At 39.4% G+C, this 54,773-nt stretch overlaps 1 protein-coding gene across 1 annotated transcript; it reads left to right on the plus strand.

Moving 5' to 3' along the window:
• Positions 1-22,514: 22,514 nt before the first annotated feature.
• LOC124121903 (helix-loop-helix protein 1-like) lies at positions 22,515-48,540 on the plus strand. The gene is made up of 2 exons (XM_046485030.2): positions 22,515-23,052; positions 46,361-48,540. Exons 1-2 carry the CDS (start codon positions 23,018-23,020, stop codon positions 46,770-46,772), a joined length of 447 nt encoding a protein of 148 aa, XP_046340986.1. The 5' UTR covers positions 22,515-23,017; the 3' UTR covers positions 46,773-48,540.
• The last annotated feature ends 6,233 nt before the right edge of the window (positions 48,541-54,773 follow it).

Raw genomic sequence — 54,773 nt, forward strand, 5'->3', positions numbered from 1 at the left:
TTTCTTTTGCCCGTGTGTATGTTATGTTATCGGCTAATAAAGACTCTTCGTGATTATTCAGTGCATCCCCAACAAGCCGATGCGCCATGATACAACTCAGCTCATCGACACAACACTTTAAAACAATATCCATCTATTTATATATGTGAGTCATCCGATTTGAGCCCAGGCTGTGGGAATTCCAGGTAAGAATTGGTCCTAAGATTGGTTGGTTGGTTTGTTGTTTAACGCCGCACTCAGCAATATTCCAGCTATATGACGGCGGTCAGTAAATAATCGAGTCTGGACCAGACAATCCAGTAATTAATATCATGAGCATCGATCCACGCAATTGGGATCGATGACATGCATCAACCAAGTCAGCGAGCCTGACCACCCGATCCCGTTAGTCGCCTTTTACGGCAAGCATAGTCGCCTTTTACGTCAAGCATGGGTTGCTGAAGACCTATTCTACCCCGGAATCTTCACGGGCCCCCAAGCACTCAGAACAGGCGACTGTATTGTCACGGGGAACTGACTGATTTATGTGCCTAGTCGAGAGATTTAGTCCAAGAAATAAAACTTATTTTGAAATATATATCTACAAAATATTAAGTACAAATCAATGCCTAATTTCTGGAGATGATGACTAGCCATCATTCTTGACTTGAGTTGCATGTCTTGTAATTCATTCTCTTGGGCCTGGGAGGGGCGGCCGGGTAGTGGTTAAAGCATTCGCTTGTCACGCCGAAAACCCGGGTTCGATTCCTGACATGGGTACAATGTGTGAAGCCCATTTCTGCTGTCCCCCGCCGTGATATTGCGGAAATAGTGCTAAAAGCGGCGTACAACCATATTCACTCACTCATTCTATCGGGTCTGGGAGGGGCGGTCGGGTAGCCTAGTGGTTAAAGCGTCTGCTCGTCACGCCGAAAACCCGGGTTCGATTTACGACATGGGTCCAATGTGTGAAAGCCCATTTCTGGTGTCCCCCCGCCGTGATAGTGCTGGAATATTGCTAAAAGCGGCGTGAAACCATACTAACTCACTCACTCACTCACGCTCGGGTCTGGGAGACATCCTTCCCACCGACGTATTGCTGGAATATTACAGGATGCCGCGGTAAACAACACATAAACAAAAACAAAAAAAAGAAAAGGTTTTCAAACCCACATATCAGAGAAACTGCCATTCTCCCCAGCGGCAAACGAGCTTATCCAACGCTTCATCGCACATGTGATAAGCTGGAGTGCTTGATTCTACGCACCTGGCCCACCCAACCAAGCAATACAAACGCGGTCCGTTGAGGACCCGAAGAAAGCGGGTAGGGGTTAAGAAGATAGGGAGGGATGTTTATGGATCGGGAGGGTGCCGGTATTAGAGGATTTTAAGATAACGCAAACTCAATTTGAAGTAAATAATTTCCCAACAATACCGTACCGTGGGCCCTTCACGCCTGTAGCCTCGCTTTCATGGTTTGGTCGCGTGCTGTGCACGTGGGGTTATGTTTCACTGAAGATGCTAATCTCTCCATGTGTTGTCGTTATTAAATCTGACGCACAAAATTACGGGCTACACAACTCAAACAGACGGGCATGTTTATGGTCTGAAAGGAAAGGAAATCCGTTAAACGCTGTCACTCTAAGAAGTATTTCCGTGTTAGGTCAGTTGGTTGGTTGGTTGGTTGTTTTTTTTAACGCCGCACTCAGCAATATTCCAGCTATACACGGCGGTCTGTAAATAAATGAGTCTGGACAAGACAATCCAGTGATTAATATCATGAGCATCGATCCACGCAATTAGTTTGTTTGTTTAGTTGTTGTTTAACCCCGAACTCAACAATATTCCAGCTACATGACGGCGGTCTGTAAATAATCGGTCCTGGACAGACAATCCAGTGATTGACAACAAAAGCATCGATCCACAAATTGGGATCGATGACATGTATCAACCAAGTCAGCGAGCATGACCACCAGATCCCGTTAGTTGCCTCCTACGACAAGCTTAGTTGCCTTTTACGGCAAGAATGGGTTGCTAAAGAACTATTCTAACCCGGATCTTCACGGGTCCAACGCAATTGGGATCGATGACATGCTCTCAACCAAGTCAGCGAGCCTGACCACCCAATCCCGTTAGTCGCCTCTTACCACAAGAGTAGTTGCCTTTTACGGCAAGCATGGGTTGCTGAAGACCTATTCTATCTTCACAGGTCGTGTATGATCTAAAATTTGTAGTCATCAATATACATATGCAGTAGAAATATGATTTCATTATCTAATAAACGTATACAATATAAAAACATATGACGGCGGTCTGTATAAATAATCGAGCCTGGATCAAACAATCCAGTGATTGACATCATGAGCATCGATCTACATCATGAGAATCGATCCACGTAATTGGGGATTCGATGACATGCATCAACCAAGTCACCGAGCCTGACCATCCGAACCCGTAACGACAATCATAGTCGCGTTTCACGGCAAGCATGGGTTGCTGAAGACCTATTCTACCGCGGATTTTCACGGGTCCGCTTTATAAGTGAACAATGGGGTTTCATGTCGCGTTCATGATTTTTTCGCTTTATAAACTGGGCGGCAAAAGAAAGTATAGGTCGACTTCCCTGATCGATAAAAAAAATGATAAGAAGAGGTTTTGTTGTGAATTATAATATAATCTAGGGAGAGGTAACAAATGATTGATCAACCACAGTTTGGGTGAAATTGTGCAATCACAGGTAATGTAAGCTCAAGGTAAACAATGGTGGGGTAAGAAATTTCATTTTCAAAAGTTGTCTGAAACGTCACCAAAAAATTGTCAGACACACTACAAGTTTATTGTCGACACAGTTGCCTTCAATAGCGTGTATGACCCCCAGCTGCCTCAATGCATGCTGTGATACGCCGCCTCATCGATGACGTCAGTCTTCTGATGACGTGGACTGGAATCCGTTGCCACTCGTCTCTCAGGGCCTGCTGCAATTCTTGTCTGTTGACGGGAGGCTGATTGCGTGCGCTAATCTGTCTATCATGGTGGCCAAACAGATGTTCAATAGGATTTATATCGGGTGAGTGGGCAGGCCAGGGCAAAACGTCAACGTTCTGCTGGTCTAGAAAGTTCCGAGTCAGTCTTGCAGTATGGTGCCCTTAGGCATTGTCGTGTTGAAACAATGTCCCCTGCTGTTGGTTTTGTAAGAACGGAAGCACAACTGGCTGCAACACTTGGTCTCTGTACTGCACAGCGTTCAGGTTTCCCTGTATAATCACCAAATCAGTCTTCTGATCTCCACAAATACCGCCCCACAACATGACACCTCCCCCGCCGAATGGATGGACCTCTCGAATACACGCCGGAACACAAACGTTCCCCTCTGCGTCGATAAACTTGTTCTCTGCCGTCATTTCGAAACAAGTTTTCATCAGTAAACAGCACTCAACGACAATTTCTCACTTGCCAGCATCGAACCTGCCTCGCCCATCGCAGTCTCAGGCGTCGATGTTGAGCAGTCAGTACCATTCCTCGGAAAGGACGATACGCTCGGATTCCAGCAGCACGAAGTCGTCGTAGTACTGTACGTTTGCTAATGGGATGTCCCAACGCTGTTGCTGCTGCCGCCGCCGCCGCCGCCGCCGCCGCCGCCGCCGTTACGAATCTGTTTCGCAGGTGAATGAGCCGTATCTGAGCGTCTTCCAGTGGTGTTGTCACTCGGGGTCGTCCGGTTCTAGGCCTGTCCTGTGTCCTCCCTGTCTGCCTGTACCGTTGAATCAGCCTGGCTACTGTCAATGGTGTACAACCAAACCTTCTGGACATGTGTTGCCCCCATTTCGGCCATACCGATGGCTCTAGATCTCTCTCTCTGTTCCTGTGACAGTCGTGGCATTTCTTTTGTGTTCTTTCATCACGTGTGGTTATATCCTGCAGACAAAAGCATTTATACAGCGAACATGCACGTGCAGTTTAAGCTGCATACATAGGCGGGAAACCCGTTTCACCATTTTTTTGTCACCGCACGAGCGCCGTCAAAGGTTGCCGTTCGGGTGAGGTGTTTTTTGGTACCTGTTCCTGGGCAGTCATATTCCCAATACCCACTTTCCACTACTTATCGCGACCCGTGAAGTTTCCGGGCTAGAATAGGTCTTCAGCAACCCATGCTTGCCGTAAAAGGTGACTGTGCTTGTCGTAAAAGGCGACTAACGGGATCGGTTGGTCAGGCTCGCTGACTTGGTTGATGCATGTCATCGATCCCAATTGCGTGGATCGATGCTCATGATATTAATCACTGGATTGTCTGGTCCAGACTCGATTATTTACAGACCGCCGTCATGTAGCTGGAATATTGCTGAGTGCGGCGTTTAACAACAAACCAACCAACCAATCATCTTATCACGTAATATGCTAAGTTGCAGAAGAACTATTATCAAATGAACCGTAGTAGTGATTAAGTTAAAATTTAACGTTGCATCGGTAATAATAACTCGTTTGAGAAACCGGTCTGCTGAGGACTATTTCTTTTTTAATCCCTTCGGTGGATGTTGTTTGCAGCCCAGGAAAGGGGGTTGAATTTCCATGGTGTCTTGTTATAGACGAGATAGTCCAGCTGACATTCCAGCAAGAAATACACAGCACCTGCTCCCTGTTCGTATGTGGTAACGTTCGGACTTCAAAGAATGTCAAGACAAGTCAATTGTTCACCTGAAAAAAGAAACATGGGAATATATGGTTCCAGTCAAAATAGAGAATTACATCCGACATATTTTTTTTGTCACTTATGCATCAAATGTTAAAATGTCCTCCACATGTCTACCGTTACACTTTTTGAAAGCTTTAAAACAACGTTAAACAACAGTCAAGTATCCCTGGCCATAAAGTGACTCTTCCTCTGTATTCCGAACTTTTGCAGAATTAAATATTGAGTTGAAAAGTGATACAGCAAAAGAACTAAGTGACCTTGACGTCTGAAAACCTAATTGGCAAAACGTGTCTACAACATCATGCTGTTAACGAAAATAAAGTTCGAAAACCATAAAATCACTTAGTCCAATTGTTTTATGATAGGAAATTTGATAAATCACAGGAAACAATCGTTCTTTTGACAAAACGACTTTTACATTGTAAAAATGTTTGGACGTCTTTTACAAAGCGCGGGACTCCACGAATCAATATGGCGATTATGACAAATAATAAATTGTTATTGCTGAAATCCAATATTTGTCGAAAGATCACCAGGTAGAACTCGATATCTTGGTCGCCCGTCGGTGGAGCATTCCCCTTCTCGGGAACGCTTCTGGCTTTATGCCTTTGCCAAAGAAGTCCGTTCCCTAATCTCCCAACGTTTGTGTCTAATTAGAGCACAGTAATCATCGGCAGTGTTTGAAGCGATCCTTAGGATCTGATGGTCGTCAAAAGACGACTCCCCAGCGAAATGGCCTCTGACAGTTCCACATTGGTCGATAGACAAAATAAGGGCCTACCGCTCTTGCAAGGAAAGCGCAGGTGCTAATACCGCACTAATTGGCTTCCAGGAACGGTGAACCCTTTACACCACACGCAGTCGATTTCAGACTGCGCGTATGTCAGATACAAAATCCATCTTTCCGTTGCCCAAGACCACGATGGCTCTTAAATGATGTTTTTAAAGTCTATCTGCATATGTGGCCTCGCTATAATAGGAATTTGGTCGTTTTTTGCCATCTGTTTGGAAGTTTCGACATCATAAAGTTTTGTCTAGATGAAAGACTCCGACAGCATGATCTGATCAAACACATTAGGCTCGTGTTTATTTGGGGAGTGGTTAGAAGTACAATGTTTACTTGTTCCTTAATGAGAAAAGCCCATGCTAGCTTTGTGAACATTTAAACAATGTCATCCGAAGGTGTACGGTGTGTATTGTTGGGTTCATTTCGTCTCATTGTGACAGTGATTTTCGCATATTCAAATTGATAAACTAACTTCATTAAGAAATAGCACAAGCTTGTATTTGTAAACAATTGTATGCCTTTATGTTTGGTTATGGGGATTTGTAATATAACGGAACGTTGCTGAGTTCGGCGTTAAACAAGAAACGAAAGTTGTTCTTTAATAATGATATTGGATTTTTGTATCTGGGATGCAGTTCTAATATTCTTTGTTTCCTTGCCGTAGAAGGCGACTATGCTTGTTGAAAGAGGCGACTAACGGGATCTGGTGGTCAGGCTCGCTGACTTGGTTGATGCACGTCATTGATCCCAATTGCGTGGATAGATGCTCATGATGTCAATCACTGGATTGTATGATCAAGACTCGATTATTTTACAGACCACCGTCATAAAGCTGGAATACTGCTGAGTGCGGCGTTAAACAACAAACAAACAAACAAACAAATATGAGATCAGGTCTGTCGTTGTGATTGTATCTGGTGTTGTTTAGACCCGTGAAGATCCGGGGTAGAATAGGTCTTCAGCAACCCATACTTGCCGTAAAAGGTGACTATGCTTGACGTAAAAAGCGACTAACGGGATCGGGTGGTCAGGCTCGCTGACTTGGATGATGCATGTCATCGATCCCAAATGCGTGGATCGATGATCATGGTATTAATCACTGGATTGACTGGTCCAGACCGCAGTCATATAGCTGGAATATTGCCGAGTGCGGCGTTAAACAACCAACCAACCAATTTGTTGTTTAACGCCGCACGGAGCTGCATGCCGGCGGCCTATACATTATCGAGCGTGGACCACACATGTCAGTGGTTGAGATCCGTGAAGATCCGGTGTAGAATATAGGTCTTCAGCAACCCATGCTTGCCGTTAAGGCGAGTAGTTTAACATGGCAATTGGCCCGAGAAGATCCGGGGCTGGTTGGTTTGTTGTTTAACGCAGCACTCAGCAATATTCCAGCTATATGACGGTGGTCTGTAAATAATCGAGTCTGGACCAGACAATCCATTGATTAATATCATGACCACCCGATCCCGGTAGTCGCCTCTTACGACAAAGCAACCGCCGTCATATAGCTGGAATATTGCTGGGTGCGGCGTTAAACAACAAGATTCCAGATTCTTACGACAAGCATAGTCACCTTTTATGGCAAGCATGGGTTGCTGAAGACCTATTCTATCCCGGATCTTCACGGGCCAATTGCCCTGTTAAGGTACTCGCCTTTTACGGCAAGCATGGGTTGCTGAAGACTTATTCTACCCCGGAATATTCAGGGGTCCCACTGTTTAATAGTATTCCATAAACAAATGCTCGTTATATCGGAACCGTACAACGGACCCTGGTTTTAGCAAGTATTTCATATGACTACGCAGGGTTTTTTTTAATATGATTACGCAGTTTTTTTTCTTTCGCACTAATTTACATTTCCCAACTACTAAAATCTTCTTCAGTCATAAACTGAGAATAGTAAAGTATATTATACGAAAACAGTAATTAAACATTCACTGAAATATAACTATTGCCATAAAATCACATTCCCTTTCACCGCTAACACAAATGACATTTGGTGGTTTCCGCTTGCAAGTTTGATGTGTCTCATTGAATTTCGACACTGGGTTTTTTTTCACTCAGCAATGCTAGCAATGATAGTGGAGACTGTTCACTGTATTTATGTGTGTGAGCAATATGCTTTTGAATGATGGGTTAATTAAAAAAGACATTGGATCGCCTTCTTTTTTCATATTACTTTTTAGATCATTTGTCATTTTGTTGCCATATGCTAACAGCTTTGTTTTAAAAGAAACTGCTAGAGGGTTATTCGATATTGCCACATAAAATATATAATATTGTTGTTAATAAAATATCAATATGACTCTACAAGTTTCATTTTGCTATAGAAAAATAGATACCATCATATTTGTATTTTTTATGTTGTAAAATTGAATTAATGGATAAGATTTATGTAAATATAAGTAGATTCATATTTCCAATATTATTTGTGTAGTATATTCATTTATGAACTCAGTCTTGTCTTTATAATTTCATTATTTTAGTAGTATTATTGTAATCCATAAGCTGTGTTACTAATGCCAGCATACCAACATGCGTTTATATTGGTTTGTTTGTTTGTTGTTTAACGCCTCACTTAGCAATACCCCAGCTATAAGACGGCGGTCTGTAAATAATTGACACCATGAGCATCGATCTACGCAATTGGGATACGATGACATGCATTAACCAAGTCAGCGAGCCTGACCACCCATGCTTGCCGTAAAAGGTGACTAACGGGATCGGGTGGACAGGCTCGCTGACTTGGTTGATGCATGTCAACGATCCCAATTGCGTGGATCGATGCTCATGATATTTATCACTGGATTGTCTGGTCCAGACTCGATTTATTTACAGACCGCCGTCATATATCTTGAATATTGTTTTTGCTGAGTGTGGCGTTAAACAACAAACCAAACCTAAAAATCATAACTGGATTATTGCTGAATGTGGCGTTAAAAAACAAACAAACAACATTTACTTACATACGTACCCCCAGTGGGGTCTCCTGGTTGCATTAGGCCCCCATCAACCGATGCTGGTCGCAACCGGGTGGTCAGACACGGTCATTTGGTCAAAAGTGTGTCCTCGTACCACAGCGGCGCAGGTTGATGCTCATAATGTCGATCATTGGATTGTATGGCCCTGACTCAATTATTTACAGGCCGCCGTCATATACCTGGGGTGTTGCGGCGTTAAACAACAAACAAACAAACAAAATATACCAAGAAAAAATTACAAAGACAGGCCTGAACTCATAAAAACACTGCTACGGCGCTGGATGTTTTTATTCAGTAAATTGATTGTGTCAGTTTTCCCTTCAATATGAGCAGATGTTGTGTTCATATTTTAATGTTCCGTTTATTTTAAATGAGATTATTTCATTATTCATATAAAATACATGGTATATTTCTCTCACTGACAAGTGCGTTACAATTGATTCTGTTTTATGTATTAATTCCTGCTCCATATGCGATAAATTATTAACAATTCACAAACTGCTTTTGTTTAAAAGAAAACGTTATGGAGAACAACTTTTGGTTTATTGCAGTTAGCGACGTTAAGCAGATTCTTACATCTTTATCGAGCTGAATCTACTCAAATTCTAGTATGCCAATAAAACCGTTTTTGTTCATATTTCTTAATACCAGCCATTGAACATTTTTTGATTATTTATTTTTATATAGTTATACCAAGGTTCGGTCCGTCCGTCCGAAAACTTTGTCAGTGCAATTTCTCTTAAACTATTAAGTGGCTTCATCTCAAACTTAGTACATATAATCTGTGTCATATGGAATGGTGCAGTCAAAAGAACATTTAAAAAAATTAATTTTCCATTTTTTTATTAATTTTTCAAACCCTAACCCTATCCATTATTTAATTTGAAACTACTGACACGCTATGCGGGTCGGGGGTATTAGTGAGCCACGCTCACTTTTGCCCTGGTTTCATTATGTAACGAATATGTTTATGTAGTTGAGTGACCAATCTTGGGAAGGTAGAAATATCGTCATGAGCTGGCATGGTTTACGTCTTGTATTATTATTATTATTATTAAACATATTTTATTATCCCAAAGACAAAGGGATTGGGCACAAGTGCAGCACTTATTACCGCCTTCTCCCTATATACAGTTATACATAATATTGCTTAATGAAAATGAACAATTTACAGTTCTAGCTTCACATTGTGGAAACATAGTGCGCAGTATATATACAGTGCTCATATGAAGGATATGTACAATGTGCTGGAAAGTGAAGACAGTGTGCATCTCATACATATCCTAATATTATACATTTTAGTGTTGTATATAGATTTAACAATATTAATGATTAACAGTTTGGAAACAATAATATGCTAGCTAACGCCTTGTATTCAGTTGGTAGGCTGTCGATACATATACTCAATCGATCGTGGGATTCGTGTTGAAGGCGCCGTAAATATTTCAATGAACCATTTTTCCTTTTCACTTTAGAAAATAGTGGGAACATGTGCCATACATTTTTGGCAATTTCGTATCTATCCAAAAAGATATTTTACATATAAATTAAAACAGGTCTTTGAATGGCATTTAGAAGTGATACACATAAGGAAGAGAATATATGGATGTCAACTTCTTCATTACGAGGAACACAACGTTTCGGAGTATAATCCTTACTCCTTCATCAGGTGAATGAATGCTATGAGGCAGAGAGCATATATATGTACATGTAAGGACAACAAAATTAAAAAGATATCAAAAGGTGGAAACTAACAACAGATAATTGCCGCTGATAGGTGATAAGCAAAAGACAATAGAAGCCAACACTTTACAGTAATTAGCACTGATGGTTATAGACAACTGGAAGCCAGTACTTAAATTATCATTTAAAACCAAAAACTAATAACATCACATTTGGTTTCATATTAATGTGTATGATATACAATCTCTGACCAATCACCACCGACATATTTTTTCCAAACGACTAACAGTTGTTTTAATCTACTTTCCATCGTTTATAATATAATGTGAAAATGTCACATTTTTGTCGGTATATTTTCTTTAAAAAATGACAGTGGTATATTTAGAAAAGGTTTACAGCTGAGACAAACAGATCACTCGGGACAGACAGGTAGTCCGACATTCCTCTCAGCTCGTTGGATACCAACTAGATATTGATTTAAACGTATGCACATAAAATATTGAAGAAAATGCACGGAAAACATTATCAGGACGCATAATTTTACTAATTAATAGCTACACATTCGGTGCTTGCTCAAAGCTCTACAGAATGACTCAAATTAGAAGTTGGTTTTGCATTCCTGTTTGAAATTGATACCCAGAATCAACATTTCAAAACCAGCGTTTGTCTTCACAGTTGCAGCTATTTTGTAATTTTGTAATTTTTATTTTTTATGGCAAATAAAATAACAACGTATTTTAACTAATAAAATTATTAAATAATAACGTATTTTCTTCCAAAGAAATATTCATTATATGATCCTTGGGTCCACCGATCACATCTTGTTTCGGAATATTGTTAAATTAGGAATGCGTTCAGTCCTCAAGACTCAGATGGCAGTTTAAAAGTCCGGGTGAGAACAGGTCCCTTGTAGCCTCTACCAAGGGGTTTAAATGCGGAGAGTGAACATTGCATTCATATACAAGTGAGTGAGTGAGTTTATGCTTTACGTCACATCGGCAATATTTCAGCCGTATCGTGACGATCGGATACAAGTAATATCAATGCAGGTTGAGCAGACAATAACAATACTTTATTACCCGAAAAGGTCATTCTTTATACATGTGAAAGTGGTAACATATCACCCACAGAACATAGACTAATGTAATTAAGGCAAGACAGAGTTTAACAATCATTTAAAAGACTAGGGATGCTAAAGGACCATTTGAGGGTGTGAGAGAGGATTAATGTTTGTTTTTACTATTTTTGCATCAATATAACGGCACACTTGTTTTTAATTGGTCACCGAATCATAGCCTTCTGTGCGAGGATCAAATTATTTAATAACCCGTGTATATACAGGAGTCCCATTACTACAATACTACCCGTGGGAATTCCGGACCCGTGAAGATCCGGGGTAGAATAGGTCTTCAGCAACCCATGCTTGCCGTAAAAGGTGACTATGCTTGTCGTAGATTTTAGATTTTATTTGGGACTTGGCAAATACGCCCCTAACGTCGCTATAAATGGGGACATGGGATGGATACCGCCTGTTGTCAGACAGTGGAAAAGTGTAGCAAGGCAATGGTGTCGCCTTAAGAATATGTCTAGTAGGTTAAACAAACACGTGTTTAACTGGGCTGATAGATACGCTGTAACTGGTTGTAAAAATTGGAATGGTAGGGTAAGAAAGAAGTTTACTAATATGGATTTAGGACATCTATTAAACGCTACAGGTTTTATTGATAAATTATCTGTTTGTACACAGGTGGAACAATGGTGTAAAAATTAATGTTACCCGTTGGAGTGATATGTTAAGAAAGGAAGAGGGGCGAAATGGGCTTAATAAATTGAGAATGTATCGATGTTACAAACAAGTATATGGGACAGAATACTATGTTTCAAATAAGATGCCAAGAAACTATAGATCGGCACTAGCCAAGTTTAGATGTGGCGTGGCTCCTATTCGAGTGGAAACCGGTCGATACGAAGGTGTACCCGTCAATAATAGAAGATGTTTTCACTGTAATGACAGCGTAGAAGACGAGGTCCATGTTTTGTTTCACTGCGCATTATATGATGATATCAGGGCAACTCTTTTTAATGAATGTATTGCTAAATCTTATAATTTTTTAGATATACCCGATATCGACAAACTTTGTTTTATTTTCAGTGACTCCAGTGTGTGTTTTATACTATATCATCTTTTTATCATTTATGTATAAATTCTGTGATAATTCGTCTCTCATAATTCTATTGAATGGTTCTGTACATTTTATCTATGTCAAGTTGTACAAAGCTGTTTTATGTATGTACAGGAGTGAGACGTTAATAAACTATTGTCTGTCTGTCTGTCGTAAGAGGCGACTCACGGGATCGGGCGGTCAGGCTCGATGACTTGTTTGATGTATGTCATCGTATCACAGTTGCATGGGTCGATGCTCATGTTGTCAATCACTGGATTGTGTGGTCCAGACTCGAATATTTACAGACCGCCGTCATATAGCTGGAATATTGCTGAGTGCGGACTTAGACAAACAAACAAACAAACAAACACTGGACTATGTACAGACTTAATACATTTTGCTTGGTGCGGCGTTAAACAACAAACAAACGTGGAAAGCAGACAACAGTTAAACACACGACAGTGTTCATCCAGTACATAGAATAGAAATACTTGTATGAGGGATTATTCTGATGAAATCATAAAGAAAGTTTTCACTTTTAAAAATTCGAATTTAATTTCCTTTTTACAGTATTATCTAGCCAATTTCATATACGAAAACGAAAACAGGCACAAATCAAGATCAAATCTCAAAATAAAACAACTACATAATAATGCTCACATAGTGAATCAATACCACACATTTAACATTGATTTCCTAATCCTAGAAACCCTCGAAAATTACTACTTATTAATCCGTCGGTCTTTTTCATCCGCGCACTGTCGACAGATGTGAGCATTGTCAACGACACTTCAGTAACTCGGGTCATCCAATCGAACACGCCCACCCGGAAACGGACGCCATCTTTGTTTTATATTTCTAATCCGTTTGTAAAGGATCGGTCGTACAATCTGGCTAACGGATTTTCCTTTTATTTTATAATTCATACCTTGAATGTGTTTGTTGGGATATAGCACTTTCCGTGATTGAGCTTTGAATGTGCCTTGTGATGGGCGGGCCAGATTGCCAAAGCCCCCGGCTAAAATACAGGCTAGCAAATCTGTAGATTAGCTGAAAACCAAACTATGGCCAAAATTGCTAAAATAAGGTTACCTAGTTGCAAGTTACACAATATAAAATAACACTTTACAGATTAGATGTCAATTTGATCTTTAAAATTTTAATCCCCATACTTCTTCTAACATGTGATATTTTAACTACGATGTACAATTTGATATTCACTTAAATGCATTTAATTTGTGAACATCATTTTAGGTAGGGAAGTTTTAAAAGTGAAAAGATCAATGTATAACAAACGCTTGATAAGCATATTGTATTTTACATTTAAATTATCGACCTTTACACAATCATCGAATAGTGACCCAATTGGCTTGAATAAAGGACATGCTAATGAAACAACAAAAATGAACTTATCGACGACTTTAGGAGATCCGGGTTACAATTTGTCTTCAGCAACCCATGTTTGACGTAAGATGCGACAAACGGGATCGTGAGGTCAGGCTCGCTGACTTTGTTGAGGCATGTCATCATTTCCATAGCGTAGATCGATGCTCATGATGTCAGTCACTGGGTTATCTGGGTCAGATTCTATTATATAATTTACCGACCACCGCAGGAATATTGCTGCGTGCAGCGTCAACAACAAACAAACAAAGCCAAACTTATCGACAATTTGAACAGTTGAAATGTACGGATGTAATCTGAATATCCCGAAGTAGAATAAAACTGACCGTAATAATTTCAACATAATACTGAATAATTTGTCAATATCCCCCATACATAAAAAAACAACATAATTAATCAATAAAAAGTTGGTGAAAATGATAAAAACTAATTAAAAAAGGCATCGCCTAATAAACACGGAAACAGACGTAAAAATGCTCAAACAGGAAATAAAAAAGAATATAGCAGAAATACAGACAACTTTTGCTGCGAAGTCAATAAGGCAGAAATACACGAACTGTTTTTTACAACTGATTAGACATAAAAATACATCTTCGCGAATCCTGACAAATTAAGTTTCCTATTACTGTTGAAACAAAGGTGTTTTATTCTTTATGAACTGCTGAATTTAAGTTGTAATTTAAATTTCATCGTTTCTTATCCCGACAACACGACTGAATGCGGGCTCAATGTTTTTGTCGCATGTGACAGTATATATACAGCATGTGACAGTATATATACATCGGTCAGAGAGTCACAAAATGTAATTGTTATGTGGAAGCCATACCTTCAAATCTTTGAAAGGCAATTAGAAGTGATACACATAAGGAAGAGAATATATGGATGTCAACTTCTTTATGATGAGGAACACAACGTTTGGGAGTATTGCGGTATCACCTGATGAAGGAGTAATTATCTGTTGTTAGTTTCCACCTTTTGATATCTTTTTAATTTTGTTGTCCTTACATGTACATATATATGCTCTCTGCTTCATAGCATTCATTCACCTGATGAAGGAGTAAGGATATACACCGAAACGTTGTGTTCCTCATAATAAGAAGTTGATATCCATATATTCTCTTCCTCATACTTTCAAAAACAACATCTTGGTGAATAATAGCCTTATCCTTCGCGTCATATTATTACAAATATTGACAACATAGCATAGGCAGGGAAGGGGTCGGGGGAGAGGTCGATGACGCAGTCATGTCAGCCAGCGACAAGTGAAAAGATTGTAGTATTTTATTTCTATATAATTATTATGTTTATTTTTAGTGAGATTAGACACAATTGGCAAAATTATATTTTTAAAAAGATGCCGCGAAGAAATAAATTTGTTTTACCTTTTCTATTCGCGAACATTACTCCATAAACACGTTTATCTCGATCTGAATATTGTGTGAACAACATTGTTAGAATCGGAGTAAATAATTATGCTGTGAATGAACGAATACCCAAGACCATCGAAACATGTGTCAGTGGTCACAGTCATAATAAAATATGCAATAATTAATCTCTATGGCTCATGTTTGGTCAGTCTTTGCTGGTCTACCGATACCAAGAGGCTTTGCAATCGCTGACATTCCGGAGAGTGTTGTTACGATGTTACTTAGTGTTTATTAGATAGGTTTATTACCGCATGTCGCCGTGTTTCGGGTGAAAACTTGACTTGCCTTTGCATGTGTTTGTGATAGGTGGGACAGGGTACGATGAATTTTTCATGAACACCTGGTATCATCACTATTTGATACAGAGACACATGTCCATGATATAGTCGGAACCGTAGACTAGTTTCTCACAATTATGGGGCGGTCGGGTAGCCTAGTGGTTAAAGCGTTCGCTCGTCACGCTGAAGACCCGGGTTCGATTCCCGACATGGGTACAATGTGTGAAGCCCATTTCTGGTGTCCCCCGCCGTGATATTGCTGGAATATTGCTAAAAGCGGCGTAAAACCATACTCAATCACTCTCATAATTATGAAAATAGTTTTGTGGCTTTTAATTATTTTTATAAAAAAATCTGTAATCATAGGCTGGATGCCCTGCCCCACGGGGTGTGGCGGTATTACTTTGTATTGCAATCTATTTGGTAACGCGAGTGAATCAAAAATATAATAATATATGAAAAAAGAAACAAACAGACATTTTATACTTTAGAAGATTCTTAATCTGGATAGTTTTGTTACAGCAAGCTAAGAAAATATACAACCATACATCTAAACTGCACAAACAAGAAATAAAACAATACAATAAAGCTTAACTACATACAACTGAAGTTACATGTATGCATATTCATAATATAGGCATTGCTGTTCACATTAAAATTTGACAATGTATATTTAATGCGGATTAAGAATTTCCGAATCATAAGTACCTAAAAATGTATGTACGTCACTATTAAATAGACGGTCCTTAATGTACTCGTTCACGAGCCGTGCGACGGAGTTGGCTGGGTCATACATTATTTTACTAAAAATCATACAAAGGATAACAGCGTATATTGTGATTCAGCAGATACATTCAAGGTTTGATTTAAGGTCCATTAGATCTGTGGCGATGTTGCATTCACATCCATGTCGGGAACAAAAGTCAATACCCGGATACGGCGCGGCCATCCTACCTGTCGAGTAGGCGGGCCGGCGCTCAAGTTTCCTTATTATTTATAATGAATTAGTTTGTGGCCAAGGATACCTCAAAGAGCTCCGACAGGGCGGAGCGCTCTGGACATGAATTGCTGGCGACAGGACTCGACTGTGCTCTTAGATAAACTAACACGGGTGCTAATTAGCATGACTGTAATGGTCTGGAAATAGAGTCTGCCTGGACAACGGACCAGACGGTAACAATGGCCGGAGCACGCGGGCACAGCACGTGCCACGATGTTTCTGATTTGTAACCCACCCCCCTTGGGTAAAATAGTCCACACTTAGATTCAGGCCTTTGACCTATAAATATACCCGGGTGGGATTATGGCGGGCAATCTAGCGGTTTAGGACGTTGATTACATGTGTCCGGTAGGGCTTTATTGTCCTTTATTCATGTGGACCATCTTGCACGTGCATGTCTTGGGGCAGCGCGTGCCGCGCTGGGTCAGAGGTTATACGACGATGGTCGATCGCGGAGGGTCTCCAAGTCTCGAAATCTCTCGGGATGTAAGGCGAGACTAACTAACACCGTGACAGACCGTCAGTACGTAACCGAACGTCACTGCACGCGCGTCGCACGCGCCGTACACGCGTTACGTGAAATCGTCAGCTTTCATCCGATCGTCAACTCGACGTTTCTTGATGTTTCGTAGCCTCCTGCGTTTAAAAAGCAATTAATCTGACAATGTCTTCCGTTGACGTCCTTGTTAGCTCCACTGGTTTGAAATAAGTTGAAAAGTTAATGCTATGTTTGGAACCATAATAATCCACACACTACACGGTGGCATGGCCCAACACGTGACTACAAACAAAATACCCAAATGTCGACATATTTCTGGCACGCTTTCATAAATAAATCTTATAGTTTCGGTAATTGGGCGTTTGAAGAGATGGCTTAACGCTAAACCGATGTGTGATAATAATATGCATGATAATATGATGTGGAAATACTATTAGATAAGTATTTTTATTTCGTTATATGCGCAGTTTTTGTTATATGCGCAGTTTTTGTTACATGCTCAATTTTTGTCATATGCTCAGTTTTTGTTACATGCTCAGTTTTTGTTACATGCTCTGTTTTTGTTACATGCTCAGTTTTTGTTATATGCTCAGTTTTTGTTACATGCTCAGTTTTTGTTATATGCTCAGTTTTTGTTATTAACGATGTGATTTTACACTCTATTTACTCTTAAATGGGACGAAGCGAGTGAGTGAGTAGGGTTTGACGCCGCTTTGAACAGTATTGTAGTTATATCACGTCGTTATGCCAATTCCGCTGAATGCGGCTACTGATATCATCTTGACTTTATTTTATTAATTAGATGCAGATATTCTGCTGTCATGTTTGTGTGTTTCGTTGTTTGTTTAACGCCGCACTCAGCAATATTTGATTGGTTGGTTGGTTGTTTTGTTGTTTTACGCCGCACCCAGCGATATTCCAGCTATATGACGGCGGTCTGGACCAGAAAAGCCAGTGATTGATATCATGAGCATCGATCCACGCAATTGGGATCGATGATATGCTTCAACCGAATCACCGAGCCTGACCACCCGATGCCGTTAGTCGCCTTTTACGACAAGCATAGTCAGCAATATTAGAACCTGGACAAATCAATCCAGTGATTGATATCATGAGCATCGATCAACGCAATTGGGAAACGATGATGTTAACACGGAATGTCCACGGGTGCTACAGTTATGATGCAGGACTAGTATTTGATGTTTTCTGAACTAACACTGGAGAGGTGCTGACAAAGTTAGAACTACAATCAACGTCAATCTGAGATACGAAACCACGATCATATGGTTTTGACACGCTCTCTATGTGGGAGGAAAGCCAGAAGTGATGAAGGACACGAGGGTGGGTGGGACGACTGGATGCTTGGAAATAATGGTTGGATAATTTGTAAATAGCAAACGTCTGAAACTATTGTGACGAGTTGGTTTAGACAAACAAAGAACTTTCAAGACATTTAAGACGAATTGTTGCTTTTGGATATATATTTATTTTGCATTTCATCGGTATTATTTTGCAGCGAACGGACTGTACAGAAATCAGCGTCTGTATGGACATCATGGCAATTGCCTCTCTGTTATAATTACTTTAATTACCCCACTGCTACTACTGTTGGTTTGGTTGGTTTGTTGTTTAACGCCGCACTCAACAACATTCCAGCTATATGACGGCGGTGTGTAAATAATCAAGTCTAGACCAGACAATCCAGTGATTGAAATCATGAGCATCGATCCACGCAATTGGGATCGATGACATGCTTCAACCAAGTCAGCGAGCCTGACCACCCGATCCCGTTAGTCGCCTTTTACGACAAGCATAGTCACCTTTCACGGCAAGCAAAAGGCTGCTACTACTGCCTTTTACTGTCACCTCGCTGCTACTACATCCGCTACGTTTACTGTTAGTATGACATTTACTGTTACTAAATACTGATACAACCTGTTACTGTTTTCTGTATGGTAAGTACAATTGCTACCACCACTGTTATCATTTCCATAGCTATTAATGCAATATTAACCCTTGAAGATCGGGGTTAACATAGGTCTTCAGCAACCCATGCTTGCCGTAAAAAGGCGACTACGTTTGTCGTAAGAGGCGACTAACGGGATCGGGTGGATCGACTTGGTTGATGTATGTCATCGATCCCAATTGCGTGGATCGAGGTGCATGATGTCAATCACTGGATTGTGTGGTCCAGACTCACTTATTTACAGACCGAAGTCATATAGCTGTAATATTGCTGAGTGCGGCGTTAAACAACAAAAAACATAATACAACATAAGCATTATTGTTTTTGCTGTTGTATACTGATGGAAACAAATTAGGGAACAATGGAAAATATAGGGAAATAAGCCCTACTCTCAGTACAACTGAAATAGCACGCATACAAATTCAACACGTCAGAATTAAATGTTGAGATGTGCTTGTGTGCATTGTTCCTAACGCGTAGTTGTTAGACAAGTCTGTGATCCCATGATAGCATATAATTTTACTGTCTAAAACAAAATGTTCCCTTGTTCATTTCTATCAGCATATTTATTACTTTTAACAAGTACTCTACTTTCGTCTTAATGATGTTATATCCAAGAAGTTCAACTGCTGTGTTGGGGCAACGAGTTCTTAAATGCAAAGTACTTTCGCTCCTTTACGGAGGTCAAAATTTGTTTTTGTTTTTTTATTTTGAAATATATTTTTAATCCTTGTTTAATATTGGACATATGCATATGAATAAACCCTCATGCAAATATATTGATTGCATTGGCATTGTGAATAATTCAATTCTTTGATGTATTCGTTGAAACATTTAAAACCTTGCATATGGAAACCTCGACAAGGACTAATATATGAAGAGACATATTCCTTTATGAAAAACATTAGATGCCAAACCACACCGTCTCGTCCTTGCCCGACACAATGGGAAACCAATGTCCAGCTGATTAAACGACAAAAAATGAAAATTGAGTCTTATTGGTGGTATTGAGGCGTCTACAAATATCTCTCCAATAAAATCCCATCACGATGACTTTGAAAATGAATACTTCCGACCCCTAATACTAACATCTTACAAATTATTGGTCTGTCTCCACTATATGAAGGGCATCTGATTTCAATATTTCCGTGTCACTGCTTGCGGACCATCGTGACAGACGCATTGTTTAAGGAAGAAACGTTTTCAATTTCAACACTAGGATGTTTTAATTCATGGTTCTGTTGTCTTTGAACGGACATTAATTGACTGAATTATCAGATAAACGCCACTTGGCAATGACGGCATTTTTGTTTACTTTTTTAATTCACCTGAATGATGGAACAAGTTGACGAAATATATGTGTCGTCATCGGGATTGCGGCGTTAAAAAAACAACCCAAAAACCAAAACCCCAAAAAACATACAAAGCATGTGGTTGATGTTTATTATAGATGGGGATTTCTTTGTATAAAGAGATACTAAGTGATTGAGTGAAGACAATCTTACATGAAGTGTCCGAGCACTGATTGTATTTCTTATCAGGGCCCACTTGCACTTAGCGCTAAGACTATTGTAAGCCTATGCTAAAGTGTGGAGTTACGATCATCTTAGCGCTAAGATCGCTTTGAGCAAGTGGACCCCGAACAGAAATACATGCTTCAATGTAACGAGTTACACTATTACCATTATCCGTCATCGTTTGCGTTCAATGGCACTCGCAGTGGATTTTATGTGTGTTCATTCTTAAGGATTATGTTTTTACTTTGTCACACGCACGCACGCACGCACGTACGCACGCACGAACGCATACACACCACCACAACTTACACACCCTCAGCCTGTACTGGGGTTAATTCTTACCCATGCGCCGACAAGTGCACTTGAGTACGGTATTGACTGTAGTATGTCAAATATATTGGCATTAAAAGGGCCAACCACACGCGCACACGCACGCACATGCACATACACGCACACACACTGAAAAGGCAAGAGAGGAAACGTATGGTGTGGGGTAAAGGAAGAGTGGTTGGTTGGTTGTTTAACGCCGCACTCAGCAATATTCCAGCTATATGACGGAGGTCTGTAAATACTCGTGTCGATTGTCTGGTCCAGACTCGATTATATACAGACCGCCGTCATATAGCGGGAACATTGCGGAGTGCGGCGTTAAACAACAAACGATATAATTACACGCGTGCTTCATATAGATTCATACGAATTTGCTTATCTTTAATCATATTAATAGTGAACAAAATGGTCACGAAAATAACATTGTCAAATGTGAGAGGAATTAGAGTAGAATTTATAATCAGCTTAGTCATCCCGGTGTTAAAGAACAAGAAGCTTGCGCATGAATATAACGCCACAGACGTCTATACTAATCGCAGCCCTTCCTGCAGACAAATTACATGTCTGGAGACCAGAAGTACGTAGGTACCAACGGCCAGAAAATTCGACAAATCGGGTGTCAAAAGCTAGTTGCCCCGCAAGACCTAAATGCCGATAATATTGCAGCTGCCGTTAACATGTTCACAAATTAGCGAAAGGACTGATTCGGAATTTATCACTTCCGAGAGACAATGCCGCCTCTGTATTCTCCAGTGTCCGGGAACTTCCTAATTTCTCCATGCTGACATTATGTTAAAGGCGAATACATGTGAATACCGGAGACACACGTGTGAATCAACTCTAGCGTGGAAAACATGTTCACACCTTAAGGCTGAGTCTAGTTGTGTAATACACTGACATGTCTAGCGAAAGTCAAGTTTAACAATACGAGGCTCGTAGGGCTGTGTTGATCGTGTTGATCCCCATGGCGTATTAGAAAATGATTGAATCTATTGATTGATAACATGGTTGTGGTGACGTTTACTCTGAATATCTAGTGACGAAACGAGAGAGAGAGAGAGAGAGAGAGAGAGAGAGAGAGAGAGATATGAAATGAAATGATAGGTAATTATTCTGGTAGAAGAGTATGTTTCATATTAGTTGAAACTGGTCGATTCATTATTAAATTGAACTTTAAGTTTTCTAATACATTTCATTTTTCTTTTCGGTGTTTTTAACATATGTAACATATGATGAAATAATTAAGTTAAGTATGTAAAGAGGTTGCTATCGTTAATATGACTGAACATAATTTAAACTAAGTTTATTTTTTTCGTTAATTGTCTTCATATTAAACCTAAAAGTCGGGCTTGTTAAAAAAGATGCCATACCAAAATATAACAGGAGCCAGGAATGAACATATAAACACTGCTGGAAAAAACCTAATGATATAAGTTTCTAAAGATATCAAATCAATGTTGGCAAACATCAAAGTTCAAAACAAAGTAGCTTACCTCCTAATTAAAAAGTATTAACAAAGTATTTATCTTAAATAGTTCCGTACCTTGTTAAAATATTGCTGCGGAAATAGAAATAAGAACTTTTCAGCAAACATTAACACAGACCTTCTTGCATTGCCTGACCGAGGACTGTCTGTCTGCGAAGAAGAAACGAACGCATGGAGATTTGGGAAAATCGATCGCAAATTAAATAAGTCACGAGCGTTCACAACACGAACCAATCAGATTGCTGCTAGAGCTAATTAATATCAACAAATATAACCATCGCCGCGACAATACTGTCTTGCCGGAAACGAGCACCAGGGGGCGCGGGTATAATAATACGGACAGAGCCGGATCGGACCATACCCGTTAATACCAGAGCCGGAACGGGACTCGTCGTGACTATTCTGACGCTTTGACTTCGACTTGAAGAAACCTGGTGACAGTCCCGTTGCAGAGATCTTCTGCGTGTTTGACGGCAACGAGCCAAGACAAGAGACATTTAAGTTTGGGTTTAATTGAGCTGAGACCAGGGTTAGGATTTAGGTTGATGAAAACAGTGTCTGCGTGGCATCTTTTCGTGGCAAGTATTTTTTATTCACTGGACATCGACGGGGATCGCCATCCAACCAGCAGACAAGGGGGAAGACGTCCTTGGCAACACCTAAGACTTTGTATTCACTGACATAAATATTGACTATCTCAAAGGAGGGCCACCGGTTTCAGGATGGTTTGACGCAAGAGGAGCCTCAAAATTATTCTAATCAGATGCACTTCTCGAGATGACTTCTTGATCATTAACCGGTTGACATTCTAGAAGACAAATGAGAGCCTCGCCGTTCGAACCCCATCCCCACAGGTGAGTGAAGTATTTACTTATCAATCTAAATTTGATCTTGTTGGAATTAAATTTAACTTTAAAGTTTTCACAAATCTTTATTCACTCTATTTTATATGCATTTATCTAGTGGTTCTTTTTCATACAAATATCTATTAAGACAAAATGTATTCTCTTACTTACTTAACCACCTGGCGTCTTTCATAATTATTAAAACACAATGGTAATCATAAACTTATTCACGTCAAAAATGAACTATTTTTTATCATTATTGTGCTGGAATGTGTGTTAAAAGGATGTCTGAAGTAGCATATGTGTTTTTTTAATGTTTGGCTAAATTTGTCAGCTATCGCCAACAACTGACGGGATGATGTAAATCCGACTGGGGTCCATGCAGGTAGCAAAAGTACTGTAACTCCCCATGCTCCCAGCGCGTTGATCATCCTTCAGTTGGTGGCGAACATATCCCGTTTTTATAATGTGTTGTCGAATGATTAAGTTAGTTGTCCTTTTTACATGTTCTCAAACTGGTTTTACGAAAATCTGTGATATTCTAGTTATTATACTGCCCTTCGTCGGCAGAATTTTATACAGCTTAATATATATTGTTGATGTCAAATTTTGTTTCGTCACGATATGGTTGAAATATTGCCGATGTGACGTTATACTTTAACTCACTCACTCACTGAAGTTGTAACAAACATGTCTCACGTGGTCAGGAGAGGGTGATGTTCGTTATCTGCCAGTGTGTTATGGGATGTAGACAGTCCAATCAGCAGAGCGGTTTCATGCGTCAGCTATCAACACAATTTACCCCAGTTCATAATAGTCCATTGTCACACACTGACAGATTGTGTTATAATAACTTAGTAAGGCTCCGTGTGACATCGCCCCGTGTTGCTGTGTATCCGCATATCTTATGTGAACTACCGGGCTGAAGATCGTATACACTTTGACAATTGGATCTTACAAACAATTAGGTTGAAAATAGTCTCAGAAACACTGACCATGATACGCGTATCAAATACACGATGTTCCCTGTCTTCTTTAAACTCGAGTATTCACACCGCCGTCACATAGGAATATGTCTTATACAACAAACGAACAAAGTTAAACAACCAACAACTAAACCCAAGAAGCCCCAATCCCAACGCCCATCCACATCCAATCTTAATAAACTGCGGATAAAAGAAAATATACCTTTAAAATTAGTTTTGACAAATAAATTACAAACGTTATCAAAACGTTACTCGGCTGAAAACGCTCGGAGAAACACTGCAAACTTAATATTTAAATCACAGCCAAAATAACCCTATAAAACGCATCACCATCGAATAACCATTTCTTGTTTGTTTCATGTTTAGCCACCATCAAACTTTGGCGCAAGTGTTCCTTTACGTGTCAGGTTAATGTTAATTTGATTAGGAATGCAGTCTTGCTCATCTCTGAGGATAACATCGAACTGGTTATTGTTTTATACCACACCGGTACCCTTACTGAGCTGCATTTGAGCACGCAATACGTGATTTTCTAAATACGTGTTTACATCACACGTCGGACATAATTGAACGTGTCATTGGGTGTCTGTATACTTAACACATTCAAGGAAAAAAGATGTAACTTAACCACTTGGACAAATCACATAGATCTGTCAGATTCAAGACTTGGTGAATTCGCAATTATTGTCTCAAGCAACGGGTACAAATACTTATATGTTTACATGAATGAATATACATGATGTTATATTAGTACAAATAGTGTCAATGCTTTAACAATAATAATAACATATTCACAGTGCTATTTTAATCAAGTGTGCCAATGTCGTTTCATTATTTTCCTTTCAAGTAGTGATAATTTTGTCACCTATATTCGAGACGATATCAAGAATTCAAACAAAATATAACTTCATGCTATTAACGTTTCATTCAAAAAGGTATAATTAATTAAGACATCGTCATAAACTATCACGATTATTAATGTAGAATTTACTGTTATGTACCCAGTATTAATTATTAAGTGTATTGACCAACATTACTTCAACTCTAAGTATTCAACTCTGATTTTTGCAAAAAAGGGTATGAATCCTAATAATACAGTAGCTTCCTATCCCAGAAGAATATTTCCAATTAAAATTTCTTTATTTCAAAATGTTTAGTTGTGAAATAAGCAGGGTATTTTACCCTGTTACAAAATTAGAAGGACGATGAATATATTTTTATGTTTGTTTTTTCACGCCGCACTCAACAAAATTCCAGTTATATGACGGCGGTCTGTAAATAATCGAGTCTGGACCAGACAAATTCAGTGATTGACATCATGAACATCGATCTCCGCAATTGAGATAAGATGACATGCATCAACCAAGTCCACCCGATCCCGTTAGTCGCCTGTCATGGACAATAGATAATATACCCTCATTTCTGAAACCCGTTTGAGAAGCATACGATGTTGAAAGTGAACACGTCTTCCTAATTCTCCATACACAAACATATAATTATCCTCACAATATAGCTATTGTAGAAATGATTTAAAAGGTTTGAAATTGCCACAAAAGGGTTTAGTCAGCATATTCGTCACATCGCTAATCACAGAGCAGAGCTTCAATCTCAGGTTATTCGATGCACGTGCGCGAACAAAAGTGTGTCACTTCTACCTGTAATAGGAGTCGGCTTGACAGGTGCGGGGGAGGGTCGGGTGTTAATTGCAGGTTCACGAGACATCGACTTGGAGAGATGGAATTATTGCCAACAGAGACAAAGGTGTCATCGCTGATATCTCAGCACGATCAGAATGTTATAACATAGAAACAACTAATAACATAATCGTGATTAAAAGTGAGAACTTCGCATAGAAACTAATCAGAAAACGTCATTAGCCACGTAAATATTATTGACGTTATAATATGACAAAAGAATAAAACGTAGCTGCCATAGCAACCATGGTTTTATACACGTTATATAAAACCATGTACAAACCCTGATTATAGAGAAGAGAATTCGGTATAGAGTCAGGTAAAGACACGGACACTAACTGAGTGTAGAACGTTATCGAAATAGTTTATAGTTAATTGAAACGAAACATTGTCATCAAAGATCAAAGATAACATACAAGTTAAGTTTTGTAGCTGTACTGCTACATTTTGAAAACGTAGTTTTCTGGGTTTTTTTAAATAGGAACACATCGTTAGTTCGAAAAAAAACCCTGCTTTCTGGAAGAATGCGGAAGAAATGTTTATATCTTATTTATTTACGCTTAATTCTCTAATTTTGAATTCTTTGGATACGCCACAGTTTATAATACTTACATCCAATTCTGTCTCCATGGTTTCCATTGTGCCGCGTGTGGAATGTCCACTCTCTCCACCGTAACGATTTGCAGTAAAGAATGGAATAAGAATATATTAATAATTAATTCGTCTGTAAATTACCATTCCTACTTTGTTGTAGTTTTAAGTGTATATTTGATGGAAAAAGTTGTGGCTTTAATCAATATGTTTTTCACAAGAAATGACGCCGTAAACAAAACACGTTTTCTCAAGAATTCATCTAATGTGAAAGTAATTTGAAAAAAGTGATTTTTTACTTATTTCTGATATACATCGATTTCTCAATACAATCATCTGTTGTTTTCTGTGTTGAAACGTATTCATTTCTTAAACGTCGAAACAAGAGAGATATACGGCCATTTTTTCTGACTGAAATATTAATTATATATTCTATTTCCATTTAAAGATTATTTCATACATGCACATTATTTTATTTATCTCATTTGAAAATAATCATTTATGTATGACGAGGGAAAGTTCTTTTGCTCATTACTTCCGTCGGAAATAACAATTGCCATTTAATTTTTAGTGTCAACCGTGAAACAAGACACATATGTTTTTATATTGTATACGTTTATTAAATAATGAAATCATATTTCTACTGCATATGCATTTGAATATTGATGACTACATATTTTACATCATGTACGACCTGTGAAGATAGAATAGGTCTTCAGCATGCTTGTCATAAAAGGCGACTACGCTTGTCGTAAGAGGCGACTAACGGGATCGAGTGGTCAGGCTCGCTGACTTGGTTGATGCATGTCATCGTAACCCAAATGCGTGGATTGAGGCTCATGATATTAATCACTGGATTGTCTGGTCCAGACTCGATTATTTACACATCGCCGTCATATAGCTGGAATATTGCGGAGTGCGGCGTTAAACAACAAGCAAACAAACAAAACTTCATGGGCGTCTCCATCCTAATCATGACACGGTGTTGTGTTATCTGAAGACATGTGAACTGCACCATGACTTATTATCACTCAGATCTCTGCTATTATACAGACATTACATCACATAACAGTATGTCTTACATACATCTGAAAAGCCTATTCAGGCGTAAAATCATATGGTTCTCAAATTTTACCAACTCGTTTCTTTTAATTGTTGTACTCGCCAAAGAACAAGAACCTTTCTTCAAACTATATTCTTGTTAGCTTTTGCAACTGATATATATGTCTGCATTTCTCTATGTACACATTTCCCTCCCAAGAATCTGCGGTTTCATTAACTTAATGTTGGAATTTGTTTTCAACAAGAAAGAACTGCTCTCTCTTACAGTTTTATTCATATTAGCTTATACAAACCCTTACACAACTCATATAAATCAGCGATAACACTGGGTCATAGAAATCAATTCAAATTGTCATCGGCTCTCTGTTCCGCGTCCCCAAACACGGCTTATTGAATTGATCGTGCGTTTAATCAAAGGAAAGACGATCTATGCTAACCAGATTACGGGGCAGTAGTGGGATTATTACCTTCATGAGGAAAAGCTAGTTTGTCAGTGGAGAGACGCCGGGCCCAACTTTTAGGACGGGTCAATTTAGTGAGAGTGCAAATTAATTACGTCGTGTGTAGTTAAATGTAGTTGTGATATATTCCATCGAAGGATGCGACAGAGAAACGTCGCTTTCTGATGGGTGGTTTGGTGATATGCGGAAGATGGGTCAGAGTGACGTCATTTTTTTAAAGGTTGGTTTGGTAATATGCGAATGGTTAGTGCATATAGGGAACCTGTTATGAAATATTTCGAAGTTAAATACTCGGATCCTTCTGTGGTTTTTGGTGATCGATCAAAGAGGCACATATTTGTTTGGTGAGATTTTAATAGCCAATCCTTACCAGGGATTTTACCGTTAGAGCAGGACATGCTGACCCTTTTCGCGAACACCTGGTTTCATCAATGCTTTTCAGTGATCCATTCATATATTTTTCACCACTTTTTTGCCTTCACACCCAATGGAATCTGTTTCGGCAGGTCATCGGGACTGATGATTCTCCTTAGTTAATGTTCTCTTTATTTCAAATACGAATATTATTCAAATATTCGTGTTGTAAATATCAGAGTGTTGTTTACACTTTGACGGGGGTCATTATTAGTTATTGGTGTGACTGTTTGGACGACTTGGTGAAAACACAATAAAACAAAGTCATACATGGCAGTGCAAAAGATTCAAGACAGGTATTATGTTTATAGATGATAACATTGTGATTATGATACTGACTTTCTTTCATATGCAAAACTATGAAACTTTCAGCATCAATTAATACAAGTATATATGTAGCGTATTTTGATATGTCCACATACCATTGTAAGCCACAAATCCTCAATAAATGTTTCTATAAATGACAAATTCAGGGCAGCAACACCACAAGTGTTTCTAAAACAGCTACATAAGTTGTCGGGGAAAAAAGTATACACATAAAAATTTGATTTGACCCGAAAATAAGGCTCAAAACAGTCGTCGAACACTGCAAACGTCAATGCAAAGTTAAGGTATAAAACACAACTATAATATCCGTATTAAATACACCATCATCATCAAATAGACATTTCTTGTTTGTTTCATATTTAGCCACCCCCAAACATGGGTTTATACTTTATTTTGCCCGGCAGTTTATTATCTAAATGATATTTTATATTCCATTAATGTAAGAATTATGAGCAATAATGATAGCCCTGTCGTGTCGAAGCGCTTCCCCTGTGTTCTTATGAAAGCGTAATGCTGACATTACGTAGAATCAGACCGACATCCTCGTGTATTATACAGAGGAAAGACCATAAACCATATCCTCCAGTTCACCCCCAAACGACGCGGACCAATTTCTTTAAAATCCCAAGAAAAAACTTCATCATATTGAAAATAATCCTCTCAGACAATTTGACAAATTAAGCATTCTAAATTCCCTGGCCAGATCAAGAAATTCATGCAAAAGTCAAAGGCATCATTCATAGGATTTTGCCATCAAATTAAAATTCATAATTTTAATCATCCCCCTAAATTCATATCTGTTTTGGGGTTCCACAATCACAAAGACGAGGTCAAGATGAGCTATCCACGCCATCTGGCGAACAAATCGCACCACAGCCGATGGTTTGTCACCAACACTGAGGATGCAGCCAGCCAGTTATCCCATATTGAGGATGCATGAATCAGAGTCTGTGTGTGCTCTTCAGTAGCAGGAAGGTTTCGTCCCGTCCTCTACTTTAGAATTGTACTGCATAGGTAAAAGGATATTGGATACTATTTTGAGTCAATACATTTAAATTTATAAATCGATCGAAGTAGTTAAAAAAATGAAATCGACAAAACCATTTTTATATTCAAAAGATATATCTGCTAAAGGTTTATTGTACGATTCCGACTATATCATGAGCATGTGATTATGAATCACTATCATAACGATACACATGCATCGTTTGTTCTCTCTCACCATTGCGTCAATGAAATCACATATAACATATTGACGCGTTAATCTTTAAGCCAGTCGCAGGTGATTCTAAATATTGACACTGAATCATCTTATTTTATTCAACATTTTATCACTAAAATGTTTACATTGTTTCCAACCTTTTCCCCATCAATAATCACAACAAATCAGTTCACTTTGTCTAATGATATTGCAAAGAAGACCATATAATAGCATAACACGTTTATAGAACTACACTCACAGCACTATACATGTTCTTCTGATCGATATTTTGAGAATATCGATCGAAACTTATAACAAGCCGTGGAATCTATTACAATATTAAAATAAAAATGTCACGTAAAAACAAAATAACGGTGTAAATAAATATTTGTAAAATTTATCAATATTCAATTGACGCCTACTAAAACAACAATTTTCAAATAGACATTGTTTGTTAGTCTATGTAAATATTACAATATTAAATTCATTCGTGACCATAAATACTTTTTTAATGAAGACATTTGGAAGACATTGTATCAAACAATACTCAACTAAAACTGACTCGACGAAGTTAAATTTTATAATGAAGACAGGATCAGACAGTCAAAAGAAAGGTACTTGGTTGTAGTCTGTATAAGCGCTAAGTGACTGAGAGTCGCTATCCTGTCTGGGACTTGACTCAACATCCCCACCGACTCCACTCCATCTCGCTCACAGTCTCTGATAGAACTGTCACGTTGAATTTATGTTCCGCTCGTCCTCGTCCTTTCGTCTCCAGCTTTACCTAAATTTGTGCTGGCGATGATTTGTTTCAATGCGTTTGGAATAGCAATCGCGACTCTCTTGTAAAGCCAGTGGACCTTACTTGAAGTTGAAAGATGAAAAGAATATAATTTGAGCAGGGAGTGAACTCTTCTTAAATGGTGTTGGTCTGATGACCGACAAGGCTTCAGTGAAATAAATACAGAAGCAGCATCAGCATTCAATGGCTTGTCCGGTAAGCTGTGCCAAATACGTCTGGTTGAATTTGTTCTCGGTATTTGAAGTAAGATTTGTAATTTTTATTTAAAGATTATTCAGGTCTGATGTCAGACGAGTATATTCTTATATACTGGGTGGTATAATGAAATGAATACTAGTACATAAACTTTCCTCCATGGATATGAGATTTTTATTATTGAACTTTTTTTATCATTAAACCTTTTTTTTATTTTTGAACTTTTCTGTATTTTTTTATGTGATTGGACAATCGGGGGATGCTTAAGTCGGTGTTAAGAATGTTTAACAAGTTGCGTCAGCATGTAACATGACAGCCATGTTGGTGTTTTCAGTATGAGTGAGTGAGTGTGAGTGTGTATGGTTTTACGCCGCTTTTAGCAATATTCCAGCAATATCACGGCGGGGTTTTCAGTATGAAGTTTTAAAGTGAATTAATAGTGGTTCATTTCTATTTGATAGTGATTCACAAAAAAATGCATATTTTATAGTAGGAATCGTTCAATTGACTTTGCTTTTAGCAGATATTTATTATAAATATGGAAATTGTTTTGTCGCTTTTTTAAGAATTGTGTTGTGTGTTCCTATCTTTTGCAACTTCCTAGTTTATGGTTTTGTTAAACATTCTTCGAATTCCTGTCGAAAATGGCATGGATGTACATATATTGAGATACGCATCTACAAACAATAACCCATGAATTAAGTAAAAGTATTATTTCATTATTATCAATGACCAAGCCGCGACGAATAAATAACCAGAACGTATCGAGGGTAATCAAATTTACTCACAAATTCTTCTCCTTTCCAAAAATTCAATTCCAAAAAGTCTTTCCCTAACCAAAACGACTTCGAAGCTATATACGCTGTCGATTCGTATCCAAATTATGCGACAGATTGCGTTTCAATTCCTGGTCACGTGGCCGCTCTCGCAACCCTTGTTCACCTCCCCTCGGGAATTCCCGTAATTCCGAATGCAATTGACTCGGGTTTGAGAACTGTCGTTTCGCTAAGTGTGCTCACAATGTTTGGACAGAGTCTCCGTCCTAAGATGCACACACAATGGAGACTACAGTTGCATGTTATCACGGCAAATTTCCTCAGATGAAATTATCCACACCAGCATAAAATGAACAATACTGATATTTTAGAGGCCTATCGCGCGGAGCCATAAAGGATGTAAGGATTTCAAAATATTCGTTTTCAGAATAATTCATTACTGATATCCTACATGTGTATTATATCATAATGCATTTTATCATGTTTAGTCCAGATTTTTTTCCCATTGGGCAAAGGTTTTTTTGTTAAGAATTTTGATAAAAATTCTGCTTGTAAGTTTGTATATTTCAGCTTTTTTTAAGGAAGTACACAGAACAATGATCCACATGAATTTGTTGTTATAAACAAATTGTTTTACATCCGTCGTCCAATCATGCTGACCCAAAAAAGATTCATCTGGTCATACAAAAATATCACCCTTTACTTCATTATAAACCTTCAAAGTTTTTTCATTAATTTTGATATACTGAAACACATAATCCGATAACGTTCCCAAAATATGAGATATACGTGTTAATAATACGAACGACATTTCATTTGGCCGTCGCTGGGTTTCTAACAAATCTGAAGGTATAAAATTTTAAGGATTTCAAAAATTTCAAAAATTGATAAATTTTAACCCCGGACAACAATGTTGGAAAAGTTATTGTGTGATTCAGGACATCCTTACCCTTTTCGCGAAGAACTGATGTCATCACTTATTTTCAATTATTCATTTACATAATTTGCACCATTATTTGCCCTAGACGCCCAATGGAATATGTTTCGAATGATAATCGAGATGGTTATTCTCTGATGTTGATGTTTTCTATTTAAGGACATTACTAAATTGTTTTGTTAACACGGACAATTTATAAGATTCTGCTGCTTAAGAAGACATATAAAAGACCTCATTAATAACAATAAACAATATGTATGAATTACGAAACTTGTTTTTTTAGGATTAGATGCACCAAGGGCTCCGATTTAGAAGTATCTGTTTTGCAAAATCGGTGAATGTGGATTATATGGGAGTTGGGAGAATATTGAATCCCGTGCAGTCTAGACGAGACGACTCAGTGGTTGATAGCATGAACAACCACTCTCGCCTTTGGTGATGCAATGACACACCACCAGTTAGGTAATGGACATTTGGTTTGAACCGCTGGTGTGTCTGGTCCAAGCTGGATCACTTCAGGTCTCCGTGATAGAGCTTTCTTTTTTTTACTGCGCGTAAAATATCATTAAATATATATCCTAGGAAAAGAAATACCTACTAAGTGATAAGTGTGTTATATCTACAAATGCAATCATCACATGATGTATAATCTGGCGTACATGAATGTACTCCACGAGCACACATAGATATACACTATAGTCCTATCTATTTACATCAAAGTAGGACCGCCTCCCCGGCCGCATCCAACCAAAAGACGTCAAAATATGGTACTTGTTGTTACCCTGCCTGGCGCTCGGCATAATGGGGCTAAAACAAGGACTGGAGTTGGGTATGTTAAACTCCGCAATGATATCTGAGTGGGCTTGCTCTATAAAACCGACATTAGTCCGGAGTGATACAAGCAGCCACACAAACACGTGCATGCCCGCACACACAGAACAAACACATACACACATGTTAAACTGTGGCATGGTATCTCAGTTGGCTAGCACTATAAAACAGGCACTAATCCGGGGTAATACAAGCATCAAAACACACACACACACACACACACACACACACACACACACACACACACACACACACACACACACACACACACACACACACACACACACCAAACGTGCGTGCATGCCCGTCGCTACATAAGTGCAATAATCTTGAAGACAACGCCATTTCACATACCCTCCCATTTATTAAGATATCGCATTTTATAAAATACTATAAACGTTTTGCAAAGTCAAAATGATTGTTTTGCCTAACAGTAGGAACTCCAACACTGTCAGATCATTTCAACTTCAAAATGTCAGATTTCCATTGTATAAAAAATGCCAGACATGTAAATATGTCCAGTACAAGCAATGTTGAAATCGTACGCTGACTCAACACATGATGTTTCTTTAACATACAGAAACTGTAGTTAGGAATTCACCTTCCAGGGCTAACGGAGTCTAAGAGCTTGACTTTGTGGCACCATCGGCTTTGTCAATAAATCACTCTATTAAACGAAACACCAGCCATAATCTCCTCTTCGACGTCCCATCTGTGTAACTCTCCAGACAAATATTTTCTGACAGCTTGTAAACTATTCTCCTACGACTAATATCTAAAAGGAAAGGCTCTTATTCGGTAGGGGTCCCATGCTGGTGATAATAATGGATTTTAGCCACATTCTAGAATATAATCGCTTCTAAGAAGATTATCGCCACAACTACTGTTAGGTTTTGATCGCTGTCTGGGGGTTTGTTTTGAATTGTCTGTTGATTTATTGTGTGATCAATTTTGTTTGTCTAAAGAAATAGGTCAACGCTACGTTTGTCTGTCTGGTTGAAGGATGTATTTTTTCCACAGATTTTTCCATGTTGTTTCTTAATTTCGTGCACCGTTTTAAGTATACATGTATTATGCATTTGAAAACATCTTAACGTTGAAAAGCAACTTGAATAATATCTGTCATTAGATACACGCTTATTGTTGTTCTCAGTACTCACCACGCGCGATCTGTAGTCATGGAAACAATCTAATTATCTCTAGTATCATGACGTAATGGTACTCTCGAGTAACGGCATTTTGATGTTTATGCACACATAGAGTGTGTGGGTGGTGGGGTAGCCTAGTGGTTAAAGCGTTCACTCGTCACGCCGAAGACACGGGTTCGATTCCCCACATGGGTACGATGCGTGAAGCCGTGATATTGCTGGAACATTGCTAAAAGCGGCGTACTCACTCACTCACTCACTCACATAGAGTGTAACTGAACATGACATTTGTTCCTTTTTCAAAGCGCTGAAAGTTTAACACACCATAAATATTAATATCTGCCAGATTAGATATTTCAGATCATAGTTTATTCATAAAATGTTAAGAGGAAGGTAGAGACATTAGACAAACATATGAAACTATCCGAAACTTACCTAACCAGCAACGAAACAGAAATGCTCCGTGTCAGTCAGAAATGATTTTAACCCCCTTCACAAATGATGTCAACACGAGCTCATTTCGACGTATGATGACGAATTCTCACCTGATATGATTAAAGTCTTCTCTGTAATTATCATCACAGTTGACGATGATGAGATGTGAATGCGTGTTAATCCCTTTTGTTTATAACGCAAATTTAATCAGATTTGTACAAACGTAACGAAATCGGCAACAGCAATTAATCACTATAGCCAAGCGTAATTATTAATATTTCATATTTCCTCCAGAGGTGAAGTACTAATTTTCTAAATTAAATTGACAAGGAGGTAATAAAAGCGTTTGATTTTCACGTGCACACGTGCAATCACCTGGGATACGACAAGGAAATCTTCTCAGACCGATTGTTTTCATGACCAGCCAGGTATGAAATTAAAATGCCCAATTTAGGGGGTTTTCCTCATTCGGACGAGTCGTAAAGGGTTTTGTACCGCTATGAAACGAACATAATAGATAAACAGAAGTTCGGTACCGCAGCTAGTAATTTAATTTGTAATCTAAATTTTCTGGAAGAGGCGGAACGAACGGGTCTGGCTTTTGAAAGCTGGTAATTATTTTATGAGGGCGGAGTTAGGACTCTCTGTGAAGACAGTAATATAAAAATAGTTCTGAGGAGGTAATACGATTGTCTGATAAACTGAAGAAAATGGCATATAATGAGGAAGAGACAGAGGTCAGTTCAGTAGGTGTTTTGAAACATATAATTGATACTGTCGCTGTAACTTTTGGTTTATCATACGTGTTGTAGAACGTCATTTGGAATTTTGAAAATCCCAAGAAACAAAACATTTTACTAATTCATCTTTACTCTCATTTATTGCGTCATTATGATGGGATCACCTCGTCTTGAAGTCGTTGAACTTGCTTTATGCAATGGTGACACGTTTCTTAAAGAGTGTTTTTTTCCTCCCTTCTTTAAGAACAGAGTTATAAGCGTTTCAAACTTTCAGACAGGTTCGGCAATCGATCACAGAGGAGAGTTCAATTCGAGACATGTGCAACTTATGGACCACTTTTAACAAAAGTTTAACAAAAGTTTAACAAAAGTTTAACAAAACTACCAAAATAATCCCTATTTGTTTCTTTTTCCACCCGCAAACACCTCCCCGAAAATATGAAACCATCTATACCAATATATACCCACTGAAGGCTCTAATTGTTTTCATTTTTTATAATCTTGGAACGGCTCATTGATTTTGCAGTCGCGAACTTTGGCCTCTTTAATGCTGCTCAAGTCATTCTTTACATGCGCATATGCTACACTATTCCATCCCTCTCTAAACCTACTCCCCCGGAAAATTGATTCATTGAAGCAATTGTGCCCTCATATTTTTCCTCAATAGAGAACCATACCCCGGGGCCACCACCAATTGTACAACGTGTGCGTTGCGCGACCCAGAAACAAACTACCTCACCTGTCGTCTACGATTTCAGCAGGCCGTGTCGCGTGGCCCATTCACGGAGTCACGTGGCCTCTATACAAAATCTCACGCTGAATCTCGTCGCGGTCACATGAGAGTTTATTCTGAAGCGGCGCATGTTTCCGATTTGCCGATACGACCGCCCGTTACAAAGGGAGCTATGTACATAATTGAACTCTTCATCCGAACCTGCTAGGTATTTTAGTAACTTGTAATAAGTGTCCAAGTATTTGATATGACAATACTGACATATGTTTCATACACGCCGGAGAGTCGACAGATTGTGACGAGGCACTTTTATATGCCGTGCCACGCGACACCGATTATACTGCTATTGCAAGCGAGTTTTTCTTTCTAATTGACATCGTATTATAGGGTCGATGCGGAAATGAAAAAAGGTTAAACGTTTATACAACGCTGATACGTATCGCACACGTTAATTGTAAGGGGCGATTGTAATATGATTGTCACGCGACATCCCAGAGGGCTATGTACAGTGGTACCAGTTGAAGGGACTGTCATGGGAGAATAGCCGCTACTTTAAACGTTTAAAGCATGTTAAATGCATTTAGGAGCATGTTTCATTCAGAGGATCGTGGAGGTAAAAGCGTGTAGCATTTAAGAACGTGGGGGTAAACAGTGACAATGTGACGGTGAGTGTGCCTTATCATAATATCATCAAAATGGGCATGTGAGCGGAGTTTTTTAATGTGTTGACTAGCCTTTCTCTCCCTCGGACGCACACACTGTAGGACACGGTAGGACAGAACTATATTACACGTCAATATAAAACCTCAAAGACAGAGAATGTCAGTCTCAATTGTCCGCCGAAAGGATTCCATTTGGCGTTAAATTGAGTGAGTGAGTGAGTGTGGTTTTACGCCGCTTTTAGCAATATTCCAGCAATATCACGGCGGGGGACACCAGAAATGGGCTTCACACATTGTACCCATGTCGGGAATCGAACCCGGGTCTTCGGCGTGACGAGCGAACGCTTTAACCACTAGGCTACCCGACCGCCCCTGGGCGTTAAAGAGAAAATTGTTAATATAAAATTAGATGGACGAATCACTGCAAGTCAGTGACGACACCAGGTGTTCGCGAAAAGGGCAACATGCCCAATTTACCGGTAGGACCACCAATGACAAATACGTCTTTTTTAAAAACTCAAATTACGTCTGCTGTGTCCAAAAATGTTGCGAGTAAAGAGAAACGCATAAGAGATATGTCGTTTATAAATCTAACACCAAACCCTGTTTTTACACATATTTTTTACTTTATCCTTGATTGTCATTATTTGTTATTAATCATTTAGTTTTAAGGCGTCATTTGAAACGTTCGCGAGTTGATAAAATAGTTAAGCAAGGTGTCGACAATATTTTTGTATTTTGGGAACATGTACCATAATGTGTTCACTCGGCCTAGTATACTTTAAGATATATTCCCATTTAATATAGTTTAAATAATTGATAATTATTAGTGTTACCTTTAACTTGCATTCAAATGTTACTTAATGTGTACAACTTTTCTCTGTAAGAAAATTGCACTTCCAGAAATACTGTTTGTCTTGCATCTGAATTTATTCAAGTCATTCTTCCCATCCCGAACTTGATTTCAATACCACGAGGGTAAATATTATTCTATGCTTCTTGTGTGTATTTAACATTATATGACTCATTTGTCGACAGCAAACATCTTCACAATGCTTTACCGTCTTTACTCTTGTATTAATAATACTTATATACTATGCTTGTATGTTTGTTTGATCGTTTTTTGTTGTTTAACGCCGCACTCAGCAATATTCCAGCTATATGACGGCGGTCTGTAAATAATCGAGTCTGGACCAGACAATCCAGTGATTGGTGTAATGAGCATCGATCCTCGTAATTGGGATACGATGACATGCATCAACCAAGTCAGCGAGCCTGACCACCCGATCCCGTTAGTCGCCTCTTACGACAAGCATAGTCGCCTTTTACGGCAAGCAGGGGTTGCTGAAGACCTATTCTACCCCGGATCTTCACGGATCTGCTTGTGTGGTAATGGTATTTTGAGTCATGTAATTAGGAGTATACTTTGGCGAATAGATCTGAGTAAATACAGCAACCATGCTCATGCTCTCCGTAACAGGTTTTCCTGGCCAAACTCGATACTTTACAGTCCTTTGTGGTTTGTCTAGAACAGAGCTAATCGGGGCGTGAAAACAAAGAAAGAAACAACACAAATATTCAGCTTCTGAAAATGATCGAGAGGATTCCGGATAGGAATGTTCCCATGTGGATATGGTTGAGTCCACTAAAATAAGTATATGGTGTTAGGTGGGAGGCCCCCATCATTGATCAAACTATCAACTGGTTTGTATCGCCCTGACTCGACTGACTACCTTTAGATCGCTGTGTTGTATGAGGTGAGGTGAGGTGAAATGGGGTTAACTTGACGTCCTGTTCAAGATTAAATATGGCTAGTTACGACATAATACAATACTTCTTCAATGAATGTAAATTGTTAGCTCAAGCATGTTAGCTTATTGTGGCAGGAATATGGCTCAGTTCGTAGACTACGGCTTTTGTCCTGTATAAGATCCCACGACATGCGGATCCTTGGGAGCCAAGGGAAGCAACTCTGCGAAATATATTGCGTTGACTTGGAGCTCTGGGTCACTTCGCCAACAATTAGATATTAATTCTGCTTCTTTTATCATCAGCATATTTTTACCACAAAATATTTTGTTTTTGTTTAACACCAATATTCCAGCTGTATGGTGACGTCCTGTTAATAATCCAATCCTGACGAGACAAACCAGTGATTGATATCATGAGCATCGCCAAACGCCATCTGACCACCCGATCTATTTAGCGCCTCTTTACACATTCTTACCTCGCGATTTGCAAAGTATTGATATTATATACATATGATGTACAATATGCGTAACCAAATTGAAAACCTTTTCAGGAATTCAATTCATCTAAAATGTACTATATATTTAACGTTTTATCAGATTTCCGCCAGACATCCACCGCTGTCTGGCTGAGAACAATCGCTTTCTTCATCGTACGGAATATTTCCTGATTAGTCTGGTTGAAACTTAACAACGCTGTCCATTTGTCTGTACCATAGCGGCCATCGTTTAATGCTGTGAGTGGCATCAGTCTGGAGCTACAGAGAAATACTTTAGAGTTTGTGAATTAGGCTCCCTTTCAACAATACCACAGAAACGTTACGGGCAGGGAGAGCGACGATAATTCTGTTTAAACGCCCCATTACCATCATAACGATGGCGACGCGACGATGAGCCAAGCAGAAGACCAGAATGTGACAATAATTGATCATCTGGCGAATAAACCTTTAAGTTGAACCATCAAGGTCACGACCTTCACGGGTTGAGTTCTGCACGCGCTTCACGTGAATCAGCACGGTTGAAATTGACTACCTCGTTTTGGACCAAAGCGTCGTCAATTAAGCGAGAGCCTGTATCTTTGTCATTGTTAATGTGATTGTGCATTCCACTGCAGCGACTTTCAAATGCATGCGAAGACATCACGCATCGTAAGGCGAGAGCAAATTACGACAATTACCAGAAATGGGTCTCTCGGGGCCGCCATCTTGTGTTGGCAGTGAAAGTACTTGGCCCCGGTCTATCTAACGGCACTCGAATACTCATTGAAATTCACACTTCCTTCCTTTTTTGAAGTGGGGGTATCTGGCGTTTATTATCCACAAATGTCAATGGAAATTTTCACTTTATTTCGTCATTCTCTTCTAACTACCCCCTCCCACCTGAGTCTTAAATCGATTCCGACGCTGATGGATTACCTCCCTTTTATCGACAACTAACATGGCGTATTATCACGTATTGGAATTTTAGATAATGACAAGAGCTGAAGTGATAATTTAGGCTAAATTGTCTACTTTTCCAGTCAGTTTTCCAATAAACATTCGCTCAATAGGATTCACACTTAATCTTTTATGAATCTTCTCCGATCTCGAATTAACTGATGTTATTCGAGTTGGCCGCAGACATAATCTAATTTGTGCCCTCTGCACCTGATCCCGAGCGGAAACGAGGCTATCCCGTAAATTCTGTTTGCGTGTCCTATTTACGTATTTCAGGATCTAGTATGGGTCGATTCTCAAGGCGACGTGAACACTGTCTTGTCTAGTAATATGACCAGGGCTTTGGGGCTATAATATCGGTTTAACCATCGACCCCAGTCACTTAACCCGGAGTCAGGGATTTGATGCGTTTATTCATAAATCTTGGAGCTCACACCAACTGTTCACCGTCATCTTCATGAAAAGAAAATCATAGACTGTATTCTATTTCCTTTTGTCAATCAGAGCAAATATTTACATTATCTCACGCAATTGATGAAATGGGTGAAACAGTAAGCGACAATCTTGATTTATTGTTTTCAGCAAGTTGATCATGTTCCGAAAACGTCGGTCCGAAACTACACAATTGCAACCTGCTCATGGTAAATAACTACAGAGCACGTATGTGCAATGCGCAATATGCTGTGCAGATAGGTGTACCTTAGAATCCCGGAGGGTTCGATTTCCGTGATTATTATTTTTAGTGAAGGTCATGCGTTTTGAGCAGTAAACAGTTACTCTTTGCGTCTGTACATTACACATAACGTCAACAATGACGTCTGTATTACGTCAACAATGACATCTACATAACGTCAACAATGACGTCTGTATTACGTCATCAATGACATCTATATAACGTCAACAATGACGTCCGTATTACGTCAACAATGACATCTACATAACGTCAACAATGACGTCTGTATTACGTCAACAATGGCATCTACATAACGTCAACAATGACGTCTTTATTGTGTTAACAATGACGTCTTTATTGTGTTAACAATGACGTCTATATTACGCCAATGACGTCTGTATTACGTCTGAGTTTCAAGCATATCTGCATACCCTCGTTAAAGGATATTGAAGAACATTTACTCTGCGTTTCGTTAGAATATATATTAACTTGCGCGGCTTGCAGCATATGCACAATTCGTGGCAAGGACACTCCGTGGCTAGAAGGATACTCCTATAACTCCCTCTATGGCACAACGACAGGCATTGCGTTGTTGATGATAACGTGTCACAAAACCAATATTTGAGGAAAGCAATCAAACCTATGTTGATGGACACTGGTCAAACACGATAACACGTACAGTCCACTTCAGAACAATGCAAAATACCCTTAGACGTAGTCTGAAGAAGTCTTGTCAATGGTTTCACCAAACCAGCATAAGCAGATCTTCTAATCGCAATTGAAAGGTGTCAGACTTCATCTAGCGATGAGTCTTTCAAGAACGATGCCCAGGACTTCTCAGGAATGCGGAACTATCCAAGCAGAAACAAAAACCGGTCTCAGAACATGTTGACAAGGACCACAGAAAATGAAAAAAGTCAATTTTGTCCCCGCTGACAACAGAAGAAAATTGTCAAATAACGCGACCCCCTCGAGACGGTGATAATCTGATTAGTTCGCGTTACCTTTACAATTTGAGGCGGAAGTGTTTCGATGACATGCGTAATTGAGAGTTGCCTAAGAACCGGAAGTTGCCAAAACCAATATGAGAGAAAGTCGTGTCCTTTAATTAGCAGCTTGGATGTCCCAGGGGTAGAGGCAGTTGACAGGCTAATCTCTCAAACTTTCAGCTCAATTTATGTTATTTCTGTAGGAGATGGGAAACAAATACTAAGTGAGCGTAGAAGACATCCACATACAATCCAGTGTGTAGTCCCCTCAGCAACGTATTTTTATGATATTGTTTTACACTTCGATTTTTCGTCCTTTATTGTTCTAAATCTAATTTAAGACATGTATGATCTTTAAATCAATACGGGTTTTACGATAGCGGGAGACTTGTTCATGAGGTTCCCCGACCCGTGACGATCCGGGGTAGAATAGGTCTTCAGCAACCCATTCTTGCCGTAAAAGGCGTCTATGCTTGTCGTAAGAGGCGACTAACGGGATCGGGTGGTCAGGCTCGCTGACTTGGCTGAAGCATGTCATCGATCCCAATTGCGTGGATCGATGCTCATGATATCAATCACTGGATTTTCTGGTCCAGACTCGATTATTTACAGACCGCCGTCATATAGCTGGAATATTGCTGAGTGTGGCGTAAAACAACAACCAACCAACCATGATGTTCCCAGAGTTTAGAACTTCAGTTAACTGACAACCAAATATCAGAATAGTCTGTATGGGCGAAAAGTGTATTGTTCATCCAGATAACATTCTTGTATATCATTCGTCTAATACCCCGACATGGTGACACGATGCATTTTCTGTTCAAACGAAACTTCAGTATCATATATTTGACATGAAAATGAGTGACAATCGAACTCAATACTTCTGTGAAGCCATCTGAGCATCCATTTCACAAACGGTGTGAGTGAAGGCTTTGCGTAGCAAATTCACAGGACACTTTATGATTTTAATTCAATTAATTGTTTGTTTTTGCGAGACATGTTTAAACAAAGTTTGTTTGTTTTGTTTTTTTTGTTTCTTGTTTTACGTCGCACTTAGCATTACACAATTACATCTATAGCCATGACGGGGCGACCCGTGAAGATTCCGGGGTAGAATAGGTCCTCAGCAACCCATGCTTGCCGTAAAAGGCGACTATGCTTGTCGTAAAAGGCGACTCACGGGATCGGGTGGTGAGGCTCGCTGTCTTGGTTGATGCATGTCATCGATCCCAATTATGCTCATGATATCAATCACTGGATTGTCTTGTCCAGACTCGATTATTTACAGACCGCTGTCATATAGCTGGAATATTGCTGAGTGCGGCGTTAAACAACAAACCAACCAACCAACCATGACGGTGCTGTGGACAGTTTGGTGGTTAAATACACACTCGTTGGCCTGTTGACCCGGGTTCGATTCCCACATGGGTATAACGTGTGAAGCTCATTATTACTGTGGCCAGTGCTGCACCTACCATCAGCGGTATAAAACCCCAGTCACAGATACACTCGCTCATTGTTGGCTGTAGTGCTGTGATTTGTATAGTATGGAAATGTTCACGTCCTATTTCACCAAGCCTGTTCTTAACTCGGAAGCACGGGTGGCCCAGTCGTTTAAGGCGCTGCGATTCGCTGTGCATAGTTGCGTCCCTTGGTCAAGCCAGAAGCCTATGATTGTTCGCCCGGATTATGTTTCTAGGTTTGTTAGCACCATACCTGTGGGTTTCACCGAAGTGGTAAACGTCTGGGACCTGCATCACTTCGGGCTTTCCTCCCACATTAAGCTGACACGCCGTGATATAACAGGAATACTGTTGAAAGCGGCGTTAAACCCAACTCACTCACTCACTGTTCTTAACACCTGGTTATGTCTTACTATTCTCCGAAAGCCACACCAGATTACAATTACCCAGATGCATGTGATGTGAAATGTGCATTCGGGTTCTCAGACTCATTTAGGACACCGGCATCCAAGTCGTCTCAGGAGCCGAAATTCGTGCCAGGAACATTTAATCCTGGGTTCGAATTCCAAATTATTCCTGACAGGTTTTCTTCATTTATCCGAACAATAATGTACAAGTGGGTTTCACCAAAGACTTTCTTGGTAAACATCTAACACCCGAATCACGTCTCCCCATCACATCAAGCTGACACGCTGTGGTATGACTGAAATACTGTTCATCCAAACTCACTCACTCTTTAGACTCATCCTTCTCGTTGTCTGTACAGAATAGCAAACAACACACTTCCCGGTATTCGTGAAGGATAGCAATGGAAGTTTTTGCTCTTCTTGTTGATCAGATTACAAATCGGAAATCCGTTCAAGCCAAAGAATCCAAGATGAAAGGATTTTCCTTTCTGAAGTTTTAAAAGAAGAACACAATATTGTTTGCGATCAGTGGGTCACATGAAAATATCGTATTCAACATGAGCTTGATGGCATCAGCGTTCTTGTCAATATCTATAAGGGGGCTCGTTCTTTTGATGGTAACACAGCGACTCACATTTTCGTAATTGGTATTTCAGGCATATCTGTGAAATTAGTAAACGTGGGTTTTCCAAAAGCCAGACTTCTTCTGCCTTTATCCCTTACTGCATAGGATTCAATTTAAAATAAATGTTCAAAGAATGTAATCTCTAATTACAATTCATCGCATGGACGTTGGGTGTTTCACACTCTAGACTTATAAGCACGACCATAATGGTATCTTCGTGAAGATGAGGGGGCAGGGGTAGCCCTGTCGTCTCAGGCGCCGCGATTCGCTGTGCAGAATTGCGTCCCTTGGGCACGCCAGAAACCTATGATCGTGGGTTCGAATCCCGGTTCTCCCCAATTATGTTTCTAGGTTTGTCAGCACCATACCCGTGCTCGTGGGTTTCACCGACGTGGTAAACGTCTAAGACCTGCATCACTTCGGGCTTTCCTCCCACATTAAGCTGACACGCCGTGATATAACTGGAATACTGTTAAAAGCGGCGATAAACCCAAATCACTCACTCACTCATGAAGATGCAGATGGGCTGCTGTTTGCGATGTATCATAGGAATAACATACCTAGAGAACGATAGCGACAATTCGTAAATAAAGATAATTATAACGGATTAATTAATGAAATTTGAAATTAAAACCTGTTTAAAAGTAATACCAATTTTGGTTGATAAAACAATGCTTATTTAATGAGTCGACCGAAATAAATTTGATTCAAAACAAACATAAGATTTGCTTGACATTAAATACTTTTTGCTATTTTCTCGTAGCTGTTTTACTTCGTCACGTCGCATTGTGGATGCCTGCAGTGGTATCTTGGGGCATGGTCGGTCAGGAATAACTGTAGCTAACTTGCGACTTGTCTGCGATATTCAGGGGACAGATGGCACCTCGTTGCCAAGATTCCATTGTCCATTTCTCGTTCCTAAATCGAATCTTGCATTTCTTGTTAGTCAGAATCGATTTTGGGGTTAATTCATCCCGTGGACGCAAAACTAGTCCCAAATTTTGATAAGCCAATCACGTGACTAATTTTGTCAAAGGAGTGGACCGTTCTAGCGAAACCTGTCACGTGACAATAAACGATTACGCGTCTCCAAGGATTCTCGCCAGATGCCATCACAAAGACAAAAGAAACTGATGCTGAGATGGTGACATTATGATACTGTCCCCCGTTCGTTATGCATGATAATGAATTAGAAAGTCCCGTCGTTCCAGTCTCCTTAGAGCAGAGACAGAAAGGTTCTTAGATTTCCCGTTCATAAATCGTGCGATTTGAGACCGATATTTGCCATTGGTGTCTGGGAGGTTTTTTCAATCAATCATTTATTTTTCAAAAAGAACCACCAACGGTGGAACTGGAGAAAAGTTTCTTAACATGATAATAATTATTATGTAACAAGATGTCGGTTATACCCTACACATATTTGGCGACATTTAAACGCTTTGTTTGAAACTTTGTGTTTGTTGTTGTTTAACACCACACTCAGGAATATTTCAGCTATATGACGACGGTCTGTAAAATAATCGAGTCTGGACCAGACAATCCAGTGATTGACATCATGAGCATCGATCCACGTAATTTGGATCGAAGACATGCATCAACCAAGTGAGCGAGCCCCGACCACCCGGTCCCGTTGGTCGCCTTTTACGACACGCATAGTCGCCTTATATGGCAGGCATGGGTTGCTGAAGACCTATTCTACCCCGGATCTTGAGACTTTGTACGAACATTTAAACAGAAACACATACAAGAACACACATATATACACTCACACTCAAAGATTCTTGATTTCTGGTACTCAACAAGAGACAGTTTTTTTTCTCTGCAAGAAGCTGTACAGTTTTCTTTTACAACACATTACGTCGGGATATCCAGCATCCTCCAGCGCACCCCCCCCCCCCCCCCCCCATATCATGTGCTCGGTATTTTTATTTTAAGCCTATTTGTCAGCCTTGTTTCATATTGGCTAAATTTGTTCTTTCAGACTCCCCGTAGACGAACCGGAAGTTGGGAAAATGCATACGGAAGTGACGTCAGACAAAATGACTTTTACAAGCATAGAAAATGGTTTGAACTCTGAGAGTGATGTTAGAGATTCAGACGACGACTGCAAAGACAGTTTACCTTTGTCCTCGAGAGGCCATCGAGGTGGAAATCAAGAAAATGCACAACTCAGTAGAGAAGAGAGGAGACGCCGTCGCCGAGCTACAGTGAAGTACCGCACTGCGCATGCAACAAGGGAGAGAATTCGTGTTGAGGCCTTCAACGTTGCTTTTGCTGAGCTGCGGAAGTTGTTACCCACGCTTCCACCAGACAAGAAACTGTCGAAGATTGAAATCCTACGTCTTGCGATCTGCTATATCTCATACCTCAATCACGTCCTTGACCTTACCTAAGTGTGACCTTGATTTGACCTAGATAGTGAGTGACCTTTGCAAAGATGAAAAGGAGGATCGGCATAGTTTCCGAATCCTCTTGGTACCCACACGGAAAATGGCAACACCTCTCTTGTGAACATCAAAATTATATTGAACTGTACTGAGAAAACAAATGAAGAACTAGAATTATATTTGTATGTGATATGATGAACATGTTGTGAACCGACAAGGTGACATTGTACAGTATTTATTACTGCCTGAATTACTTTCTAAACATTGCACCGCAAATCGCCGTGTGGTGTTGCGTCCCTTATGGGCGCCGGAAACCTATGATCTTCGAATCCCGGTTCGCCCACATTATATTTCTAGCTTTCTCATCACCATATTCTTTTTCGAGGGTTTCGCCAAAGTGGTAACTATCTTTAGACCTACGCCACTTCGGGCTCGCCTCCCACGTCAAACTGACATTCCATGGCATAATTTAAACACGTTTCAAAGCGTCTTTAAACCAAACTCGCTCAATCTGAATGCTTAAATGATTAAGTTATTCGCATATCTCGAACACAAGACACATAAACACAAGGAACACATTTATAGCTTGCACAGTGTATTTTGTTGAACGGATTTGAAAGTGAAATGGACAACAAGTGTGTCCACTATCCTATATCAAAGCTTTGTTTCTACCTTTGCCACATCAAGGCCACAATCTTGGCTCCACCCTCGCGTAGATCACGAGTTGTGCCCCTTGTAATGAACTATCCAATCAGATCGCTGTTCTTATCTCGTATAGCTTTCCAAAGATGGCGACTACCATAGGCGACGACCAAGTCGATCACATTACGAAAACATTCGCGATTTCATCTCTGACACAAAAACATAGGAAATCGTTTGGGGCTCAAAGATGAAAAAAACAAATTCGTGTTAATAAAGACAGGCAGCAGTATATCACTTTGATACGAAAGTGTACCAGTCGTAGATTTTGCATTTTATGAAACGTTCTCTGATTGGAATATCGATATGTTCGATACTCTAATCATATTTAGCACAGTAAAGTGGGCTCGATGTGGCAGTGGTCGAAACAATACTTTGATAAAAAGGCAAGTGGACGCTCTTTCCTCGGGAAGATACTCCTAGTCATAACATCTGCGACATCAATGTCAAGCTATGATTATGATTATTATCGTCCATAACGTTGTGCTTGATGTTGCGGGAACGAAATGTACTGTATATATATTTTTTTCAAGGTGTTGCGTATAATCTTTAATACTCAACCCCACTTTTGATAAGGATATTTTTCATCTTTCCACTGTACACACACAAGATTCTCATCATAGGTATACAGTAAAGTACGGATATAACGAACTCAAAGGGACTACTTATTTTAGTTTGTTATAACCGTAGTTCGTTATAAGCATATATACAGCATAACTACAGCAAATTGTCGGGACCCAAAAAGTAAGTTCGTTATATCCGTAAGTTCGTTATAAGCGTGTTCGTTATAACCGTAGTTTACTGTAATTGAATAGAATGACATATCTGATTACCCTTATCAAAGGTGGGGTGGTATATATTTCCCAAGGCGAACCCGTTAGAACCATTCGACAAATGAATGAATACATGCATTTACAGTCGCATGCGCGTTTGGCCTCGTTCAACAATTTGATACAATGAGTGTTTCGTTGATGGGGACGTTACAGAGTAACTGTTGTGATCCCCTGTCGATTGAGACCGGGATGTACATATTGCGTATTTTAAATGAGCATGAGTGAAATAAAATAATTGAAATGCTGCAAAAATGTGTTTTGTCCTTCAATTGCTGTATAACTGTTTTGGTGAACGGGTTTGGACTGTAGCTAGATCAGGTGTGTGTGTGCGTGTGTGTGTGTGTGTGTGTGTGTGAGAGAGAGAGAGAGAGAGAGAGAGAGAGAGTCTCTCTGTGCGCGCGTGCGTGCGTGCATGCATGTGTGTGTATGTGTGTGTGTGTTTGTGTTTATCTGCTTGTACTAATCAAGACAGACAGGAAAACAAGAAGAACCATGTTAAACGTATTTTGGTATGAAGCGGCCGGGGATGGAGCCACCGAGCTTCCGCTCTCTGGGCAGACGCCCCATCCACGGAGGCTGTACATCGTCATCTGTGTCACCATTTGGTAATACTGTGATGTGCAGGGTCGCATCCACTGGGCTTGGAACAGGTCAAAGGTCCGATGTCCAATATAAATCTGATCACTGAGGCGGTCGGACCTATATCAAGTAATGTTGAATGGATCTTAACGTCCCCTTTGGTAGTACACTATTTCGGTAATAACCTTATAAGGGTATGAGGGAGGTGAAAATGAGAATTATCCCTTAAAACCAGAAGCATACAGTTAAGACAGGCTACTTGTTATCTGCTACATATAGATCGCAATAAGCAAACCTGTCCAGCAGAATACTGGATATCTGAAAATTTCTAATGGTTGGTTGGTTGGTTGGTTTGTTATTTAACGACGCACTAAATTCAATAAATACTTCTACCTGGTTTTATTTTTGAATATAATTTATTATAATTATAGGTCTTCAGCAACCGATGCTTGCTGTCGTAAAAAGCGACTATGTTTGTCCTAAGGGGCGACTAACAGGATCGGGTGGTCAGGCTCGCTGACTTAGTATTCATTTAGTGTTGACTCAGCGTCAGTAATGTTCATTTTTATATGATATAGCTTAAGATATTTTCAAGGGACAATCAAACACATTATAAAATCAACTGAGGGGAATAGTTTCTTTTGCTTCTCACCTTACATGAACACTGTGAAATTCACAACCAAGAAAACCGAAGTCAGCTGAGATGCCATACTGTACAAAGACAATAACAAAACCAGAAATATTTTCGGAAATCATCACCCGGAAACCAATATGAGGCCTCTTAAAATATGTGTCACTGTTTGTTAATAAATGACCTGTCTACAATAATAAGAGTCCCAATGGTGAAGATTCGGGGTTGAACAGGTCTTCAGCAACCCATGCTTACAGACCGCCGTCATATAGCTGGAATATTGCTGTGTGCGTCGTAAAACAACAACCAACCATCCCTATCTACCAACATGATTAGTTTGGTTTAGTATCCCTTGCCCCTCATTGGTCTATTGATCAAAAAACTTAAGCAAACTCCTGGCATCGGATCTGAAGGAGACGAGCAGGTGCCAAGCTCCTACCTCTCTTCGTTACCTTCCCTGTATCATCGCTGCCACCGGTGTGCAAGCGCCTATTACAAGAACCCCAATTAAAGTTGGTTGGTTGGTTTGTTGTTTAACGCCGCACTCAGCAATATTTCAGCTATATGACGGCGGTCTGTAAATATTCGAGTCTGGATCAGACAATCCAGTGATTGATATCATTAGCATCGATCCACATAATTGGGATACGATGACATGCATCAACCAAGTCAGCGAGCCTGACCCCCCGATCCCGTTAGTTGCCTTTCTACGACAAGCATAGTCCCCTTTTTCGGCAGGCATTGGTTGCTGAAGGCCTATTCTACCCCGGATCTTCACGGGTCCCCAATTAAAGTAACACTGAAATTTGTGTGAATGTCTTGCAATTGGGAATGCCATTCTATTGAATTGGGTAAAGGTTTACGATTAACTTACTATTTACCAGATGAATCAGTTTGGTTCAAGATTGCAGACTAACGGAAAAGGACCCAACTTCCCCTTACATTCTTACTTTACAAATGACATGAAAGTTGAAATGAAATTTAAATTTGAATTAACAGTGAGTGAGTATTGTTTTACGCCGCTTTTAGCAATATTCCAGCAATATCACGGCGGGGGACACCAGAAATGGGCTTCACACATTGTACCCATGTCGGGAATCGAACCCGGGTCTTCGGCGTGACGAGCGAACGATTTAACCACTAGGCTACCCGACCGCCCCAACAAGCAACATAATTTAGGATGGGGAGAAGATTCAGCGTCGGGACAGTTATCACTTGTATGTTTTGTTTGTTTGTTTGTTGGTTGGTTGGTTGGTTAACGCCGCGCTCAGCAATATTCCAGCTATATGACGGCGGTCTGTAAATAATCGAGTCTGGACCAGACAATCCAGTGATTGATATCATGAGCATCGATCCACGCAATTGGGATCGATGACATGCATCAACCAAGTCAGCGAGTCTGACCACCCGATCGCCTTTTACGGCAAGCATGGGTTGCTGAAGACCTATTCTAACCCGGATCTTATGATGTACACCATTTATTGCTGATACATCATAATTAAACCAAATAGTCACACAGTAGTCAAGAACTGACCACACCATACTGTGTATATTTGGCATGGATTTCATCGAAAATAAATTGTCCCAGGAAGTGCTTGCAAAAAAATATGCTTCAGAATGATGGAAGAAAAATAGATTAAAAAATGGCTAAATTGCTGAAATAATGCCGATGCGACGTTAAATTTTAACTCACTCACTTCCCCTGCTAGAATAAAAACATTCTTGCAAGGAGTTTTTTTGAAAAGGATATTGGGTCTCATAGTTTTATTTTGGAAAAATAATATCTGTTTTGCAGATGCAGTTGAAACAGTTTCTAGTCTCCATACAAAACCGAATTAGGAATCAATATATATTTTTTATACGTGTTTAGATTCTTTTAATATATGTTTTGTTTGAGTGTCTTTGGACACTGATGGCTCAGTCGTCTCAGGCGCCACAATTTGCACACCAAAAACATATAATCATGGGTTCGAACCCCGGTTTGCCTTGATTATGTGTCTAGGTTTAGACCATACCCCCGTGGTCGTGGGTTTTAACAAAGAGGTAAACGTCTAAAACCTTGCATCACTTCGGGCTTTCCTCCCACATCAAGCTGACACGAGTCATGTCAACTAGAATACTGTTCACAGAGGCGTTAAAGCCAACTCACTCACCGCCATTCATGATATGGGACAATGGGAAATTAACATGGCTGACTTTCATATTTATGACATCATGTGAATGCGTGTATATTTTTAACGATCTTCAAAATTTATTCTAACATGCTTCGCGAAGAGATAAAGGGCTCCACTTTACCCTGGGATATTCAAAATAATTCCATCCATGAAGATTCGGAGTAGAATAGGTCTTCAGCAACCCATGCTTGGCGTAAAAGGCGACTGTGCTTGTTGTAAGAGGCGACTAACGGGATCGGGTGGTCTGGCTCGCTGACCTGGTTGATGTATGTCATCGTATCCCAATTGGGTGGATCATGATATCAATCTGGATTGTCTGGTCCAGATTCGATTATTTATAGACCGCCGTAATATAGCTGGAATAATGCTGAGTGCGGCGTTAAAGAAATAAACACTACAACAATACAATACATAAAAAAATAAGTAAATAAATAAAAAAAGGGTGATATAGTAGAGAGATACCTGCGTCTCTTGAGAATGTTAAAATGGGTATTTTCACATTTGTTGATTATCGGTAAAGATTTGTGAGAACTTGTCAATATCTGATGACATATGAAGATATTGATAGATGCGCTGACTTCTTGATATAACTCATATGTGAGGTCGTCATGTACACACGTACACACACTCACCCATAAATAGCAAATTGGGAAAGTGTTGATTCATTTCCAGAAAGAAAAACAAAACTAAATTGGAGTAGAATTGCATAGCAGGCAGATTATGTTGGTTTGTTTGTTGGTTTGTTTGTTGTTTAACGCAGCATTCGGCAATATTCAAGCTATATGACGGCGGTCTGTGAATAATCGAGTCTGGACCAGACAATCCAGTGATTAATATCATGAGCATCGATCCACGCAATTGGGACCGATGACATGTATAAACCAAGTCAGCGAGCCTGACCACCCGATCCCGTTAGTCGCCTCTTACGACAAGCATAGTCACCTTATGGTCCTTGTTGTTACCTTGCCTGGCACTTACCACACACATAAAGAAACACACACACACACACACACACACACACACACACACACACACACACACTTGCATCTCCATCGCAACGCCAAACCCCATTTAACCTCACCACCATGATTGTCCGACGACGTCCATTTACTCTAATGACGACTAAAAATGTTTTTTTACACAGAATTTCTGTTTCCAAATATTAATACAGAGTAAAATTAATCTTTTAGGGGACGACAATTTGTTTCAGATGTTACAATTTATATATTGTCTCCACACAGATGTTAACATGGTTTCACCTGATGGCAAATCAATGACAAGATTGTATCGATAGGGGTATTTTGTTTTCAACATAAACAACCCGCTTTCAAATGGTGAAAATGAATTTATTCATTCGATGTTGAAAATTACCAATTAATATTTAGCATAGATTTTGTTTGTCAAAAAAAACGAGCGTCCTGTTCTGTGATTTATCCCAAAGAATACGTTTAACTTGGGGAAAGCACAATACATCAAAAACTATCAGTTGCATATTTCGACACATAATCGAGACAGATTATTTTCTGCCGTTGGCGTTTCATTTTTATATTTAAATGATTGAATAGAAAGTAACGCTCGCTTAAAATTATATCATTTAACTAAACAAATAGGACAGAAATAGCATTTTGTACTGTTGACGTTTCATTTTTATAGTTAAATGACTGAATAGAAAGTAACGCTCGCTTAAAATTATATCATTTGATTAAACAAATAGGACAGAAATAGCATTTTGTACTGTAGACGTTTCATTTTTATATTTAAATGACTGAATAGAAAGTAACGCTCGCTTAAAATTATATCATTTGATTAAACAAATAGGACAGAAATAGCATTTTGTACTGTAGACGTTTCATTTTTATATTTAAATGACTGAATAGAAAGTAACGCTCGCTTAAAATTATATCATTTGATTAAACAAATAGGAAAGAAATAGCATTTTGTACTGTAGACGTTTCATTTTTATATTTAAATGACTGAATAGAAAGTAACGCTCGCTTACAATTATATCATTTAACTAAACAAAAAGGACAGAAATAGCATTTTGTACTGTTAACGTTTCATTTTTATATTCAAATGACTGAATAGAAAGTAACGCTCGCTTACAATTATATCATTTAACTAAACAAAAAGGACAGAAATAGCATTTTGTACTGTTAACGTTTCATTTTTATATTCAAATGACTGAATAGAAAGTAACGCTCGCTTAAAATTATATCATTTTACTAAACAAAAAGGACACAAATAGCATTTTGTACTGTTGACGTTTCATTTTTATATTTAAATGACTGAATAGAAAGTAACGCTCGCTTACAATTATATCATTTAACTAAACAAAAAGGACACAAATAGCATTTTGTACTGTTAACGTTTCATTTTTATATTCAAATGACTGAATAGAAAGTAACGCTCGCTTAAAATTATATCATTTTACTAAACAAATAGGACAGAAATAGCATTTTTGTACTGTAGAAGGAGTCGCGCCGCATAGTTCAAAGCACTCGACGTGTGTCCGTACACAAACACAACTCTTTAAACTGGTTACCAGACGGCGTTGCCTGCCGTCACAGATGGGGAATTTCTACAATTACTGCGACTAATGCAATCCCTCCGCCCAGCACAACCTCCCGATTGTGCTTCCGTGTATAAGGAGACTCAACATGCCCTTTCATACCACCGCTTGACTTGGACCGGCGGAATAACCCTATCATAATTCCTTATTAGCTCCCTTTAATGGACCTTTTATGTAGATCACGCGGGTCTCAGGAAATCTCGTCACTCACGTGTACAATGAGTACAACAATGGCGGCGCTCTTGAGAGTTCTCGTCTGTTGCGAGAACAATGGCGAGACACAATGAGAGCCCGTGTTACCATATGTTACGAGAAGGCGATAATAGGGGTCGGGGAGGGTAGAAAGGTTGTTTGATAGAAACACGGATTTTTAACAGAAGGTTGAAGAGAAGTGAAAATATTGTAACATTAAATGTTGGGCAGGTAGTGAAAGCCAGAGTTGTAAAGAACGGGGGTGATTATGACAAACAGAACAAGTGATATGACTACAGAGGTCTTGCACCAAGTATAATTAAAGGGTAT

Source organism: Haliotis rufescens, unplaced genomic scaffold (genome assembly GCF_023055435.1).
Source record: "Haliotis rufescens isolate VD_foot unplaced genomic scaffold, xgHalRufe1.0.p SCAF_18, whole genome shotgun sequence".
Classification (NCBI taxonomy): Eukaryota; Metazoa; Mollusca; class Gastropoda; order Lepetellida; family Haliotidae; genus Haliotis; species Haliotis rufescens.

Excerpts from the sequence above, each read along its gene's own strand:
- LOC124121903 (XM_046485030.2), top strand. The coding sequence starts at position 23,018 with ATGAGAGCCTCGCCGTTCGAACCCCATCCCCACAG. Across the intron at positions 23,053-46,360 it reads TTCGAACCCCATCCCCACAG|ACTCCCCGTAGACGAACCGG; the intron begins GTGAGTGAAGTA and ends TTGTTCTTTCAG.